General features: G+C 42.1%; 2 protein-coding genes across 6 annotated transcripts in view; one reads left to right on the top strand and one right to left on the bottom strand.

Annotated features, from left to right (window-relative positions):
- MEAK7 (MTOR associated protein MEAK7) overlaps positions 1-10,720 on the top strand; it is a 23,679-nt gene extending 12,959 nt beyond the window's left edge. Inside the window, exons 3-8 of one of the 2 annotated variants that reach the window (XM_073308080.2) lie at positions 1,081-1,311; positions 2,206-2,350; positions 3,085-3,525; positions 6,227-6,345; positions 7,516-7,695; positions 8,686-10,720. In XM_073308080.2, coding sequence (XP_073164181.1) covers positions 1,081-1,311; positions 2,206-2,350; positions 3,085-3,525; positions 6,227-6,345; positions 7,516-7,695; positions 8,686-8,808 — 1,239 coding nt within the window. In that variant the 3' untranslated portion in view covers positions 8,809-10,720. The remainder of the gene's footprint in view (positions 1-1,080; positions 1,312-2,205; positions 2,351-3,084; positions 3,526-6,226; positions 6,346-7,515; positions 7,696-8,685) is intronic. The other variant, XM_073308081.2, reaches the window with a different exon arrangement.
- A 2,345-nt stretch (positions 10,721-13,065) lies between these two features.
- On the bottom strand, positions 13,066-63,138 carry ATP2C2 (ATPase secretory pathway Ca2+ transporting 2). Of its 4 annotated transcripts, none has more exons than XM_073308077.2 (27): positions 62,920-63,135; positions 50,358-50,465; positions 48,689-48,805; positions 46,904-46,993; positions 46,520-46,555; positions 46,349-46,410; positions 43,200-43,308; positions 42,963-43,112; positions 42,786-42,854; positions 42,237-42,312; positions 41,970-42,036; positions 39,405-39,529; positions 36,307-36,404; positions 33,983-34,084; positions 32,264-32,353; positions 30,528-30,632; positions 24,961-25,117; positions 22,431-22,601; positions 19,545-19,642; positions 19,390-19,440; positions 18,768-18,934; positions 18,094-18,162; positions 17,881-17,997; positions 17,023-17,170; positions 14,895-14,990; positions 14,499-14,640; positions 13,066-13,479 (listed from the first exon to the last, which is right to left on the bottom strand). In XM_073308077.2, the coding sequence occupies exons 1-27, from the start codon at positions 63,016-63,018 to the stop codon at positions 13,364-13,366; spliced, it is 2,835 nt and encodes a 944-aa protein (XP_073164178.1). In that variant the 5' UTR covers positions 63,019-63,135; the 3' UTR covers positions 13,066-13,363. The 4 variants fall into 4 exon arrangements, 3 of the variants coding, with proteins under 3 accessions (XP_073164178.1, XP_078704256.1, XP_073164180.1); XM_078848130.1 differs by lacking the exon at positions 62,920-63,135 and adding an exon at positions 51,484-51,637; XR_012154535.2 differs by lacking the exons at positions 13,066-13,479; positions 17,023-17,170 and having other exon boundaries at positions 14,553-14,640; positions 62,920-63,137.
- Positions 63,139-69,379: the final 6,241 nt, after the last annotated feature.

The following is a 69,379-nucleotide window of genomic DNA, read 5'->3' as shown; positions in this document are numbered from 1 at the left end:
TTGTGAGCTATATTTCCAAAAAGAAGCATCTTAAACTGGCATAATACGTTCAGAACTTTGTTCTGACTAACTGAGCTACAGATCTTTGAAACAGTGTTTTCTTATAGAAATCCTTCACTTGCATATTTTTAACTTTTTACAAGTTCAAGTTTAAGATAGGTACTATAAAATTACCCTGGCCTTTTCAGAAGAACGACCATAATGGGTCAGACCAATGGTCCGTCCAGGTCAGCATCCTGTCTCTGAGAGTGGCCTGTGCCAGATGCTTCAGAGGGAATGAACAGAACAGGGCATTTTTGAGGGATCCATCCCCTGTCTTCCAGTCCTAGCTTCTGTCAGTTGGAGGTTTAGGGACTCCCAGAGCATGGGGTTGTATCCCTTACCATCTTGGCTAAATAGCAATTGATAGACCTATCCTACATGAACTTATCTAATTCTTTTTTTACCACAGTTATACTCTTGGCCTTCACAACATCCCCTGGCAACAAGTTCCACGGGTTGACTGTGTGTTGTGTGAAGAAGTATTTCCGTTTGTTTGTTTTGAACCTATGGCTTATTAAGTTCTAAGTAACTAAAGATCTTACAAAATTCTACTGGAAACCTTGGGGATACTATAAAATAGTTGATGAAGATGGGGACTGCCTCTTTGAGAAGTGATCCTCTGTGAAGGTTTCACCCTAATAAAGGGATCGGCAACCTTTGGCCCACGGCCCGCCAGGGTAAGGCCCCTGGCGGGCTGGGCAGGTTTGTTTACCTGCCGCGTTCTCAGGTTCGGCCAGTCGCGGCTCCCACTGGCTGTGGTTCACTGTCCCAGGCCAATGGGGGCTGTGGGAAGTGGGGGCCAGCAAATCCCTTGGCCCGTGCCGCTTCCCTCAAACTGGCCCGGCCCGCCAGGGGGCTTACCCTGGTGGGCCCTGTGGCAAAGGTTACCAATCCCTGCTCTAATACATATTAGATAGTGGGATATTCAGTTCCTAACCAGTAAACCTAGGCACAGATCAGCTGGACTGTTTTAGCGGCGTATAGAAGTCTTGTTTTTCCTAGTTAAAAATCTGTCCTTAAGTCTTCTTTCTCTGACAGGCCCGTGTCCAGGAAGCATTACCGGAGCAAATGACCTTTAGGCTATACAGTGGAATGAAAAGTGTTGACCTGACTGGGAAGTCATCGGGGTCAAGTGAACAGATTGTTAAGGAGCAGTTCATAATTTTTATGTCAGCCCTTTTAAAAGGCAACGTAGAGGAGAAGAGTAGCATAATAATGAGAATGATATCTAGTACCGAAGGGCCTGTGAAGGGAAAACAAATCGAAGAGGTAAAGGAAAAGATCATTTGTGTGTATTTTTGTTTTTGTTTTCTTAAATGTTTTGGGGAGGTAGTGGTTAGAGCACCGGGCTGGGATTCAGGACTCCTGGGTTCTTTTCCTAGCTTAGCCACTTGCTCACTCTGACCTTGGGCAAATCATTTTAGGGCCAGATTGCGTATGGCAGTAGTGCAGGTGTCCAGTGGGGATGGAAGTACATAGGCTTTTTCCTCTCTGTTCCCTGTGAACCTGTCTCAAGAGTCTGCGGCTGCACTGGGAGGAGCATATAGACTGCCCCCTCAAGGCACACTCAGGGTTCATACACCCAAAGGGGCTGTAGAATAGCCCAAAGGGAGAACAAGCTGCACAAACAAAAGGGATGATGCAGCCCAGCACCCCAAGTTCCTCTGGGGGCAGTGTAGCTCCACTTCACCCCCAATATGGGCTAGATTGTAAATTATACTCTCTGACCTTCTGTTTCTTCTCAGTTAACCCATGTGTAAAAGTTACCATGGAAGGATGTTTGAGAATTAAGATTTATACTTGAGGTCATTGCGGGAAAGGCGCTTAACAAATATGAACTATGATTATTTATCTGAGCATAAGCTTTCGTGAGCTACATGCTCAAATAAATTCGTTAGTCTCTAAGGTGCCACAAGTCCTCCTTTTCTTTTTGCGGATACAGACTAACACGGCTGCTACTCTGAAACCTATGATTATTTATGACATTTAACTATAGCAGACAGGTGTTATTCATAATATTTACGTATGGCAACGACGTCCATTTCACCCAGGTCACTGCGATAAGCACTGATTAATGCCCTTGTGGGGTGCTTTGCGGTGTTCTTGGCAATTTTCTTTTAAATATGGAATTAAGGTTGTAATGGCAATATTATGCCCTTTAAGTTCACAGAGGATGTGATCACCTCTGTAGTTCATGTACTGAGCTACAGGAATCTGCTGATGGGCTGGAATCTGGGGAAGACTCAAGATCCTACCAGTGGAGTAAAGGTTCTGGCTTCTCAGCTGTTATCAGAACTGAAACTTGAAGGTAAGGAAAATACTGAAAAAATTTATGTCAAAATGGTGTAAGTATTGCAGAATCAGCTGTTCTTGCAAGATATTTGCGCTCTCTGACCTGGAGTTAGAAATTCAGATCAAGAACCAAAACGAGAGGGTTGAATTCAGATCTGGGGATTTTAATTACCCATCTACCCTTCCTGATGGAATTTGGGAACAGTTTGGATTTGAATTCCCTATTCAATCTAATTTGTAGTCATGCAGATTTATAGCTACGTGTTTTATCTCAGTAGGCCTCGTCACCATTGTAGAATTACTTGGCTTAGAGTTGATTGGTGTTTTGGTGCATTTATATCCCTTTATGGCAGTCTTTGCTTATGTTTGATGAACGAGACTATGCTTTGCTATGCCATGGTATTAGATCTTTCATCTTGTAGAAGCCATCTGATACGTTGTAACTGAGACATCATATTTCTCAACCATCTTTCCAGTACAGCTAGAGGATGTCCCAAGTTACCAAGAACTGTGCCCCTTTCCAACGCATATGTTTACTTAATCTTGCAGACAGTATTAGCTCCTTCCATTTGCCATTCATTATTTGTTCAAATAATGAATAAATGTGAATAAATGTTTCCACCATAAAAAATTAGAAGGCAAGTAATTATATACTTAGGGGAAGATATAGACTTGGATGCTATAAGCAGCTTTGCAGATCCCTTGTGAGAAATGTACAAGTTATCTTGTGTTAATGTGTTTATTGTGTAGATGGGAAGAAACTCGCGGGACCTCCTCTCATGGATACCATGTGTGATCAAAGTACCATTGCGAACTGGGTGTTCCAAGTGCCACAGATCTCTACTTTCCTCAGTGTTATCATCAGGCAGGGGCTCCTTGTCCTGCATTCACTCCCAGATCAGGCTAACGACATAGTCAATTTGGTTCCAAAGTGCAAGGGCATCAAAGGAAGTGGATTTGTTAGTCTTCTTGACATCCCATCCATCATATACATCAACTCCCATCTGCCCTCGGAGCTACAGCACAAGTGGAGGCTTTTGTTTTCTTCTCGGGTTCACGGAGAAAGTTTTTCACAGCTCTGTGGGCAAATCATAAACAAGGGTCCCTGTATATTGGTCTTAAAGGACTTGGATGGATATATCTTTGGTGGGTTTGCATCAGAATCATGGGAAGTTAAACCACAATTTCAAGGTAAGAATTTATTTATTTTTCTGCAAAAATCTCATGGCTTAGAGTAGCAGCATGGGATGTGTTAATGAAGACTTTATCAAGGAGCAAAGGGGATGGAACTCTTGCAAGACAGTTGAGTCTGTCCTCTTCCAAATTTTAACATGTGGCTATCTTTTGACTTAATTTCAAAAGCTTATCTGTCTCAGTGGAAGAATAATTTGTTGACCCTGTAGTTCTTTTCCACTCTTTATTTTCTGTTTTCTCACATACAGATACATTCAGTTACTCTGAAAGCTCACATACAGAGTTGCCCATAATATTGGTAAGACAGCATCCAGTAGATGCCCCTTACAAAACATAGTTTAATCAAACCATTCTCTCTTTTATTTATTGTTTCCCTTAGAAAATGTCTCTTCACCTGCTAGGTTGATGCTCTAACAAGACCAGAATGTAGCCACAGTGGTCATTGATGTGTGGTTCATCGGTATCTGTTGCATTGCATGTTGTTTAGCAGGAATACCTTTCTATATCCACTTCCTGAACTCAGTAATTTTACTGGAGTAACACATATCATGCTTCTCTAAAATGAGGGAATGCTTGCTTCCTTACTTCAAAATGAAATTATAATTCTGTATATTGGTAAAAACCTGGCTAGATCCTCTGCCCTATTGCAAACTCAGATCCAGTACTGATGGTTGCTTTATAGTTTGTATCTGTTATTCATTGACAATTTTTAAATCCGCAGGACTTACTGACCACAAAATAAATACCCTAGAACAAATTCTCTTTTCAGTTCTACCCACTGACTTTACTGGAGCTCCATTGGTGTAAACAAGAGACGAATGTGGCCCACCAAACTTCATTATTTAATAGATCAAAATAAACGTCCACTAGATGGCAGTCTTAAGTTTGTTTGGCTGTTGCTCTACATAGTAAAAGATATACCAATACACGCCCCCCCTCACCCCCCCAATTCTGCTCTGTATCACTGGAATAGGGTGACCAGACAGCAAATGTGAAATACTGGGACATGGGGTGGGGGTAATAGGAGCCTATATAAGAAAAAGACCCAAAAATCAGGACTGTCCCTAAAAAATCGGGATATCTGGTCACCCTACACTGGAATGACTCCAGATTTACATTGCTGAAACTCAGCAGAATTTGTCTCTGTATGTTTACATCTAACAGATGGATATTTCTGTATATGGATGGATGGATATTTATGTTCCTGTTTAAAATACAGCAACAAGGGATTTCCCTTGGAGCTAAAAGCTAGCCATGCTAGCTGAACCCTTTATTTTCCCTTCACAAAACTTGGGCAGAGGGGACTTTAGCTTTTGAAGTAGTAACGGAAGAAAAAATATATACAAGGTAACATATAAATATGATTTTTGTGTTTCTCTCATTCCAGCAGGTTAATTTACAAAATATATTGCCATGCCAGTTGCTAATCATGTGGGTTAATCAGTGCCTTTGGGTTGGCTGAAATTTGAGAGGAGAGGATTTGAAGAATTTTAAATGACCAAGTTGTTTTCTTTTCAAATGCAGCTTGCCTTATGCATTATCACAGTTATTTTCTGGTGAGAATTCATGCACCAGATCTTTAGCACTTGCCCTTAGGAACAGTTATGGGAGACAGGTTACCGAAACCAGTGACATCATGTTGCAGGGGACACTTTTTAACTTGTAGCTATTGATTCAAGCACATATCTTGCCCTGACAAATTAGACAGGAAAAATGAGGTTTGATTAAAATCCTTGTGAAATTTTGCAGAGATAATTGATTTGTGAGTATAGAAACTCTGTGTGCATTGACTTAATAGGTAACTTACTCTGTTGAACATTCTCATTTATTAATACAACTCCCTAAGTTATATATTTACTCATTTTACTCCATATCACTCATTTTTAAAACCTTGTTGGTTTTAATTAACCTTTTAGTCTGGATCCCTTGCCAACTGTTCAGTAGGGCATTATCCAAGATATTGTTTCACATTTTTAGTTCTGAGTTTCTTAAACTCAGGGGAAATGCTAGCTGAGGTTTTGATTCAGCAAAGTACTTAAGCACATACTTTGGCAAATCAGGGCCTACATTTTCACAAATTAGGCCCCAGTTCAGCAATGTCTTGTACTGTGTGTAAATACACCTGTGCAAAATAAAGATAATATGCTGATTGGATGGCATTTTACACCTAGCTTGTACAGGTGTAAATAACAACAGCGGTGCAAGGTGGTGAAGCATCAGTCCCTTAGGCCTTCTCTACATACAAAACTTGAATCAAGCTTAATTAAAAGTGTTTTTACGTCGATCAAGCTGAATTGATACCTTCCAGTTGTAGATAGAACCAAGAATGTCCACACATAGGGGTTTGCACTGCTCTAACTAAACGGATTTAAAAACTACGTAGGTGAACCTGTGCATGTTTTGTGGGTAGCCCAGTCCTTACATTGTAATCAAACATACCCATGATCCCCAGATTCTGCCCTCATTTACAGCCATGCAATCCCATTGATGTCTGTGGTGCTGCACAGTTATAACACAGAACAGACGTTGGCTGTGCGTCTTGACTAAAAATCTGTACTGATGCTGCCGACATATCAGTACTCGTTCTGAACTGTTTTGCTGCTGCTTTTTGGGATCTTGCTTTCCCGTCCTACTCATAAGTAAGTCACACTTTGTCCATTGTTTTGTCTCTGACACTTTACACTGCTGCAATTTATAGGTGACAACAGATGCTTTTTGTTTTCCATTTCTCCCTCTCTCATGGTGCACACATACACTGGATACAATGACCACTACATGTATTTGAATCATGGACAGCAAACTATCCCAAATGGACTCGTAAGTACTAAGAAATGACAGTTTGGAAATCAGGTTCGTGGCTGGTCTTTGAAAGTGTCTTTGTTTCTGCCTGTTTAAGCTGACATATTTCATGTGCTGTGTTTCTTAAAGGAAGTTTTCACCTTTTCACCTTGTGTATTAGCTCAGCACTTTTACTATGAGGATTTCTCACCTTAATACATTTTCATTCAGAGTAAAGATGCCAGGTTATCTGATTATTTACAGCTGATGTTCATATTTAAACAGTAAACTGTTTAGGGTAAAATCCATTTCATGCATTTCTAACCCAAGTAACTGGGTTTCGGGCAGGTGAAGTTTCTGGGGAGTTAAGGAGTAGAATCCATCCTCAGATTGGGAACAGCATTCAAAGTTGGCATGCAGCCCTCCGGATGCTGCCACTCTAGCCTGTTGGCTCAAAGAGTTGGCTGCACATGTCCACACCATTTACATGGTGTTAGATTCCCTAGACCTGCATAACTGAAGATCCAGATGATCCATCCTTAGTCTCTTCTCACTGGTTTATGCCTGGCTGGCATAAAGAAACCCTCATCAGAAACAGTGCACAAGGGTTGTAGAGTCTGTCTCTATGTGACTACCCTCCGGAAGTTCTCTGTTCAGTCCCACACAGGGTCTTACAGGTAGAGAGGACTTTGCACCAGTCCTCAGCACCATGGTGAATTTCAGTTATTTTAAACAAGCAGGCAAATGTTTTAAGACAGAATGTGTCAGCATTGCCTCAGTAGTGACTTTGGTAATCACTGCGTCCCAGTGAAATCTTGCTTTAAAGAAAGCCACCTCAAATTGTACTTGTTGCTTTAAATGGGAAAGACTTGGCTAAAATGTGTATCGCCTTGTTAAAACGGGCATGTTGTCAAACGAACAGTAGCTGTTAGACTACATAGCGGGTTACATTTCCAAAGCAAGGTACAGCTGATGTGTCTGCAGAATTGTCATGCTCCTGTAGGACCTGCAAGGTGGGTATTGTACAGATAGCTTGCACACACAAAGATACAATTTAGATATGTAAACACAAGCTTATTTGAGATGCCCCATTTTACCAGCTTTGGAAATTTAGCCATAAATACTGAAACTAGCAACTTACAATCTACCCCTGAGCCTGGACCTAGTTTCTGGTTTAATAAGTATTTAATGTGACGATTTATTTCACAGGGCATGGGAGGACAGCATGATTACTTTGGGCTCTGGATAGACAGTAACTATGGCAAGGGACACAGCAAAGCGAAACCTAGATGTACTACCTACAACAGTCCTCAGCTGTCAGCTAATGAAAACTTTACGCTAGATGCCATGGAGGTGTGGGCAGTGGGAGATCTCCCAGAAAGCGCAGTGGTAAGTGAATACAGTGTTTCAAAAGCTGGCAGAATTAACCTACATGTGTAGAAACATACAAGGGAGAATATATATAACATATTTCTTCAATGTTTTAAATATGTTGACTTTTTGTCCGGATTGTGAGAAATCACACTTTATGTATTTCCTTGGCCCCTATTGCTATGGCAGCTAAACACTTTCAGAAATTTAAAGCACAAAGTACATATGCCAGCTGGAACGAGAAGCATAAATGAAACAAACCACGACTACTGCAACTGTCTCTATGAAACATTGGCTGTGTTACTGTAATCCTTTTAAATGACTCCATGATGCTATATATTTGAAGCATGTAAATACCAAAGAGGAGTGGGATTATTTTGGGTGTTAAGACAGCCATAATTTAGTCAGGGATGCAGGAAATCTTTGTGGGACTTGGTTTCAATAAGAACAAGTGAGGAAGACGTGCATAAATAGACTATGAAAGTTTCTCTGCTCCTGAGACCAGGTTGGGGACTCTGTCTTTGTACAGTAAATCTTCCTCAGTTGTGCCTGTTACGATGTCTATTTTACGCAGCTGATATTTTCTTTTCACATTATGTAAACATGCCCAGAGGCTATACACTGCACACACATCTGTAAATAGAAACAGAACTAGTCTTTTAGGAAGACTGTCAAATTGTATTTGAATCACTTAGAAGTTCACATCTGCACTTGAAATATTGGGTCAGATTAACCAGTATATGCCGACTGGTTTGTGGCCCAAAGCAACCATAAACAGTAAACTGGCCTGCTAAGCCAACTTTACAGCTGTCTTGTGTCACTGAAGTGGTGCAAAGTAGTTGGTATGTCCTAGTGAATCTTTTCTGTTTACATGCACCTGGGAAACCATCATAGCAATCTTTAAAACTAAACAAGTAGCTTATGGATAGTCAAGCTTCATTTACTTGTGACCTGACCTTGCTGACATTTGTGATGACATTTTAAATTGCCTTTTTGATTTTCTTTAAGATAAAGGGTAAGAAGAGCATCCTGGATACAGACCCCGAGGCTCAGGCCTTGTTAGAAATGACTGGAAAAAGTCGTCAGAGCGATGGTTTGCGAGAGCAGATTGAAGAGGATGATGACAACTAAGATGACCCATTTAACGTGGCTTGTTCTGCCTGATCCCATCAAGTGCGGATATTCCTTGGACAGGATATTTTCTCATCTGTTTCCACTTGTATAATTAGCTGAAACAAAAATGCAGTGTAAAGAGTACTAGCGTAATAGTTAGAGCCAGGAAGATGTTATGACTGCAGGTGGTTTCTTTTGGAAGAGTGGGAATTTAGATAGCTGGCTAAGTCCTGGTTGTAGCTGGAAATACATTTGATGGCATTTGCAATAGGCTCATTTTCTTCTCTGCATGCAGATATTAAGCACAAATATTATTGCTGCTTAGTCACCAGTGTATTAACTTTGACTGTATATAGAATTTCAAAGATGTCAAGCTTTTGATACCTCAGCTGAAAATAATTCCTTGCATGCAATGAAATCAGCTTCATTATTTAAATGTCTGTGCAGCGTACAAGTTGTTAACATTTTAAAATGGTATCTGTAGAACAGTCCAGTTCAGTCTTTATAAAGACTGTGCTTGATTTGCGTCGTTGCTGTAAAAGCTGCTTCAAATTCGGATCTATTTTTAAGCTCAGCTTTTCCATAAATATATGGATTTTACACAGAAACATAGAAGTCTGTATATACTGCATCCAGTTCTGCCCTGACTTATGCTAGACTTCATTTGAGTGAAGTTTCACTGAATTAATAAGCCAGCACAGAATTTGGCCCATTGTAAAATAGTCTTAGAGTCATTCAGGGATTCAACCACAAAGACTCCTATCAGTGGGCCCAGTCCTGTGTTTCTTACTCAGGCATAACTCTCATTGATGTCAATGGAAATTGTCTTGGAAAATGCCTTCAGAGGTAGACTGGAGTGTGTGATTATGCCATAAGGAGTCATACATCTAAAAACCTATACAAATGCCTTAAAAATGTTAGAGTTAATGTCTATAACTTTTGAAACTATTTTCTTATTACAGATTTTGTTGCAATGAAATCAGTGATCACTCATTTTTTAAAAAAATAGGTTGACCTCTGATACACTGCTTTTTTTTTTTTTTTGCTCCTTCTCTGTTATTTACAACACTTGCCTGTGCTGGTGAGTAGCTACAATCAGTCACATTCAGGGCTTTTTTCTAACATAATCCATTCATAGCTATCCATATTTCAGTACCTTGAGTATTGCTAACTCTCTAGCTGTGTAATTTACTTGCCAAAAAAAACCCACTTCTACTGAGAACTAGAATTTTCACCCCAGCAAGTGACATGGGGAATTGAAATTCAGTATTTATCTCTTTATCAATATGTATAACTGAAGTATCTTTCTCCCAGTAAAGCAGAAGATCACATCAAAGCATCTTTGTATTAGACTGGATTCATTGTCATATAAAGGATCTAGATTTTCACTGTTGACACTGCATGGTGCATAAAATATACTTTAACACTGTATATGGTCATTTACTACTTTGATCAGGTTCCAATGAACGCTAATGAAAGTATTTTCTGGTGTACCCTTAGCTATGTGGTACTTCTTTATTGAGTGCCAAAGTAGGACATTCAAATTAGCTTGTATTTGTGCCTTCACTTTATAATGTGAGAAGTAGGTAGTATTCATGATTATTATATATAAATTATTGTTGAAAGGGGAACATGGACAAATCCCTCCTGCTGCAGACCCTGGTAATCATCTATGCATTTTATACCCTACCCATAATAATGGTTAGCGTATACGTGGTACCTATTCATCAGCATAGGTTGGCCTAAGTTAATATTCTTATGTGTTTATCTAAATGATCAAGTTAGGTTCCAGAGTCTTTAATGGGCCCAAAATTCTGTGTTGAGTAATTATACTGAACTTTTTACACTATTTTTTTCCCTCTGAATGTTTTTATAATAATTTTAAATGATATGTTGCCGAACTGCTGTAGAAAATAAATTAATAAATGTATTTAGTTCTTTCTGTAACAGGTTTTTTTTTTTACATCCTGCCACCTGAAATTTCCCCAACAATTTCAATTAGCTATTATTCGCTGCGTGTACTAGGTGATTGTGTAGTGTGACTGAGCGCTGTTAAAATAGCTTCTGGGTTCCACCCCAGAGATTGCTGCATTTCTGGAATCTTCTAGAAGAAAAGTTTATTAAGTTATCTACAGGATTTTTTTTTAAGCAGTTTTTAAGCCAAAAGAGCCAGTTCATATTTTATGGTAAGCAGGAACAAGTGGAGGCTATTGTCACCAAAGAATAGCAATTGTGGTTGGTTGGTTGTATTTAATTTTGTTAAGTGAATTGCCAAAAACTGCTCTTCATCAAAAACGTAATATCTAAGAGCTGACTTGTCTTTGTTTGAACCAGTCTGAGTCAGAGCAAAAAACAGCCACACTGGGTTGGTTTTGTCAAGGAAATTCATGTTGGGCAACATCCTGTTGTAAATCAGCACAGCATTTGACTGCTTTGAAGTCCTGTGATTTGTGAACTTTGAGGAGCTGGACTTTTTATCTTTAAAATCAGATCATATAAGGTGAAGGTAGTTGGTGGGGGAGAGAGAAATCTAACAGTGTGGTGCTCTTAGTGAGTGGTCTGAAGGAGAATCTATTTACAGACTTGCCCAGCATGATGATGCTGAAACAAGCCATTTCCTGGTAAGGGAATAAGGAACTTTGGATGTTGTAATTGCTGACGGAGTGCTTACTGTAGAGCAAAAGTTCTATTCTGTCACAATAACCTTGCCCAGCCCAGCCCTCTCCACCCTGTTTAAACAAAGAGAACAAAAACTCCCTTTATCGTATTTTTTTAAGAACTGCTAAAATATAAACTCATACATCAGGGAGTAAAAAGAAAAGGAGTACTTGTGGCAGGGAGTGTAACTTTAACGAAGAGGGCGAACTTATGGATGTTCCAAGAAGTATTTCAGCAATACCTTTTGGATGGAAATGAAACTCGAAGTTCTGTAATTACATAGAATCTTATTGGTAGAAGGGGCCACAAGGCCCCTCTAGTCTAACCCCCTGCCAAGATGTAGGATTTATTGTATCTAAACCATCCAAGACAGATGGCTATCCAGCCTCCTTTTGTAAAGCAACAGTGAAGGAGAGTCTACAGCCTCCCTAGGCAGTCTGTCCATTGTCCTAGCGTTCTTGCAGTTAGGAAGGTTTTTTTTAGATTTTACTAAATCTGTTAAGCTGTAGACCTGGGGTGCAGAAATTGAACATGCCAGTGTACAAAACAAGCAGTCCATTTGCAAGTGAATATTTAGTGAGTATTTTGTCCCCCTGGTCTTTCTGTCAAGCCCAAGGCTGTTTCCCATGCACCACTGCATTCCAGTGCCAGGATGTAGAAAGGAATGAGCTAGCAATGAAAACATCCCCTCTTCGGTTTTCATTGTTGTTCCATGTTTTAACAATGACTCGCTCCCACCAAAAAATTGTGCACCTTATCTAATGGCCAGCAGTGTGCTGATTCACCACCTCTGTCCTAGGCTATGGTAAAGGTCTTTGAATGATGAAACACAGTAACTCCTAGGTCAGGATGACTGTCTTTCCAGTGTGCTCTATCACTGTATTTGGCATTGCAACACCTAACTGATTTAGGAACCTAAATCTCATTTTCAAAAGGGATAGAAACATTTAGGAGCCTAAACCCCATCAATTGTCAATGGGATTTAGTCTCCTAAGTGCTTAAATCCCTGTTAAAAATGAGATCTAGGCTCCTAAATCAGTTAGACATTGCAATGTTGAGCACGGCAATGCTGAACTACCTTTACAAATCTGGCCCACAATCCGTAAACCCAAGAAGCTTTTGATCTAAAGTTTCCTGGAGGGGTGTGAAAGAAGACATGAAGAGCAGTGCTGAGTCACAGGTGGGGCTGCTGAGTATCTTGCTTTATTACATTCCCATAAGGGTGAAGTCAGCTGAAAGGCGTGGATTCTGCAGCCTGATGGGGAGGACAACCTAAAAACAAGCCCCCTTTAAGTCCCTAAGCATGTACAGCTCTTTAAGAATGAATAGAAGTAGTCTCAAGCTAGGCACTTGCTTAAAACCTTTGCTGAATAAATATCAGTTGGTCTGGGCTCCAAAGCCACAGCATTCACCAAGAGAAATGGGATAAGGTGTCCTGGTAGTGAAGGCAAAAGAATGGAAAGACATTTTTTTAAAGTGGAGGTTACTGCCTAAGTAATAGCAAGATTCTTCCTCAGACAATCGCTAGTTAACATTTTAAATCCAGATTTGATTAACAAAAATCCTTGTGATTTAAATAACCAAACATCAGCCGTGTGCAGTAGATTGTTCTGTAGAGATGCATCGCCACATTGCGCAGAGTGATAGATCTAGCTCAAACAGACTGGTCAACCAATTATGAAAAAATATATATAAATCTGTGCAACAGAGGTAGTGTTTACACCCCAGGGCAGACCACTTGAAATAGCCTGGGTGAAGAAAGTGGCAGGAATATTATCTGATATGGGGAGGGCTGTCGACCTAGATTCACTTTAATACTTTCCATAAGGATTTGCACAGTCACAGAAGGACGCATTTGAATTACAAAATGGTAGTTTAATTCAAAAAGAACATTCTTTAGAGACGTCTGCATCCGTTATACTTCATGAAGAGCCTTCGCTTTCTTTGATCTGCAACAATGCTTTTCACACACTTTGATGAGCTCTGACACAATAAAAACTGAAGACGACAGGCCAGTGAGAAACAACAGATCTGCCCAGGAGTGAGGGAAGAAAGGGGAACACAGTGGGTCAGCTTCATGTTTGTGCTGGGCAAGAATATTCAGATAAGGCCCTGTCTACATTAGAGAAATTTGTACTGATGTAATGACATTGTTCTACAGATGAACCTCAATTTTATGAGCGCTGATCTTATAAACGACCAGTTATATGACCCATCTTTTGGCTGCCAAATGTGACTTCAATCCTTCAGTTAATGGTCAAGCAGCTGTACAGTTTGAAAAGGCTGAGACATTTGGCAGCAAAGAAGTTCTCTCAAACAAAGAGAAATCAGGCATACTGTATCCATTCATTACTAGTCGTTATGTACACTATCACTGACTGATTAAAAATTAACTGAGGTACTGGCCCTGCTCTAATTCGAGCAAGTTCCGTTTTATGAACTTTTGGATTTTACGAACTCCTCACTCCCCAGTTAGTTCATAAAATAGGAGTTCTGCTCTAGTAACAGTAGCATGACCATCTATGCACCAGTGTAAAGGAGGTTTTATATTGCTAGGACTTAGTCTGGTAGTCAAACACACCCACGTAAATCTTGCTTGACACAGGTGCATTAGGGGTTTGCACTGGTGTCATTCAAGATATTCCACCAACACAAATTTCTCTAATGGAGACCGAGGTTAGTCTACAAAGCTGTGTGAAGAACCTGACGTGTCTAAATATGAGAACATGTGAATACAACCACGCAGCTATTTTGTCTGGAATGTGAGGGGCGTTGGATAATGGCATGAACAAAAACATTTATAACCTATGCAACCAGACATAAGATCAAATCAAACTGATTGCCTGGAGGGAAGAATTTTCCTCCTCCGCAGCAATGTGCGACATAATACAACTGGCCGGCTACACTGTTTCCCCACCTTCTTCTGAGTCATCATGGAATGATGAGAGCTGCACAAGATGGCACAGAGGTCTAATCTGATCTGGCAAATCTCATATTCCTCTTAAATAGCTTAAAACCACAAGATGATTGCTATTTCCCTACTAACTTACCTAATGCGCCTAAATTCTCTGTGAGGAAGATCTTCTGTAACGGCGGGATGTAAATGACAGCCATCTGCCCCAACAGTGACCCCAGCACAGAATATAAGAACATGCGGTTTCGGCAAAAGCCTATCTCAAAGATCAACTTTGTCTAGGGGGGAAAAAATAATGATGAAATGTCAAATCTTTCAGCCTCTCGTCTGTATGTGAATCTTTGTTGTAAATTGCTAATCACTACTGTTGTTATAAAACCTAATTGGTTAATAGGATAAAACCTGAACTTTTTTCAGTTACAATGAAGAAAACGTGCCACTTCCTATTCAGGATATTTAGATACCACTAACGTGAAGCATACATTTAGGCTGCTATTTAAAGACAATGCTGACATGCCATTGTCTGTCTCACCTGAGAACGACATGTCAGGGCATTGAAGAGGTCAAAGAACACAAAACAAGTAAAAGTCATTGTTGTGGTCCTGGGAGTTGTGCCACTTTCTGGAATCTGGAAACATGTAAAATTCAAAATTATTAAAAAAAAGTTGGGGCCTTATAAAAGTGTGTTAACACAGCACTTTCGTCTAATAATAGCCACTTTGTTTAAAAAGAAGTCACGGTCAACTTAAAATTCAATACAATTATAAAAAGAGAGATAACAGTAGTTCCAGGCACTGCAACTAGCCCTAACCTCAGATTTCAGTGACAGGCGCCTAAATACCATTGAAAAATTGGGCCTAACTCCCCACTACCAGTATTTATGTTTTATGATCAAATCTTCAGATATTTTAAAATCTTTGGCCAGTGGTGAATTTGGCCAAAAGTCCTTTAGAGAATTTATTTGCACGTTATGTCTAATTAGCAATTATTATTGATGTAATAATATACAGATAGAATGTATTCCAAATCCAGCATCATAACAGAGGTCTCTCATTTTGAGGTCAAGTGCTGTGATTTTAAGTTTCTCAGTAATTGTGATTAACCTAATATTACTGAACCTGGCTATCACAATCAGTTTATAGCCTGACATTTCCCTTCAAAAGGGTAATTACTGATACTTGTGTGGTTTATGGTGATTTTACTCAGGTACAAGTACTCCAGTGAAGCAATCAAATGTATAAAGTCCTTAATATTTGGCTTTCTAAAGGACACAATTGCAAAGGCTTGCAAACAAAACTAGAGATTACATCGTAGCTGAATTCTGTGGCATAAAAAGTCAGAAGCTAAAACCCTGCAGCCAAATTTACTTCTTGAAATATCTAATAGTAGGTTTCAGAGTAGCAGCCGCATTAGTCTGTATTCGCAAAAAGAAAAGGAGTACTTGTGGCACCTTAGAGACTAACCAATTTATTTGAGCATAAGCTTTCGTGAGCTACAGCTCACTTCATCGGATGCATTCAGTGGAAAATACAGTGAGGAGATTTATATACACAGAGGACATGAAAAAATGGGTGTTATCATACACACTGTAAGGAGAGTGATCACTTATATTCACCAGCAACCACACAACAGAACCACTAACCCAGGAACTTATCCTTGCAACAAAGCCCGTTGCCAACTGTGTCCACATATCTATTCAGGGGACACCATCACAGGGCCTAATCACATCAGCCACGCTATCAGAGGCTCGTTCACCTGCACATCTACCAATGTGATATATGCCATCATGTGCCAGCAATGCCCCTCTGCCATGTACATTGGTCAAACTGGACAGTCTCTACGTAAAAGAATACATGGACACAAATCAGATGTCAAGAATTAGAACATTCATAAACCAGTCGGAGAACACTTCAGTCTCTCTGGTCACTTGATTACAGACCTAAAAGTCTCAATATTACAACAAAAAGACTTCAAAAACAGACTCCAACAAGAGACTGCTGAATTGGAATTAATTTGCAAACTGGATGGGTCATTACACAAAGTAAAACTATTTCCCCATGTTTATTCCCCACCCCCACCCCCCACTGTTCCTCAGCCATTCCTGTTAACTGCTGGAAACGGCCCATCTTGATTATCACTACAAAAGGTTTTCTCCCCCCCGCTCTCCTGCTGGCAATAGCTCATCTTAAGTGATCACTCTCCTTACAGTGTGTATGATAACACCCATTTTTTCCATGTTCTGTGTGTATATAAATCTCCTCACTGTATTTTCCACTGAATGCATCCGATGAAGTGAGCTGTAGCTCACGAAAGCTTATGCTCAAATAAATTGGTTAGTCTCTAAGGTGCCACAAGTACTCCTTTTCTTTTTACCTAATAGTAGTATTTGTAGTACCTGATATGTACATAGTATTTTTAATCTCCAGACCTCAATGAACTTTTGAATGGTGGTTCAGCATTCTTATCTTCATATTATAGGAGGGAAACTCCTATAAGGTGAAGAGACTGCACAGCTAGTTAGTGGCGGAGCCAAGTTTCTTGACATGTTGTCCCAAGTCCTCTCCACTGGACGTTCTACCTTCTGAGAAAATTGTCCATAAAATGTGATGAACTGTGCTCCATGTCAGTGCAAACAAGATGGGATTTAATATTTATCTCACCTCTTTCCAAAAGACAAAGAGGGTCCCACTGATGATAATTATAGCAGACATAAAGATTTTCAGGATCAATGCTCTGCTGAGAATTGTATCCGTAACATTTCGAGGGGGTTGTTTGATGGCATCTTTGTCAACTGGTTCAACTCCCAAGCTTTCATCAAATAAAACAACATGTTTAGATATAAATATAGATCAGTTACATGTGTTCTACATTTTTAGTGCTGGTGCGAGGAAACCGACAGAGCCCTGGAAGCTGAAATCTCTTGCTTAGTCGCTGAAGGTGCAAAGCATGAGAAACATTAGTGCTAGCTTCTCTATGGTGTCATCATGCCTCAATCCTGTTCGGGATGGGTGGGATGAATGTAGGGGTGTCTGGTAAGGAGTTACTGATTTGTGCCCCAACATGTGATTTATGTTTTCGACTTGTAAAATGTTGTGCTGGATTAACAGAGGAGGAGCTGACAATCTCTATACACCGTCCCACAGGTAGATTCAGTCACAAAACCAGGGATTACAAGGCATTAAGGCTTTCTTTCAACTACTAAATAAAATATTCTGTTTTTAACAAGCTTTGGGTGCTACATTACTGGACACAGGTTGCCACAGGCAAGAAACCCAGATGACCAAAACCCAGCTGGACCTGGGTGTGATAGGTGGTGGATACATACAGGGTAGTGGATCCACTCCCAGTCTATGGGTGGAAGAATTTGGAGATTCCACCTCAAGACAGGTAAGGGCAAGAGGCCCAGCACCTGACCATGACAACTTTTGTTAACAAAGCCTTGTTAATGCCTTTCAAGTCGATAGAGTTGCATCACTTTTCTCCAAGGCTAATTTTGGCTCATTGTGTAATTTCATTACCTTTGAGCCGGGGGTCCATCCATTATAATGTTGATCCACAAGATCTGCATGGCGTTGAGTGGATTTGGTAAATTGAACACTGTCGACAGAGTGATTAAGCTCAATGCTGAAATGCTCCTGCAAAGCAGATGGAGCAGGAACAATACAACATTACTTCATCCAGCCTAGCCAAAAAGCTGCCCATCAGTGGAGCTTCAGCCAGTGTGTACTTACGTGCTAAGCTGAAACCGGACAAAATTTTTTATATTGTAAAATATTCCCTTTCCCTCCTCTATGGCATTCCTAGAAAGGAGAGATGTGGTAATTTATAAACTGATGGGTATTCATGATATTTCATATCTAACCTAGTAATCACCTAAGAAACTTTATAGACAAGAGAACAGCCTCTTAGTTTATACTCTCCCCTTCCCTTTCATTTCAATGGAAGTCCAAATACCAGTTTAGGACAATTCTAACATGACAGATATCCATACAACTGTTGGATTAAAGGGATGCTGTCAGAACTAGGAAGCCTGAGATGAGATCTGTTCATTCTGTTTTGGTACATGGACATAAGTGTACATGAGGCATATTTATGTCATTCTGACCACTCTGCCTGCTGGCTCTGTTCTTGTGAACCACAGGGCATTACAAGCTGCAGGAGTTCTTCCTATAAGCTTCCTAGGTGAGGCAGGCAGAATGGAGCGAGGTATGGTGAACGTAATCCTCCATATGTGTCTCCAAAGACACAATGGGCTAGACCGGCAGTGGCTGTAAATTTGCATAACTCCATAGATTGCATGCAGCTTTGCACCAGCTAAGGATCTGGCCTTTGACATATTTTCAGTGCTAGTCACATAGAAACTCATTGCATTCAATGTCAAGAAAGTAGCCGAAGCGCAACCTACATTATCGTTGAGAAGTCATCATCCACCAGTATCATGTTGGCAGCCTCCTTGCTGACATCTGTGCCTGCTTGTCCCATTGCTATCCCAATATCAGCAGATTTTAGGGCCACTGCATCATTGACCCCATCCCCTGTCATTCCCACAATGGCACCAGTGCTTTGCAAAGCCTGTGGAAATGGAGAGATGAATAAATTCAATGCCACTAGGATGGGCTCTTAATGTGAAAATAAACTATGTCCAGTGACAACGTTTGTAATTTATATTCCATTGCAGGAGGAGGGTTGCACATCTCAGATGGGAATATGGACTTTAGCAGCCCAGAGCTGCACAAAGTACCATGGGTAGTGCAGAGAGAAACAACTGAGATATTCTACTCAGTTAGGGGCTGGATTCCAGAAGTGCACAGCCCCCATTATTTCAGCTGACATCAATAGGAGCAGTGGATACTTCCACTTTCGTAGATATTAAGTTGCCCATGTAATCATAGCTCTATTGTATTGACTCCTTTCAAAGAGCCCAGTCCTATTCAGCAGGAGACCCACCAGCGACATGGGCTGGAACAGGATCAGTGCCCCAGTTTGGGTTTCCATTTCATATAACAGTGTTGGGAGGCAATCTGTACCTTTATGATTTTTAGCTTGTGCTTTGGACTTGTTCTGAAGAAAACAGACACCTGGATGATGAAAAGGAAAAAAAAGAAAAAAAAAAAGCCATGAGAATGATGCTATTTTAAGTGGAATCCTATAGCACTATTGGAAACAGTTTAAACAGCATTACATTTTTGACTGCAGATGATAACTCTGACTCTGCCACATGGTCCAGCTCTTCTCCAGACATGGCTTTCAGTTTCCCATTGCTGAGTCCAATTCTCTGTCCTGCATAGAAAACCCAACGTAAGAGCAGTCCATTATCACCAGGAGTGGCTAATTATTTTCTGATTTGAAACAAAAGACCCCATTTAAGAGGGTCACAGAAAATGACTATGAGCTGGTGTCACCTACGGAGGCATGGGACAAAAATTCTCTTTCTAGGTCTCTAACGCGTCAATCATGCACTTCTTACTCATTGGGAATTTTGCATGAGTGAAGAGTTAGATGAACAGAACTGGGTGCAATATTAAGATGCATTTCCACAGAGGGTAATTTAGTTTTGCACTGGAATAACCTTCAGAGAGAACAGGATACTTCATGTCTTTCCATTTGCAGAGTCGCTTTCTAATCGTTTTCTTTGGGTGAAAACAAGGCGGTGTTTAAAAGCCTCTGCCATGGACTTCGCAATGGAATCATCTCCTGAACATACAGGAAGCAGAAAAGAATCACACTTGGCTAAGTATGATGTCACTGGGCCAGACCCTCAGCTGCTGTCAATCAGCAAATTTCCAGTGATTATAGTTAGAGCAATGAAAATTGACACCATCTGAGGATTTGTTCTTCCAGTTTATGCTGCTTGCATGGTTTATTTCTAATGGCGATTTGAAAACCCTAAATGTAATAATTGGATATACAGAGATGTTTGCATGTGATGTTAAAAGAGACATTAATCCCAGCGATGACATTTTTCTCATTCGTTTAAGGGTATCAGCAGTAACTTTACATCCTCTATATTGCCGCTCCAGTGCGTTTTATCTTGCTGGAAATGGATCCATACTGCTTCTGTAATTAGATCACTACAGTTAACTAGATTTGTTTCAGTGAACCAGCAAAATGACCTCATCACACATTAAGTGGCGGGGACATTTGTGTGGCTTGTCGGAAAAGGTGTGTTGTCCCTTTAAGGGCAACTAGAGAGCCAGTTACCTGCTACATGAAGGTAATTCCGTACCAGGTCAGCATGGGGGTGCTGACCCATGCTCCCCACCAGGTAACTGGAAGAGAAGGGGACTATTTCTGCCCACATCTGAGCAGTACAAGACCTATTTTCACCTGGGCCAAGCCGAGCAGCACGCACCCTCCCACCCATGGAAGTACTCGAAATACCAGGTTTTGTCACAACCTGCCATGGGAGCATTATGCTAGTCATTCTTTTCTTGCGGGACCGGGAAGGAATTTTTCCATCATTGCCAGATTGGGCAAGGGGAGGTGGGTTTCTTTGCTTTCCCCACAGTGGGCTGAGAGTTTAGTGGGGGGCAAAAAATGAAAGGGGAGTTAGGCTATGATATCACAACTCACTATGTAAGCTTGGAGTGGATGTTCAGTGCAGGTATTCCAATGGGAATGGATACAACGATCTGATCAAATGGATTGGAAAAGGATTTAAAGGAGGTATTCTTTAAAGGATTGGGAACAATGGGAGTTCAGGGCTCCTAGGACTGGTATGGCAAGAAGCCAATGCTGTCCTCCTTTATAGCCCCCCTCTTTAACTCTTGTTCAAGGGGTGTGAGGTCCCAGTAGCAGGTTGGTTGGGGCCCAGGATGGGTACAGGGGAGGGCTCCCAGCAGCCCCCCAGGTATATGTAAATGGAATTATCCGCACTGTACAATTTTATCTGCCAGGTACTCCCAGACATTTAGGAATAAAGTTGCAACCTAATTAAACCACACCCAGTGTCTCCTGTCCTTCTTCTGACATAGCCGGACATAGTGAACTACTATATAATGTCACATCTGGAACTCAAGGAATCTACTGCAACAAATCATTAATGATCTGGATGATGGGCTGGATTCCACCCTCAGCAAGTTCACGGATGACACTAAGCTGGAGCAGAGGTAGATATGCTGGAGGGTAGGGATAGGGTACAGAGTGACCTAGACAAACTGGAGGATTGGGCTAAAAGAAATCGGATGAGGTTCAGTGAGGACAAGTGCAGAGTCCTGCACTTACGATGGAAGAATCCCATGCACTGCTACTGGCTGGAGACCAACTGGCTAAGCGGCCTGGGGATTACAGTGAATGAGAAGCTGGATATGAGTCAGCAGTGTGCCCTTGTTGCCAAGAAGGCTAACGTCATATTGGGCTGCATTAGTAGGAGCATTGCCAGCAAATCGAGGGAAGTGATTATTTCCCTCTATTCGGCACTGGTGAGGCCACATCTGAGTATTGCGTCCAGTTTTGGGCCCCCCATTACAGAAAGGATGTGGACAAATTGGAGGGAGTCCAACGGAGGGCAATGAAAATTATTAGGGGGCTGGGGCACATGACTTATGAGGAGAGGCTGAGGGAACTGGGCTTATTTAGTCTGCAGAAAAGAAGAGTGAGCGGGGATTTGATAGCAGCCTTCAACTACCTGAAAGGGGGTTCCAAAGAGGATGGAGCTAGGCTGTTGTCAGTGGTGGCAGATGACAGAACAAGGAGCAATGGTCTCAAGTGTCAGTGGAGGAGGTTTAGGTTGGATATTAGGAAAAACTGTTTCACTAAGAGGGTGGTGAAGTACTGGAATGGGTTACCTAGGGAGGTGGTGGAATCTCCATGCTTAGAGGTTTTTAAGGCCCGGCTTGACAAAGCCCTGGCTGGGATGACTAAGTTGGGGTTGGTCCTGCTTTGAGCAGGGGGTTGGGCTAGATGACGTCCTGAGGTCTCTTCCATCCCTAATATTCTATGATTCTATGAAATGAAAAGAAAGGTAAATGGGCTACGTTTATCTTATGAAGGTCAATAAAATATATAAGATTTGGTGTTGGTCTGACAGACAGATAATGCAAAATGTGGGAAAACAGCTAATTGTTACCGATAGCCATGGCAGTTTCCAAGGCATCTCCAGTTATCATCTTCACGGATATACCAGACTCAAAGAGGAGTTGAACTGCTTCTTTAACTCCGGCTCTTGGGGGGTCAATTATTCCAACCAGCCCTAAAAATGTTAGTGTGCCAAGTTCTGGACCTGAAGCTAGAGCAAGTACTAAAGAGAGCAAGCGGGGGGGGCGGGGGGGGGGGGGGAGAGAGGGGGAGAAAGGACCAAGTTATTCCACATTAGTTTCCATATAAGAATCCATATTACATTTAGTTTGACATTTTCAAAGATTCTTAATCAGACTTCCACTTTTGCAGCTGAAAATCAGGTAGTTAGGCCATGTCTAGTCACAAATTTATCTGGGCTTAATTGGACCTGTTTACTTATACCAGTGCAACTTTTGTGTGTGGATTCTCTTCTCTTGGTTTAAAACTCGGTTTCTTGGTTCAGGTTGAGTCTCTACATTTACCAACATTGGTAAAAGAGTGCCTATACACCGAGGTGCACCAATTTAATTAAACTTCTGCATAGACCAGGCTGATTGGCTGGAGCTAAACCAAAATAAGCCACACTTAAATTAAAATAAATGCCTACCCAGAGGCTTGCATCAGTTGAACTAAATCAGTTAAAAATCATACCTTTAGTTAAGCCCACGCAACTTTCCAGGTAGACAAGGCCGCAAACATTTAGATGCTGTAATTTGCGTCTAAAAATCTAATTCTACAGTTCTTGAATTTACTGCATTGATTTACAGGTGTAACTTTCAGAATACTTCATCAGATGTGTGTATGAAAAAGTGTTTTAAATGATCTTTCTAACCCATCACAAGCTCCACATCAGCTGCTTAGGCCAATCACTTTTCTGCAGGGTAGTAATTAAAGATTCATACTGTGAGATCATGGTGATGGTCCCGTGTCATTTGCTTTTTGTAACTTGTGAAATTTATAAATATTCAAAAATACATATAAATGTATATACAAGAGAAGGCCAAGGGGTGGGATGGACCTGATAACAGTCTTCAAACCTCTAAAAGATTGCTATAAAGACAATGGTGGTCAATTGTTCTCCATGTCCACTGTAGGACAAGAAGTAATTGGCTTTGTTTGAAGCAGGGAAGATCTAGGTTAGAGATTAGGAAAAAACTTTCTATCAGATAGTTAAGTACTGGAATAAGGCTCTAAAGGAGGCTGTGGAATCCCTGTCATTGGAGGTTTTTAAGAACAGGTTAGACAAACACCTGGCAGGGATGGTCTAGATATACTTGGTCCTGCCGCACCACAGGGAGATAGACTAGATGACCTCTTGAGGCTCCTTCCACATTTCTCTGATTCTGTATAGTCTGTCTGTGGGACATACGTTGACATGAAGTAAGAGTCAAACTGAGGGCTAGATATTTCCCTAATATTAAAAAAATCAACCAACTTCACTTGTAAAAACTCGATGCTGAAATATAGGGTCGGATCCTATTCCCAGTGAAATCGATGGGAGGGATTTCAAATGGGGCAGCAGCAGACCCACAGGACTAAATCCTGAAATCCTCACACTGACTATGCTGAGTCTTTGCAAAGGCAAGATTCCCATTGGCTTCCATGTATCACTTCCAAATGTGCTTTTTGTTGCTGTTGAAATAGCTTCTCTGACCAAAACCCGGCTCCAGAACAGACTATGCAAGATACAGTGTTCAGTTTGTTAGTGACAGCATTAACCTATGTCTCAGACAATTGGAATTGTTCGTGGAGGAAAACTGTTCACACTCTCCAGTGGTTGCATACAGTTCCTTTGCATTTCACGGATATAAAACACCAATAAAGAAAGATTTTTATGAGAAAATGAGCAGTCAACACACAAGGCTTTTGGAAACAGAGGGGAAATATAAAAATATAAAAAAAAATATAAAAAACCAGGCCTGATCCTGCTGCTGTTACTCATATAAGTAATGACAATAACTGACACTATATTTTCTAACAATCCCCCCAAACACTCCTTAGTGTTAAATAGAACAAGTATTCTTGAGCTTATTTTACATGGGAGATCTGAAGCAGGTAGGTGCTGTGACTTGACTCAAGACACAGAGAGTCACTACCAGAGTTGGGCCTGGAAATCAGGAATTCCTGGCTCCCAATCTGTGCTGATTTCCCTAAAACACCCGGCTCTTCCTTGGGACGACTAACACGAGTAAGGGCCAAGTGACCAATCCTTTTATGTTCCATTATGCAAGAACAATTTTCACCTGATGCTTTTTACAGTGGCCCAGATCCTCTCCTGGCCAGTACTTTTAGAGACAGCAAGGACACTGGCAGATGCCTGGTTATTGCTAGATGGAGAAGAATTCCATGGGGTGAAAATGGGGGGTTGTTCTCACTGAAAAGTACTTTGCTGCTGCTATATAAAGACTCATCCCACTCCTGCAACTTGTGCATGAGGCACTAGAGAAGCAAAGAGTTGTTATTAATTATTATTATTACTATTATTCGAAAACATACAGTTAGGATAACCTGTAAGCTTAAAGGATGCAATACTAACTGACCCCGCAGGCCTAGAGATCCCATTCTTCTCTCTTCCTGGATGTAGGAGGCTTTCTGCTGTGGTGTGAGAGACAGTGGGATGCCACCATTGTTGTACATGGTACAATACTGAATAACTTCTTCAAAGGCTCCCTTCATAAAATAAACATCTTCCTGCCCCTTTAAAATAAGGAGACAAGCTACGTCATTAAAAATATTGACAGTTAAACGCTTTGCATCCGAGATGTGCAGGTTCCCTTGTGTATGCCATTATCTATCCCATAAAACACATGGACACATGCCTCTTATAGAATGCAGCATTTATGTGGAATGAATCTGAGTGACCCTGGTAGTGAAAAAGTGTTTATTTGTTTTTTTTAAATAGAGAATAAAATTAACTCAGACAATTAAAGCAGGCAGGGAAACAAAGGAGGCAGTTTCTCGGAAATGTTGTCCATTTTTTCCCATTGAAATTTTGGTGCAAAAAATCATTAACACTTTTATTTTATTTATTTTTTTACTAGTTTTACAGCTGTTTGCAAAACAGGATGAATTTTTCTCAAACATTTACGCTGAAATCTCGTCCTGGTTTTTTCAGTGCTATCCACAATGTCAAGGCAAAATGTCTTTGAAATGGTGGCTTTTGAAAATTATGATGTAATTTATGAAAGCACCATCTACCTGTGTCTGAAACCCTTTGTATGGCTGTTGCCTAAGCCCTGGTCTACACTAGGACTTTAGGTCGAATTTAGCAGCGTTAAATCGATTTAAACCTGCACCCGTCCACACAATGAAGCCCTTTATTTCGACTTAAAGGGCTCTTAAAATCGATTTCCTTACTCCACTCCTGACAAGTGGATTAGCACTTAAATCGACGTTGCTGGCTCGAATTTGGGGTACTGTGGACACAATTCGATGGTATTGGCCTCCGGGAGCTATCCCAGAGTGCTCCATTCTGACCGCTCTGGACAGCACTCTCAACTCAGATGCACTGGCCAGGCAGACAGGAAAAGAACCGCAAACTTTTGAATCTTATTTCCTGTTTGGCCAGCGTGGCAAGCTGCAGGTGACCATGCAGAGCTCATCAGCGCAGGTGACCATGATGGAGTCCCAGAATCGCAAAAGAGCTCCAGCATGGACCAAACGGGAGGTATGGGATCTGATCGCTGTATGGGGAGAGGAATCCGTGCTATCAGAACTCCGTTCCAGTTTTCGAAATGCCAAAACCTTTGTGAAAATCTCCCAGGGCATGAAGGACAGAGGCCATAACAGGGACCCAAAGCAGTGCCGCGTGAAACTGAAGGAGCTGAGGCAAGCCTACCAGAAAACCAGAGAGGCGAACAGCCGCTCTGGGTCAGAGCCCCAAACATGCCGCTTCTATGATGAGCTGCATGCCATTTTAGGGGGTTCAGCCACCACTACCCCAGCCGTGTTGTTTGACTCCTTCAATGGAGATGGAGGCAATACGGAAGTAGGTTTTGGGGACGAAGAAGATGATGATGAGGAGGAGGTTGTAGATAGCTCACAGCAAGCAAGCGGAGAAACCGGTTTTCCCGACAGCCAGAAACTGTTTCTCACCCTAGACCTGGAGCCAGTACCCCCCGAACCCACCCAACGCTGCCTCCTGGACCCAGCAGGCGGAGAAGGGACCTCTGGTGAATGTACCTTTTAAAATGCTATACATGGTTTAAAAGCAAGCATGTGAAAGGATTACTTTGCCCTGGCATTTGCGGTTCTCCTAGATGTAGTCCTAAAGCCTTTGCAAAAGGTTTCTGGGGAGGGCAGCCTTATTTCGTCCTTCATGGTAGGACACTTTACCACTCCAGGCCAGTAACACGTACTCGGGAATCACTGTAGAACAAAGCATTGCAGTGTATGTTTGCTGGCATTCAACCAAAATCCGTTCTTTATCTCTCTGTGTTATCCTCAGGAGAGTGAGATATAATTCATGGTCACCTGGTTGAAATAGAGTGCTTTTCTTCAGGGGACACTCAGAGGAGCCCATTCCTGCTGGGCTGTTTGCCTGTGGCTAAACAGAAATGTTCCCCGCTGTTAGCCACAGGGAGGGGGGAAGGTTGAGGGGGTAGTCACGCGGTGGGAGGAGGCAAAATGCGACCTTGTAACGAAAGCACATGTGCTATGTATGTAATGTTAACAGCAAGGTTTACCCTGAAAGAGTGTAGCGACTGTTTTATAAAATGTGTCTTTTTAAATACCGCTGTCCCTTTTTTTTTCTCCACCAGCTGCATGTGTTTCAATGATCACAGGATCTTCTCCTTCGCAGAGGCGAGTGAAGCTTAGAAAGAAAAAAAAAACGCACTCGCGATGAAATGTTCTCCGAGCTCATGCTGTCCTCCCACACTGACAGAGCACAGACGAATGCGTGGAGGCAAATAATGTCAGAGTGCAGGAAAGCACAAAATGACCGGGAGGAGAGGTGGAGGGCTGAAGAGAGTAAGTGGCGGGCTGAAGACAGGGCTGAAGCTCAAATGTGGCGGCAGCGTGATGAGAGGAGGCAGGATTCAATGCTGAGGCTGCTGCAGGACCAAACCAGTATGCTCCAGTGTATGCTTGAGCTGCAGCAAAGGCAGCTGGAGCACAGACTGCCACTGCTGCCCCTCTGTAACCAACCACCCTCCTCCCCAAGTTCCATAGCCTACACACCCAGACGCCCAAGAGCGCGGTGTGGGGGCCTCCGGCCAACCAGCCACTCCACCACAGAGGATTGCCCCAAAAAAAGAAGGCTGTCATTCAATAAATTTTAAAGTTGTAAACTTTTAAAGTGCTGTGCTTAAAGTGCTGTGTGGCATTTTCCTTCCCTCCTCCACCACCCCTCCTGGGCTACCTTGGTAGTCATCTCCCTATTTGTGTGATGAATGAATAACGAATGCATGACTGTGAAGCAGCAATGACTTTATTGCCTCTGCAAGCAATGATTAAAGGGAGGAGGGGAGGGTGGTTAGCTTACAGGGAAGTAGAGTGAACCAAGGGGCGGGGGGTTTCATCAAGGAGAAACAAACAGAACTTTCACACCGTAGCCTGGCCAGTCATGAAACTGGTTTTCAAAGCTTCTCTGATGCATACCGCGCCCTCCTGTGCTCTTCTAACCGCCCTGGTGTCTGGCTGCGCGTAACCAGCAGCTAGGCGATTTGCCTCAACCTCCCACCCCGCCATAAACGTCTCCCCCTTACTCTCACAGATATTGTGGAGCACACAGCAAGCAGTAATAACAGTGGGAATATTGGTTTCGCTGAGGTCTAAGCGAGTCAGTAAACTGCGCCAGCGCGCCTTTAAACGTCCAAATGCACATTCTACCACCATTCTGCACTTGCTCAGCCTGTAGTTGAACAGCTCCTGACTACTGTCCAGGCTGCCTGTGTACGGCTTCATGAGCCATGGCATTAAGGGGTAGGCTGGGTCCCCAAGGATACATATAGGCATTTCAACATCCCTAACAGTTATTTTCTGGTCTGGGAATAAAGTCCCTTCCTGCAGCTTTTGAAACAGACCAGAGTTCCTGAAGATGCGAGCATCATGCACCTTTCCCGGCCATCCCACATTGATGTTGGTGAAACGTCCCTTGCGATCCACCAGAGCTTGCAGCACTATCGAAAAGTACCCCTTGCGGTTTATGTACTCGGCGGCTTGGTGCTCCGGTGCCAAGATAGGGATATGGGTTCCGTCTATAGCCCCACCACAGTTAGGGAATCCCATTGCAGCAAAGCCATCCACTATGACCTGCACATTTCCCAGGGTCACTACCCTTGATATCAGCAGATCTTCGATTGCGTGAGCTACTTGCATCACAGCAGCCCCCACAGTAGATTTGCCCACTCCAAATTGATTCCCAACTGACCGGTAGCTGTCTGGCGTTGCAAGCTTCCACAGGGCTATCGCCACTCGCTTCTCAACTGTGAGGGCTGCTCTCATCTTGGTATTCATGCGCCTCAGGGCAGGGGAAAGCAAGTCACAAAGTTCCATGAAAGTGCCCTTACGCATGCAAAAGTTTCGCAGCCACTGGGAATCGTCCCAGACCTGCAACACTATGCGGTCCCACCAGTCTGTGCTTGTTTCCCGAGCCCAGAATCGGCGTTCCACAGCATGAACCTGCCCCATTAGCACCATGATGCATGCATTGGCAGGGCCCATGCTTTCAGAGAAATCTGTGTCCATGTCCTGATCACTCATGGGACCGCGCTGATGTCGCTTCCTCGCCCGGTATCGCGTTGCCATGTTCTGGTGCTGCATATACTGCTGGATAATGCGTGTGGTGGTTAATGTGCTCCTAATTGCCAAAGTGAGCTGAGCGGCCTCCATGCTTGCCTTGGTATGGCGTCCGCACAGAAAAAAGGCGCGGAACGATTGTCTGCCGTTGCTCTGACGGAGGGAGGGGCGACTGATGACACGGCTTACAGGGTTGGCTTCAGGGAGCTAAAATCAACAAAGGGTGTGCCTGTACATCAAGGAGTATTTCAGGCAGGACTGCACGGAGGGTTCCAATAAGAAATGGTGCACCTAAGTTATTGTTGTTATTGGAACAAGGAGGTTAGCCTGGCCTCTGATTGATACATGGCTAGATTTACCTCGCTGCACCTTCTCTGTAAGTGACTGAAGTGTGATCTAGAAGAATGAGTTCCCTAGACAGGGGAGGGGGGGAAGCAAATGAGTACAAAACAAATCTGGTCTATTTCTTGTTTTGATCAACTCCATCTATCTTTTACATCTTTGGCTGGCAGCAGACGGTGCAGAAGGACTGCATGCCATCCACATCTCATGGCTGCTTGGCAGAAGATGGTACAGTACGACTGCTAGCAGTCCGTATCGCCTGCCCGCTCACCATAAGACGGTTCAATAGGACTGACTGCAGGACTAAAGAGAATGACCTGCTCAAGTCACTCCAAATTTAGTCCCTGCGCCCATGTCTGCCCAGGCGCTCCTGATCGACCTCACAGAGGCGACCAGGAGCACCTCAGACATGACGATGACGGCTACCAGTCGTACTGTACCGTCTGCTGCCACAAGGCAAGGGGTTGCTGCTATTGTGTAGCAATGCCGTACTGCGTCTGCCAGCACCCAGGAGACATAGGGTGACGGTTACCTGAGCGGGCTCCATGCTTGCCGTGGTATGGCGTCTGCACAGGTAACTCAGGAAAAAAGGCGCGAAATGATTGTCTGCCCTTGCTTTCACGGGGGGAGGGAGGGAACGGGGGCCTGACGATATGTACCCAGAACCACCCGCGACAATGTTTTAGCCCCATCAGGCATTGGGATCTCAACCCAGAATTCCAATGGGCAGCGGAGACTGCGGGAACTGTGGGATAGCTACCCACAGTGCAACGCTCCGGAAGTCGACGCTTGCCTCGGTACTGTGGAAGTGCTCCGCCGAGTTAATGCACTTAATGCACTTAGAGCATTTTCTGTGGGGACACACACACTCGAATATATAAAACCGATTTCTAAAAAACCGACTTCTATAAATTCGACCTAATTTCGTAGTGTAGACATACCCTAAGAAACTTCATTTCATTTCCATGGATATTCACATACAAGATAGGAAACATGAAACCAGTCTATATAATTATTGTTGTACCTGATTTTTCAGCATGCATTTTACTGCCATCCACTTTTGCTCCGAGCTAAATGGAATTTCCTTCTTTCTTATATAAATATCTTTTATATCATCACTTAATTCCATCTAAAATAAGGAAATTAAAACTATTACTGAAATACGAAACAATGCCAGTTTTTGCACATGCTCTGTATAGCACTTTTACGTACAGTGAGTTACCAACATTAAACAATGATCACGTCTTTATGCAGGACAGAGAAGCAAAGAGAGAGATTAAGGCCCACAGTTTCAGAAGCTTTTGCTTATCTGAGCTGCCTAATTTGATATACCTTAAGCCTGTGTGGAGGTTTGTCTAAAAGCTCTGTGCTAAGAATTATTTTGGGGAAGTTCTATGGCTACGCAGAAGGTCAGACCAGAAGATCCCAATGGTCCCTTCTGGCCTTGGAATTTATGAAAAGCCCAGTTTTCAGAAGTGATGAGTAGCCATGATGCTCATTGACTTCATCTGCAGTTGTGGGTGTTCAACTCTGAAATTCAGGGCCTTCATGTCTTAATCTGGGCACTCAGAAATTAATGGACATTTATGAACATTTAGGCCTATGTAACTTTCCCAAGTCTGTGTCAAAGCTCAGAATAGAACCCAAAATTCCTGACTCCCGGTCTTGTTCTTTAATTACAGGACCATCATTCTGTTGATTCATACACATTCCACCCTTCGAAAAAGAGGAAGATTGCAAAGAATGGGCAGTGGTTTCATTTATTTCCTATAGCCTCAGCTCAGAAAGGAACTAAACTCCAAAAAGCCCCCTCAGAGTGTTCCTCTAGGGAGCTGACAACTTGAAAACTAATTCAGTTGAAAAATACATTCTGTCCAAATTGTGACACATTGATTCATATTGATTCATATTTAACATGCTGAATATCATGTAGTCAAATAAGCCATGCCCTGCACTGATGTTGCTATATTCCAAAGGTTCCATTTTGGGGGGTGTTTCCTGTCACTCTGGGGGTTTCGACCGCTTTGTAAAAAAAAAAAAAAAAATCACTCGGCTCTGGTACTTTTCCAAATCGCAATGGTAGCATTCATACAGGTGAAAGTGACTACATGAGGTGCAATGCAGTGCTAAATCAGGCCCATTGTTTGTGGTGGACAGTATTTTGCACTCTACACAGGAAGGTCAAAAGAACAATCAAAGAGTTCTTTGTTTTTCACAACTGTAGGAAAAAAAGGTAAGGAAGTAACAGATGACAAAACTACAAGAAAACTCTCTGCCATGACTTCTAATTTGGCTTGTGTATGTTCATTTGTCTGCTGTTTCCTTACTGGTGTCTGCAGAACAATGGAAAGGAGTCTGATTTCAACCCAAAAGAAATCCATTGTGCAGTGTAACTACACAAACCAGCCAAGTAAAACCATTATTGCTATAGCATGGAAATGCTCTGTGAAGGTGTTTGCCTGTGGCAGCAGGCATAGATGTGTGTGGCCGCGCGCACACGTGTGGGCTGGGGTAGAGGGGACAAAGATTCTTGCAAGAAGGACCAAAAAGAAGCAAGAAGAATCTGAAGTCAGTCTGTTCAATTACTGACTGCAATAGATAATGTCCAGTGAATTCAGCTTATTTTGCAAGTTTCTGCGTTACTAAAGGACCATATTCTCTTTCTCCCCAGCTCATATAAGGAGTTATTAACTACCTACACAGAACCTGACCCTAGCTTGAAGAAATCTGCAAAAGACAAACAAATATAAGAAACCCTACCTTCATCGCAAGAGCAATAAGGGCTCCCTCCGTTGGCTGGCCCATCACAGTATTTTTTCTGATAATAGCATTATTAGCTACACAGCCAGCCTAAAAGTGATATATTTGCATACATTATTTTTATATGAAATATTATACGTTACATATCTCCCTCTAATTAACTGGTAAGATATTGCAGAGCTAGAATGGCTGCTTTGTGACAGCTTCCTGTTCATGTCAAGGTGAGCTAAACTAAGGAGGTGGGATCCAGATCCAGGATAGGTTAAAACCCAAGGTCAGAATTTGGCATCAAGGTTGAATCTGAGGGCTAAGGGTCAAGTTCAGTGGCACAGCCATCGCGTAATATTTTGGATCAAAATACCAGCAATTTCAAAAGATGGCTCTTGTACTTTTCCACCAGTTTGAGGAGCTTCCAAATCAGTAGAACTGGTAAAAATATTGAATGTTGGGGTATGTAAGGGTTAAGTGAAGACCTGGGTAACCGCTAGCAGGGTATTAGGGAGGAAGGCACAGGCAGGCACCGTCTCTTTGCTTGATTCTCCCTTCCCTTCTCCATGTTAAGGATTGATAAGTGATGTAGCTGCATAAGGAATGTGGGGATCTAAAGGATACCTTTTGGGTAAAGCAGGGTTATCTCCCTCTCCCGTCCTGTCCCAGCTACATAAATGAGCTCAGGCTCCCTTCCCTGCAAACTGCTGATTAGGGGAAACTTGTGGCTACAATTACTGCAGAGAAATGCATCTTCAAAGTAAAAATGTCTGTAGGATATGTTTAGTGTTGTAAACAGTAAATAGGGGCAGGAATAATTATATTCCTGATATGGGTGTTCATATTACTCAATAAGGGTTTTGGAGGCATTGTAGTAAATGTAGGTATTTATATACTAACTTAGATAAAAGGAGTGTGCTGTAATTAATTCAGTGGTTACTTGACAATTGGGTCGAGGGGAACAAGTATCGCAATAAAGAAGCCCATCTACTCAATCTGCCCCGGGTCCGCCTGTCCCTCTTCTAACATTTAATCTTTCAAATTCTGAAAAATGAACATGCAAATGTTGAACTATATTTTCATGATTTCCCTCTCTTTGAATCAGCTCTACAAATCCGACCTGGAAAGACTAGTCCCTTCTAATTGTGGCTCTAACATGCAATATAAATCTGAGGGGTGGGTTTGGATCAACCCGTTCCCAAAACTGAAAGGCGATTAAATCTGAGGTTCCAGTTCAGGCTATTTGCATATGCAAGTATCTGATTTCCACATACAATTGCATGTGCAAAATTAGTGGTAAAAATTGCACATGAGTGTCTATGAAAATCAGATCCCCAGTACCTTCTGAAATCAGTGAAGATTCTGCCTAACCAGCTGGCTGTATTTTGGAATTGCAGCTACTCTACACAACAAAAACTAATAAAGTCAGTTGCTCCTTGTTCTATGCATCACCACTGCATAAACTCTTATCCAAAATTGCAAAGCATTTCTGCAAGCCAATGTTTCTGGCTTCTCCCTAGATATTTTGATGATTGTCACCTGCTATAAACCACTGTCATGTCTGATATAGTAACTGCACAAAACCCTTCTCTAGGTCCTCTTGCTATAGCAAGGACATGTTCAATTAGAGCCAATAAAAGTGCAGTTTCAGTAACATTCATCATACAAGGAGAGCATCATAAATTATAATTGAGTGAAAATGGAGTAGTTTGATTAATATTTTCTACTTACCTCCACTAGCTTTCCTACTGAGACATTGGAAAATTCCTTAATAACTTCCTTTGATGGTAACAGACACACACTTCCTTTCCCACTGTATCCAACCCCGCTCACCTGGGGGAAAATATATTTGGAAGGTGCATACATAAAATTTCTCAGTGTCTAGCTGAAATATATGACAATCAATATTTTCTCCTTATACAGCACAACATCTCTGGGGACATTTATGATCTATTTTCAAGGCATGCTGGGATTAATGTGTTTTGCTGGGAGCAATATTTATAGCTAAGGTGGCAAATACTGTAATAATCAAAGTGCAGTACTATCTAGGGATGAGAAAACTCACTTTGCCATCTTTCAATCCTATTGATCATCATGGGCTTTAAAGTTTGGGTACAGTTCAATCAACGGGCCAAATTCTTAGTTAGGTGCAGCTACATTAGATTTGCCAGCTGGAATACAATATACTAACCTATGCTCCTGTTTTATGATTATTGATTGCTGAAGGTGTGATTCTCCACTGTCTTTTATGGTAGAAGTTTACACCCACTATGCACTGGTGTGATGACAACAACATGCAAGGCCATAGCTAATCAGGCCCCATGGCTATTTAAAAAAAAAAAAAAAAAGCATCAAGTCAACCTGCTAGTAAATGTTTGAAAATGTTTCTGCTAGAAATGCCAACAGCAGCATTAGCACTGCTGGCAGGACCATCTAAATATTCTATGCTATGTTTATGCTCATGATATTGCTGGGAGCTTTGTGTGCAAAGCATATGTGATTTCATCAACCACGCTCTTTCAAGTACAGCACGCTCACTTGGCATGAGCAGCTTCTGTGACTATGGGGCCTCATTCGGCATTCCTTCAATACCCCACACTCCCATTCATGTCAGCGGGAATTTCAGATGCACAAGGAATAAGCCCGTAGTCTAATATAAATACACATACATTTAGAACATCTTATATAGGAATTGACCATGCAAAGAACTGAGACTGATGGACGTCCAGGACTGGACCTATGCTAAATTAAATGTGAGCAATCTCTTAGAATCATAGAATCATAGAATATCAGGGTTGGAAGGGACCCCTGAAGGTCATCTAGTCCAACCCCCTGCTCGAAGCAGGACCAATTCCCAGTTAAATCATCCCAGCCAGGGCTTTGTCAAGCCTGACCTTAAAAACCTCTAAGGACGGAGATTCTACCACCTCCCTAGGTAACGCATTCCAGTGTTTCACCACCCTCTTAGTGAAAAAGTTTTTCCTAATATCCAATCTAAACCTCCCCCACTGCAACTTGAGACCATTACTCCTCGTTCTGTCATCTGCTACCATTGAGAACAGTCTAGAGCCATCCTCTTTGGAACCCCCTTTCAGATAGTTGAAAGCAGCTATCAAATCCCCCCCTCATTCTTCTCTTCTGCAGACTAAACAATGCCAGCTCCCTCAGCCTCTCCTCATAAGTCATGTGTTCTAGACCCCTAATCATTTTTGTTGCCCTTCGCTGGACTCTCTCCAATTTATCCACATCCCTCCTGTAGTGTGGGGCCCAAAACTGGACACAGTACTCCAGATGAGGCCTCACCAATGTCGAATAGAGGGGAACGATCACGTCCCTCGATCTGCTCGCTATGCTCCTACTTATACATCCCAAAATGCCATTGGCCTTCTTGGCAACAAGGGCACACTGCTGACTCATATCCAGCTTCTCGTCCACTGTAACTCCTAGGTCCTTTTCCGCAGAACTGCTGCCTAGCCATTCGGTCCCTAGTCTGTAGCGGTGCATTGGATTCTTCCATCCTAAGTGCAGGACCCTGCACTTATCCTTATTGAACCTCATCAGATTTCTTTTGGCCCAATCCTCCAATTTGTCTAGGTCCTTCTGTATCCTATCCCTCCCCTCCAGCGTATCTACCACTCCTCCCAGTTTAGTATCATCCGCAAATTTGCTGAGAGTGCAATCCACACCATCCTCCAGATCATTTATGAAGATATTGAACAAAACCGGCCCCAGGACCGACCCTTGGGGCACTCCACTTGATACCAGCTGCCAACTAGACATGGAGCCATTGATCATTACCCGTTGAGCCCGACAATCTAGCCAGCTTTCTACCCACCTTATAGTGCATTCATCCAGCCCATACTTCCTTAACTTGCTGACAAGAATACTGTGGGAGACCGTGTCAAAAGCTTTGCTAAAGTCAAGAAACAATACATCCACTGCTTTCCCTTCATCCACAGAACCAGTAATCTCATCATAAAAGGCGATTAGATTAGTCAGGCATGACCTTCTTGTGGGCTTGAATGATGAAGTCAGTATAATTTCATGGACCATACCTCTGCCTGGAATCCATCTGAGGTTACTAGCTGAGTTACTGTCATCTCATTGGCTGTCAAAGTCCCTGTCTTATCTGAACAGATGACATTACAGCAACCTGATGGGAGGAAAAAATTTTATCAGAACTAATGCAACGTGTAAATGAACAACTAGATTAGATGCCATAGAAATGTTATAACATGTTACTTGTATGTTACAAACATGAGCCATTACTGGGCAAAGACCTATGTGAGAGAAAGAACAAAATACAAAAAGCTGGGTGAATTTTCTAACCCCTCATTAAGGGCTACAGAGAAAACCAATGCAAACATGTTTGTGCCTCTCCAGTGTCTTGATAAGGCACTGTACTACCATGTATATGATTTGGGTTTGGGAGCTGGGAGGAGATAGCTATTGGAAGGAAGGTTCCATCACTCTTGAACATCACATGTTGCATGGTTCAGAGAAGGCATTAATTTCTGAGGAAGCGATCAGAAGCAGCAAGATCATGTGCTAATGCAGCAGTTACCGACCAGCTGGGAGGAAATATGGGAATAAAAGACAAAAACCCCAACAGATGGTGAGACAATGGGTGCCCAGGCACCCAAAGACTCACTCAGCAGTTCTTCATTCTCTTGGACGATGGTGCAAGGGGGATCCCAATGGCACCTATTTTTGTTTTGGGTCAAGATGGGTTCGGTGGCCTGCTAAACCCAGGGTTGTGAGTTCAATCCTTGAGGGGGCCATTTAGGGATCTGGGGCAAAAATTGGTGATTGTTTTTGCTTTGAGCAGGGGGTTGGACTAGATGACCTCCTGAGGTCCCTTCCAACCCTGATATTCTATTCTATTCTAAAGTCCCTGCTCCACCACAAACCTTTTATGGGACCTTGGGCCAGTCATTTAGCCTCACAGGATTTGTCTACACTGCAATAAAACACCCACAGCTGGCCCGAATCCGCTAACTCAGGCTTGCAGAACCTGGGCTATAAAATTGCAAGGTAGACGTCTGAGCTCAGACAGCTACTTAACAATTTTGTAGCCCCACCGCCCAAGCCCCTCGAGTCCGTGTCAGGTGACTCGGCCCAGCTGCGGGCGTTTTGGTGCAGTATAGACACACCCTCTGTGTCTCCATTCCCTATTTGTACAATGGGATAAAAGCTGTTCCCTACCTCACAGGGGTGCTGTGAAGATAACTACATTGAAGATGCTGAGGTGCTTAGTTATGACAATAATGGGGGCCATAAGAGTCCCTAGGGCAGATAGAGAGGCAATTCCACATTCAAACTCTGCTTGGAAATAATAAAACATTTCAATACAAATGCAATACAATTCAACACAACACAAATTCTGGACCTGATTCTCATTTACACTAATGCCTCTTTGCACTGCACTGACAATGTAAAGCAGATTTAGAGTGGGAGTGAATTAGCCTGATGCCCATTTTAAGGCCAGTTTACACTGCTACAGCAGTACAAAGAGGCTTTCATGTAAAGGAAAATCAAGTCCTCTAATTTTAGTCACTTAAATGGACGGAATCATTTCCCCAGAAGGTGGCAAAATGGGTTTAGCTCAGATATGGTGATGATGATGAGGGCCATACAAGAACCCAGACAGAAGAAAGGAGATTGGCCTGTGATTAAGTTAATTGCAATTTTGAAGGATTAGTGCAGAGCAAATCATTATCTTTCATTAGTCTGAATTTAATTATTCGCAGAATTAAATAAAAAGTTGAATGAAGGACAAATATGCTCTTTACAAAAGTTTTGTGGACTTGTGTTGTTAACAAGTAGGAGAATGTTGCTCCTTGTAATGCTTGGACATTCTTCCAAAGTTCCTAGTTATTGGATGAAAAGGCCCATTCAGGGCTGGCACTTTTAGAATCCAATCAATTCTTTATGGGGTTGGGGCAGGCAGCTCCACATGTCCTGGCGTTAGAGTCAGTGCAGATAAAATGGAGATAAGGGTGAGAGGACTCTGTTGCTGCTTAGCAAACAGGGACCCTGATCCTGGAGTCCTAACAAGGGCACAAAGGAACACGACTGCTTTCAATATCAGGGAGATAAACACCAGGGAGAGAGAAGAGCTATTTAAGCTAAGGACAATGTTGGTGGAAGAACAAATGGGGCTAAACTGGCCATGAATAAAAATTTAGGCTGGAAATTAGAAGGTTTCTTACCATCAGAGGAGTGAGGTACTGGAACAGCCTTTAAATGCAAGTAGAGGGGGCAAACCACCTAACTCATTTTAAAATGGGATTATGAGACAGGGTTGCCTGTGATAGTCGGGGACTGGACTCAGAGAGCCAGGAGATCCCTTCCAGTCCCATGTTCCATGTTCCTCAGTCAATGGGAGTTATATCTGTGTCATAAATGCAGGGTAAGGCTCCACAGTAGCCATGTGAAGCTGCATGATGCTGCCTTGTGGTCCTAGATGTAGTTAAATGCACTCCATCATCAGAATGGAGAGTGGTGCTCAATATCGGACATCTCCATTTCCCTTCATGCAATGCTCCATACTAACCCATAGGGCCAGGGAGCCTACTAGGAGACAGTGATTTTGGGTGTGCCATTGTGAAGAGGCGGCAGAGGAATATCAGTGAGGTGGGCAGGTAGACAGGGAAGAACAGCAGTTGAGTTGGCCTATACTATTGTGCCAGTTGCTCTATTGCAGGGGCAGCAGCTGCTTTCCAGCCAGGTACAGAACAGGAGAAGCATATGGACCAACAAAGTGGGAAGTAAGTGAAGAGGCAAGGCCTGGGTGCAGGGGCAAGATAGGCAGGTCTTAGTAGGAGAGAAGGGCTGGTCAAGGACAGCCAATTCCAAGGAAAGAAAGGGTGACAACAGCGCATTAGCCATTTGATCTCGGCTGTGTTCCTGGTATGCCACTTTAGTGGCCATTGGGACTAAAGGAAGAGGATGAATAACATGGTGAGGGGTGAAGAGAGATAATTTTTAAGAATTTGGGTTATTGGGTCGCTCCAGCCCTTGGTTCAAGTCATAACACCAGATAACCCTGGGTTATCTAAGCAAGCTAGTAGCCAATTTGGTTGCAGATTTGTATAGATTGGACAGATGAATACATGGCTTTGTTTTTGGATGTGACCACCATCAGCCTTACCTAGAGTTTCTACTATGGGTAGCTTCTTCACAATCACTCTTTTCTTGGCCATCCTTAGAACGCCCAGCACCAGCGTCACCGTGACAACAATAGGTAGCCCCTCTGGGATGGCAGCCACGGCCAGGCTGGGTTGCAGTATAGCAAAAGAACAGGTTTCTAGTTACAATGGGTCACACCACAAGGCGCTGCACCCACGCATACACTCGAACATTGCAAATAAGCATTTCCAGAAGGCATGAATGTCCTCTTGAATGTGATGGTCTGGAATGGAAATCTCGTGACTGTTGAATATTAACAGCTCAAATTCCCAATACATAATGCAATATAAATATGTACAATAATCCTCTGCATGTCCTTCTCCATTTAAAAGAGTCTGGAGAGTGAGCACAATTTTGAACATTGCCAGGGATAGTTCATTTCCTTACATCTGGGAATTTGAGATTTTTAATCTCTGAAGATGAAGGTTCAACCTTGCTTGGCAGCATGGTTCAATCATACCCACTGACCTCCTCTCCTAGATGATTCAAAGCTATTCTCAGAGAGTTAATTCTATTCTGAGTAGCCTGGACTCCCAAAGGATCTCTTGGTGCCATAGGCTACGTCTACACTACAGCCAGGATCGATGCTCTGAGATCGATCCACCAGCGATGGATTTAGTGGGTCTAGTGAAGACCCGCCAAATGGATAGCAGATCACTCTACAGTCGACCCCTGTGCTCTACCCCCGACGAGAAGAGTAAGGTAAATCAACAGGAGAGTTTCTCCCATCAACCCCTTGCGGTGTAGACCCTGCGGTAACTCGACCTAAGATATGTTGACTCCAGCTACATCATTCACGTAGCTGGAGTTGTGTAGCATAGGTCAACTTACCGCGGTAATGTAGACATAGCCCTAGTAAACCAGACTGGCATCTGGCACTATGCATAGTTATTCCAGAGAAAATACTGACAATCATTTTATAACCCTCTGTTGTTCTGTAGCCAGGTATGAATGGGTCATAAAGGATATCTGCTGTTACAAGGCAATAAATGTTTATATTAAGCATAAAAATTAACTCAGGATTAAAACATCAGTTAAGGCAAACATTTTCAAAAGTGACTACCGATTTCAATTGCCTGAATTTCCGGGTGTCAAATTTCAGACAACTTGGGCGGGCTCAGTTTCCTGGGGTGATTAGTACTAAAGCTGGCCAGAAAACAACAATTCCATTTTCCAGAAAATGTTGAAACTTTGAAATTTGTTTTCATTCTGATAAAGAGTGAAACTGAGACCTTTGGGGAAAAAAATCACAAAAAAATGCGAGCAAGAGACCCCAGGATAGCCAATAAACTGGTGGTCAGAACACTGGCTTGGGATGTAGTAGACCCAGATTCAGCCCAAACTGGAGCCAGTTGGAGCTTTGTTTCTCAGCACCTTTGAAATTCTGAGTCAAGAATTGCTGACAAACTTTTTTCTCCTTTGTCATCAGTGTCCCCCTAGCCATTGTGAGTATGAAACCAAACTACTTTAGTTCCTTCCATGTTGACCTTCATCCATATTTTTATTTCCACACAGTGCTAGATAATGAGTAATCTTAGAGCTATGGCAACACTTAAGGATCCATTTTCCAAATATTACTCAAACAGTTGGTTTATAGTATTTGACTAAGGGGTTGTGCATGTATTTCTATATGTCAGGCACAGATGTAACATTCCTGGCTTTATAAACAAGTTAGAGAAGGGCTAATAATTTGCAGATATAATATTCCTCTTAATTTAAAGCATAGAGATAAGAATAGAAAAATGGCCATACTGAGTCAGACCTATCATCTATCTAGGCCAGTATCCTGTCTCTGACAGTGGCTAGTGTCAGATGCTTCAGAGGGAATGAACAGAAGAGGGCAATTTTGAGTGGTTCATCCCCTGTCATCCAGTCCCATCTTCTGGCAGTTGGAGGTTTAGGGACAACCAGAACACAGGGTTGTATCCCTGACCATCTTGGCTAAATAGCCATTTATGGACATATCCTCCATGAACTTATCTAATTCTTTGTTGAACCCAGTTATACTTTTGGCCTTCACAACATCCCTGGCAATGAGTTCCACAGGTTGACTGTACATTGTGTGAAGAAGTGCTTTCTTGTGTTTGTTTTAAAATTGCTGCCTACTAAGACTTTGCAGTACTTTTATGGCAGGGATCAAGGAAGGCTATGCTTATGTGGATGTCTTCCAAGGCACTGCTCAGTGGAAATATGTTCATGGCAGAATTCAGACATTAGTGAAATAATGTACCTAAATGCACCAGTCTGTTTCCCCCCCAAAAATAAAATAAAATAAAATCTCCAGCCTTCTTTTGTTCCTTCATTTCCCATTAAATGAATAGTAAGGTCAGATTCCATATTCACTGTAATCAACAGTAGAACTCCCATTGGCTTCTGTTGTGCAGAACCAAGCCCCATATTAAGAGACTAACACAAGTACTGAGTTTTTTTTTTCCCCCACAGAAAAAAGTCCCCTCCATTGTCTCAAGCAACCTCTTAGCGGAACGTGTTTCACTGTAATAATAAAAGAGTTCTTTCCAATCCTCACCTCACTCCAATAGTGAACATACCGAGAAGATGCTTTCCTTGCAACCAGCCAATCAGCATTATTAAACCTAGGAGAAGGGGGAAAAAGCCAGTTAAAAAATGGAAGTTAAGGATCTGTGAGGGATTTCAAGATATCTTTCATCTCAAGTCATCGCAGGCTGGACACTCAAAAACTGAGGCACTCCACGTGAAAGGGCCCTTTTGAAAAAGTTGCTCCAGGGACACCGGAATGGATCATAGTTTATGCAGAGCATTCGGGCCAACTCACCAATTATGCAAAAGGAGAAAAGGGTAAGTTGTTTCCCCAGTTTATCCATGCTTTTCTGGAGAGGTGTTTTAGGGGTCTGGAAATGTGAAGAGAAAAAAACAAAATTGGTTTCTGTTATGTAAAATGGGGTGTGTGAGTAGAATCAGTAACAATAAATACAGCCATAATTATTACCACTGAAGCAACCCTAAACTGAGATTGGGGGCTTATTGTGCAGGCATTGTACACCATATACACAGTGAGAGAAAAACGTCCATTAAAGAGTTTATAATCTCAAAAGACAAGACAGAAGCATTAGTCAGTTCACAGATGGGGACCTGAGGCATAGAGAGAATAAGTAACATGCTCAAAGTCTTCAAAGTTTGTGGCAGAGCTGGGACTTGAACCCAGCTCTCTTAAATCCTACTGCAATGCCTGAAGCTCATGACCACCCTACCTACAAACAGCCATTTGACCTCCAGTATTTGTGTAACAATGCGGAGACTCGGGTCCCGTGGCGGTACCACACAGCACTGTACCCACAAAACAAACAGAATTCTTGTCCCTTACCTCTTCCGCTTGCATCAATTTAAACACCTCTCCAAACTGTGAGTTTTCACCAGTTCCGATAACTATCCCCTGGATTAGGAAAATAGCAATGAGCATCATGCAAAATACTGACCTTACTTAAAAGATTCTCTAGCTATTATCTAGAGGTGGATGATATGGAGAGTATATAGGACTCACTTTTCCCTTCCCATATCGCACCAGTGTTCCCATGAAAACAACATTACTCAGCGTTGTTAGGTCTCCAGCTTCCAGTAAGGGATCATCAGTCTTACTGCAAGGCTCAGCTTCTCCAGTAAAACTGGATTCATCCACCAACAGGTCTGTAACCTAATTAAAAATGTAACTATGTGGAGTCTTTATCACAACATAGACTAGCAAACCGATGTTATCATTTATGTGTGAGCTGGTGTTTACCTCTATCAGTCTGATATCTGCAGGAACCCTGTCTCCAATAGAAAGACACACAATGTCTCCTGGGACCAAGTCTCGGGCGAGAAGATGCTGCAGTTTTCCTTTCCTTATGCTGCATTACATTGAGAAAATGATACTATTTAAATAGGCCAAACAGCATGCTAGGCAAATATAAGGACCAGGTCCTTGCCCCAGAGATGATCCAATCTAAATAAGAGTTTATCATCTAACTAAGAATGAGGAAAGGAGATTATATTCCTACCCTGAATTTAGTTTTAATGCACAAACAGATGGGTGGATTATGGAAGCTTTAGATTTCAGTAATAATGTACATTTAACCTGAATATCCTGAATTGGAGTGCTTTCCCCGCAGTTTGAACTTTAAAGACTGCTTACAGGCCGATGAAAAAGACCATCATACTTGGCAAGCTGTTTAAAGGTAGAATTACCGTTGGTGTTTTTCCATGTTGCTGTGCTAAATGTTCACCTTTGAAAAGATTAGGTGCCTACTCTGTGAAATTCATTGGAGGAAACAGGCGAAGGTAACCGGAGTATTTGTAAGGTACAAAGTTCTAAGACCTTTGAAGTAGAAAAGGCCAGGCCTCGTTTTTGACACAATAATTATAACCTCAACATGAACCATTTATTTGTATTCGTCATGATAGAGCTGATTTTCAAGGATACAAGTGTGACGTTACACTCCATATGCTTTATGAATGTGAAAATGATGTAACTGGAATATGCTTTATGCAAAAGGTCTCTTGTAAGGTGTCATTACAAAGGTTATAACCTACTGAATATATTCATCCTATTTGTATGAATGTATCATTCTTGTATCTGAAGCTAGTAATATGAAGTATAACTCTGAGCTCCTATTGTAATTATGCAAAGAGTTGACCATTAATGGTGGTTTAAAATCTTGATGGCTCCCATTGACTAGGACAATTGGTTGTAAAAGCTTTGTTTACTTGCAAACCTCCTAGGGTACGTGCGGGCCAGCCCTGGAGAAATGGAGACTAAGGGTATCATAGGACATGTGAACATGTCACATGATGCTGGAATCCATTTTAAACCTGGTGCTTTTCCATTTAGAAGGAGGGGTGGGGACCCAGAGAGACAAAAGATTCCTGCCTTGTGCCAAAGCTATAAAAGGGGGTGGAACAGAACAAAGGTGGCTGCCAGTCATGAGAAATCCCCTAGTTACCACCTGAGCTGGAACTAACAAGGATTGTACCAGGATTGGGCCCAGACTAGGAAGGCGTCTAGTCTGTGAAAGAAGCATATTGGAACACCTCCAAGGGTGAGATTTACCTGTAATCAGTTTCTTAATGTATTAGGCTTAGGCTTGCGTGTTTTGTTTTATTTTGCTTGGTAAGTTACTTTGTTCTGTCTGTTATTACTTGGAACCACTTAAATCCTACTTTTTATAATTAATAAAATCACTTTTGTTTATTGATAAACCCAGAGTCAGTGATTAATACCTGGGGGAGCAACAGCTGTGCATATCTCTCTACCAGTGCTATAGAGGGCAGACAATTTATGAGTTTACCCTGTATAAAGCTTTATACAGAGTAAAACGGATTTATCTGGGATTTGGATCCCATTGGGAACTGGGTGTCTGGGTGCTGGAGATAGGTGACTTGCTGAGCAGTTTTTGGTTAAAGTCTGCAGCTTTCGGGGGCATGGCCCAGACTGGGTCTGTGTTGCAGCAGCCTAACAACACAGTGTCTGGCTCAACAAGCTGGCAGGGAAAATGGGCTCAGAGGAAATCTCAGCACATCAGGCGACAGTCCCAAGGGGGTCTCTGTGACCGAACCCATCACAACAAGTAGTAAAAGGCTTTTTGTAATCTAGAAAGTTGATCCTTAACACTAAAGCAGTCAGACCAATAAGATTTGATACACTATACAACATAACGGACACAAATACAGTCAAACTGTATCATATGCAGAGAAACATTTTTAAACTCAGCATGTGCAATGAATGCATGTATTGACATATGGTTAATTTATGCCCAAACATCCTGCATGTAAATTGGGTATTTGCACATGCACATCAGTAGACAGGTGTCAACTTGGTTGTATGCAAATCCCTAATATGCACACCAATGGGCCAGGACCTTCAGTCCATTAGAGTTGCTTTTTGTGGATCTCCCAGGGTAAAGGTACCCTAATGCCAGAGAATATGGCCAGTGGGGGATTCCCCCTGTACTGGGGAATCATCAGATAGTGTAAACTTGCTGTAGTGACTCCTTTGCCAGTCTCTCCAGCTTCCAGTTTAGGGGGGCTGTATCCAAGGAAAAGGGGACATGTCTGGGCCATCCTTACACTTCAGGAATTTCCAGATGATGGATTTATCCTTTGGCGGGGGGTCGCTGGCAGCTGGTACTACTCAGAGCAGCCTTCAGTACATATGAATTACAGACAGCAGTGGTGCAAAGATGATACAGGGGGGATTAGTTCAAGGATTCAGTCACAAGGCCAAAAAACCAAAAGGAAATGGAAATAAGATAGATCTGTATAAAATAGAATGAGAAATCCTACTCTCCCCTCTTCCCCCCCGGGGCATGTTAGTGGGGGCTGGGAAGCCTAATAAATATGGTAGGATCATTTCTCAGTCTATCAAGCACAAATTCCAACCTGGGATTGATGGTTATTTCCATATGCTCACTGGCAAAAAAAATTTTATTGCACAGCTCAGAAACCAATATTTGACTTGCAGGTGTAGCTAGACTCTCAATCTTATTGACTGAAGCTAGCTCATCCCTTGGATCATGTGTAAGGCACCTTTGGCTACACACATATAAACCCCATGCTAATCACCGGGGCTCAAACCCCAGGAATGTAAGCAGCGACACACGAACTTCAGCCATCTCTGCTAAAGGAGAATTCCTGCAACTGCGAACACCAGGGCAAGTCATAAGAGGGAGATATATGAAGTGGGCTGTAGCCCACGAAAGCTTATGCTCAAATAAATTTGTTAGTCTCTAAGGTGCCACAAGTACTCCTGTTCTTATTACCAACTGGACACCCATCCAAAGACAGTTATCAGCAATTCATTACATGCACAAGCATCAGAATTGTTGCCTTCATTATCTGGCTTCTTCCCCACAACCAGAACTAAAAGAAAATGAATAGCTCTGCATGACTTACCAGTTACATTCTGGGGGGACTAGTTTGTTGAGCTCTTCCAAAGATTTTTCAGAGCGATACTCCTTATGAGAGAGCAGCATAAAACTAAGTTACAAAAGCAGGATTACTTCAAATGGGCCATAAACTGAGATGCAGAGCTATGCTGCAAAGTTAAGGATTCTTAGGACGTACCTGAATGAAGGCCACTGTAACCACAATTATTACTGCCTAAAGAGAAAGAGGTATTAAATTCATGGGCATGTTAACTGCAGCTAATGCAGAGCTTGCCTTACAGGTGATTCTGAGATTCTAAGGCCAGAAGGACTACTGTGATCATATAAGTCTGACCCTGGGTCTCACACACACCATAGAACTCCCCCAAAATAATTCATAGACCAGCTCTTTTAGAAAGAAAACATCCAATCGTGATTTTAAAATGGCCAGTGCTGGAGAATCCTCCATAAACCTGATCCACTGATTAATTACCGCCACTGTTAAAACTGTATGCCTTATTTCCTGTCTGAATTTGTCTAGCTTCAATTGCCAGGGGATTCCACTTCCAGGTGAATAACTTACCATTGCAATACTCACAGCATCCTCGTATTCTTTAGTAATTACACTTACTAAAGCAGAAGCCAGCAGCAATAGAATGAGCGGATTCTTAAACTAAAATAAAATAAAATAAGAGATTTTTTTTTGTTTCAAAAAACCATTTTATTTAAGAAAAATAATCCTCATTAGTTCACTGTTTAGTGACACAGTTTAATGCTGGACTTCTTTAGAAATAAGAAGAAACATCTAATTGATACAAAGAATTCCTTTAATTAGTGCTACTGCATCATTCTTGCAAATAAATAGGAACTGTTGGATGCTCGGGTCTTTTGAAAATATGGCCATTTATTTAGGGACCTAAATATGGATTTAGGAGCCTAATTTTAAGCTTCTATTTGTGAAAATCTTGACCTCACTCAGTAACCATTGGAAGTGATGTAATTGAGTTAAGTAAGATAAAGAAAGAAACTCCATTCCCCCCACTCTGCCATAGGTTATGAAGATGCACCTTAGTGGAATTTGGGCTTGAGCCAGCTCCCATTGAAGTCAATCATGAAACTCAAGTCCTTAGTTCCCATTCTTAACAAAAAAGATTGCATAAAATACCGTACAGTAAATGAAAGGAGCCAGGCCACAGTGAAATTTAAAAATGTACGTTACAGGTCATTCAAATTTATCAGTGTGAATTGTGTACTCCAACAAGTAACACTTCCAAGGAGACTGAAGGGTTGTTAGAGAGCATGACTGTACTAAAAAAATCCATTCTGTACCCTCAAAAGAAAATCCCTTGCTAAAAGGGTCAAGCAGGTGGGGAGCAAAGCATCCATGTGTCATTTTTAATTAGGCACAAAGAATGCTTTAGAAACAAGCGTAGAAAATTTACTTATGGTTCTATGAAGTTGCTTAAAGAACACTGAATAAGTGTGTGTGTGGGGGGGGAAATCAGTGAAATAAAAATGAACCCTTAAATAAAATAAACAAAATTTACAATCCTTAGGATCCATCTAAAGTGCAACCAGAGGCAAAACTGATTAGTAAGAAAATCACAACAATCAATCTCTATCAAAAAATAATCCCTGTTCTGGTAAAAGCTCCAAGGCACAGATGTAAATTACATTCAGCTTGTGAGATCCATTAATAAACATGAGATTCCATGTGCACCTAATGAAGGATAACTCAGCCTAGAAAGAATAAGATTAAAGACACCACCTCGATAGTTTGTTTCTTGCATTATTTGAATCACTCAGTCTTCAAAGTGATATCGCAATATTGCATTTCTTACTCTAGCACAAGAGCTGAAGTTAACTTTCATCTGAGTTTTACACAGTTCATCCTTTTTTGCTGAAGATTTAGTGCTCATCAGTTTCATTCACGGAACTATGTCGTAACTGAAATCAGAATATACTCCAGTTATCACTTTCTTTATACAACCTTTCATTCTTTTACCACTGGCCTGAGTAGGAAATGAATATCGTTATTGTTATGTAAGTGGTGCAAAGAACGATACGGCTCTTGATTTATACAGTGTACAGCATCTTAAGCAACGGGTGGATCTTTAAATCTATCTCCATGTAATGCAAGATCATGGTCCATGTTTGTAATGATTTCCCACCAGGCTCAGTGAGCCCCTGTGTCTCTATGCAGAGATCATTGCTGGATTGGGGCCACAGGAATAAAAGCCATACAATTTCTAATATATGGAAGCACTAAGATCCAATCAGAACAGATTTTCTCACTGTTGAGTACTACTGCACAAATGTGAAACCACCTTTTAATGGGCTGCACCATAATTACACATGTAATCCTTACCTGGTCTAGATATTTCTTCCATATAGGTTCTGTATTGTCTACTGTAAACTCATTCCAGCCATGTGTTATTCTGCGTTGTAGCACTGAAAACTCTGAGAGTCCAGTTTGTAAATCAACCTGGAGGGAGGTTAAAATCAGTGTAAAATCATCCAGGAAAACTGCATCATGCAATCAAGCTGCATTAAAAGTAATAAATACATTTGGCCACAAGTTCAGATCTAATATTTGACCAAGTCTTATGGCTTTCATTTGTACTCCCCCCACAGATGACACTTGACCAAATATCCAGAATGATCAGACACGAAAAACAACAATAAAAGAGAACCACTGCTTTTGTACCAGCTACAAATCTTTGGAGGCTACTATCATAAATCCAGCAGAGGGAGCACAAATTCATTAACAAATCCCATTTCCAGATTTGTGGTGCCATTTGACGAATGACTAAATAAAAACCAACTAAGTAACTAACTAACTTCTGGGTTCACTAGAAACAATAGAAAAAAAATAATCAATGTTTTGCCAAATAAAAAAAAAGAACAAACAAACATGGAAATAAATTGGGTCTGCAAGTTTGAGAGATGGCAGTAGTGGAGAATAAACTAAAAATTAAAAACTATATAAAATACTTAGTACAACAATATTCCCTGGTCCCTAGCTTTAGTGGATCAGCATTTCCTAGATTTCTATCCTCCAGCATATTCTTTTCATACATATATGATCATGTTTATATTCCTTACAGTATATTATTAGTTTTTGCCCATTGCAAACTGTAATATAAATTGAGTATTTAAAATATTCCTCCAGAGGCAGAATGCAACCCAGTGTTCCTTTTGGGGAGGTGTATATGTGTGCGTTTCCCCAGATCATCTCTTACACATGGCTACGTGTAAATCACATGATCCAGGCCCAGGGAAAACCCCATGTGATGTTTCAGGGAATCATCTATGGTTCTAGAGCTACAAAATGAATATTATTGATTTAGATGCTTGGAATGCTGTGGGACTAAGGGAAGAAAATGGGGCCATATGAGAGTAAACTGGGTGTAAACTGGACACGAATGAATTTAGGCTGGAAATTAGAAGGTGGTTCCTAACCATCAGAGGAGTGAGGCTGCGGAGCAGCCTCCCAATAGGAGTCGTGGGGGCAAAACTCCTATCAGGTTTTAAGATGGAGCTTGATACATTTATGAAAGGGATTACTTGACAGGGTTGCCTGCAATAACAAGGGACAGGACTTGATGATCCAGCAGGTCCCTTCCAGTCCTGTGTCCTATGTCCACTAAGATCGTCACACCTGAAAAGCTGTGTATCTTGCATGTAAGTTTGCAGAACTGTGCTAAATCCTCCACCCGTTGGTGATGGACCAAGCGTAGTTAGTGGTCTGTGCTGCCCAAGCTTTAACTCAAGTCATTTGCGGTTCAGAGGTTCACTTAACTCACCATCACCGCTGATCAGAACAAAGTAAACCAATTTTTCAACTGTTAAGTCTCAGAAAGCCACCCAAATGAAAAGGACATATCTGAACCACATCTGATGCACGAGGAAGTTTGCATCTAAAACTAGATATGAATTTCGCAGCTTAGCTCCCTCTCGGAACAAAATAATGTGGGATATTGGGGTGAGTCCGTATTTCCACAAAGTGTGGTTACGCATTATGTAATCATCCTTACATGTAAACTTTTTGCCAAGTCTTCTTTATGGCATTTGCAAGCTTCTTTGGGGGGGAGAGCTTTCACTTCTTTCTCTTGTTCAATTGCTGTCAATTCCCGTTCATCTGTCTGAGTAATACAGATAATGCAATTGTTAGGGAAGAAGAACATAGCTAGTACAGTCATTTCATTAGTTTTTTGGTTCCTCCCTTTATTTGGCCTCTCTTCCCTTATCCTTCAGTTATAGGTCTTCACACTTATCTAACAGCTAAATAATTCACCCTTGCAACCCCTCTCCCTCTCCTGTGGCAGGTACATATTATCATCTCTGTTTTACAGATGGGGAAAGTTAAGGCAGAGAGGTTAAATTATTTGTCCAAGACCACAGAGGTAGTCAGTGTCTGAGCTGGAATGGTTGGTCTGACCACTCAATCATGCCTGTAACTCACAAGTTGTTTTGCTCCTGAGAGAGGATACAGTTCCCCCTTATACTGTGTGTGTGCACACATGTGTCCATTTTATGCTGGAAGTGGAAACTTATTCTCCAATGGTTCCAGGAAATCAGGCCATGCTACAGGAAGAGGGGAGGAGAAAGAAAGTATCAGGTAAATACTTTGGTAAATGCTGAGAAAAACAGCCAGCCGCTTGGCAGTAGTTCCAGGGAGAAGTAGCAAGGGTGTTGCACATAATGGGCTGGAGAGGAAAGAGGCAGAAGGTGAACATGGCCAGGTCTAGTTCCAGAGCCTTTCTCCCAAATAACCAGAAATCCTTCTCGGTACAGAAGAGAGAAGCTGTTCCTGGGAAAGAGAGCTGGTGATTTATCTTAGAGTCAGCTCAAATGAAAGCTCCTTCATGAAGTCCTCAGGAGATGCCTATGCAAGGAATTGCAATGCAACCAAGCCAAAAATGGTGCATGTCTGCAGCAATCACTCAGGAAGTGGAGAAGATTGTTTTTTCTTTTGGAAGCAGCATCCACCTTCCTAGGAGACTGCCCTCTTTCCATGTGCTTTTTTTGAAAATTAGGTGCAGCTGTTCTGCTTCCTGAGTAAGCTCCTCTGGGTCTTAGCACAGATGTTGCCTCCCTTCATTAGGGATGCTGGGACATGGATATTATGGGCACGGTTCCTGAAGAGTCTGAGCCACTTACACAGGTGGTCCTGTGGACCACAGGAGCACACTGCATGGAATGGTGTCAGCTCCTGGGACCCAAATCATATTGCTTTCCTGGTTAGCTGTATCTGTTCCTTTGTGCTTCTACAGATCCCCAGTTCCTCTGATGTCAGCTTCACTCCTTACAGGCTCTAAGTTTTTGGTTAAGCAAAACATCTGCAGGTGACAAAACACTTTTCATTGGTGCCATCCTGTCCTTTAACAGTGCTAAATATGAGTCTGAATCCACAGCCTTTTTCAGTTGCCAAGTTATTATAAACACCATTTTCCAACAGCCCCTTGGATTGCGAACAAACTTCTAAACCTCAAACTTCACTGCAAACTGCTTAAACTCATGTTCACTCAAGTGCAGCCCACGCCGTCTGTCGGTAGGAGAAAGCTCTCCCGCCGACAAAAAACTTCCACCCGCACTGAATGGTGATAATGTTGTTGGCAGAAGAGCGCTCCTGCCAACAAAGTGCTGTTCACACTGGTGCTTTTCATCTGCGAAACTTTTGTCTTTCAGGGTGTGTGTTTTTTTCACACCTCTGAACGACAAAAGTTTTGTCATTCAGTTACCATTGTAGACAAAGCCTTATAGTAAAGCTATTTCAGAGAAGTGAGAATAAGTCATGAATGAGGGCATAGTTTTTTCCAGGCAACATAAACAAATCTATGCCTACTTTACTCCAATGGGGCCAATTTTTCCTATGCCACCAACATGGGCTCTTTTGCTCAACTTCGTCTGTATTTTTAGCATATGTGACAAGGCTTGAAAACTTCCTCAAAACACTGTTAATTTGAGGCCAATCTCTTAGATTTTACAATCTCTAAATGACCTTCATTTATCCTTTTTAACATATTTTTCTCTAACACCTTAAGAATCACCATCCTAGTGTCTTTAAACAAAATCCTACCTTGGACCGAGAGCTCTTCCTGAATCGGTGATAGGGCCTAGGAACATGCTGTCCCGGTCACCCTGTGCTAGTAGCTTTAATCATATTCTGCAGGTTCTCATCCTGAGCTGCTGCTGTGATAATCACAGTCCACATGGCCTGTGAGACCAGAGAGTTTTCTTTTAAAATCAAATTGACATGTATAATGGCTAGCTCTGGACTTTGCTCCCCCTGAATGCTCTCCAGAGTGTGTCTGCTCCCATCAAATCTCTCCCAGGTTTGTATTTGATTTGCAAATCATACATTTGTAAGTGAAAAACTAAGATCTGTATTCTCAGTGGGCAGGAGAAGGGGAAGGGAAGGGCCCTTTTGGCAATAATAAGCAGTTTACGGTTTACTATATCTTCCTCCTGTATTTTCCACTGCACGCATCTGATGAAGTGGGTTTTAGCCCACAAAAGCTTAAATAAGCTCAAATAAATTTGTTAGTTTCTAAGGTGCCACAGGTACTCCTCCTTATTTTTGTTTATGGTCAGTTTCAGCTAACACTGTACTCCCCTAAATAAAGACATGAAACTTTTTACACACATGGACTAAGGTCAAAGCCTTTTTCTCTGAGCATATCAACACTCAACTTTTGTTAGTGCCTTTGACGCATAAGCCACTTGACCTCCAGTATTTGAGTATGGTCCAGTTTTGACCATACTGCTTTAAAAGGACTGCATTGATACCCCCCCCCCCCCCTTGGAGTCATCGGAGGATAACTTGGCACAAGCGATATACTAACTATGGTGGCTTTATGCTGCCGTAACTTGTGTCGACCCAAGCTTATGGCGTAGACCTGGCTGTAGTGCTTACTGTCATAGTACCTTAGGACTGGGGCCTCTTAATTAACTCATTCAGTTTCTCATACTCTTTATTAAGATTTGCATCCCAGGTCGCTTGGCCATCGTTGTGCAGCAGCACTCGCAGGTTGCTGGTTCGGGCAACTAGATTAGGCAGACATTTCATTACTATATCAGTGTCCAGATAAGTCATCAGTTCTCCTTTGTCCTTTAATTTGTTGACTCCCTCAAAGGCTCTCAGATACAACCCCAACGAAAGCTGGACAAGCCCCTACATGGACAGATAGAAATAATATTGCTCGAGAGAAACAGCATGATTTTCCTTTACAGAAAAAGCGGTGGTTAGGTAATGTTATGTTCATTATTATTAATAAGTATTATTTGCATTACAGTAGGCTTTAGACACGTTAGCTGAGAACAGGAATCCATTGTGCTGGAAACTTTACATAAACGTAGTGATAGACAGTACCTTTACAATCCAAACAAAGGGTGGAGGAGGACACTGAGGCACACAGAGAGGGAAAGTGACTCTCTCAGAGTCACACAGCTGATTAATGACAGAGCCAGATACAGAAGCCAGGTCACCTAAGCCTCAACCCAGTGCCTTATCTAGATGTTTTATAATCTCTTTTATAATATCTATAATTATAATTCACTCACTCCTTTTAATAAGGTGGAGAAATGTCAGACCTGTTGATCTGAAATTTGAGCTACTGATTTGAGCTATACATGGAAAGCCATTACATTTTTTATTTTGCTGATATATAAAAGTTATAAGTTTTGCTTAAATAAACTGTATTGTTACAAAGGGACAATTATTAAAAGGAGTTAATCTGCATGTATTGGGACATGCCACTCAGTAAATGCAGAATGGCTTTGCAAGACAAAGATCACAGTGTTTGAAATGAAAAGGGGGACTTGTGGCACCTTAGAGACTAACCAATTTATTTGAGCATAGGCTTTCGTGAGCTACAGCTCACTTCATCGGATGCATAAAGTGGAAAATGCAGTGAGGATGTTTTATACACACAGACCATGAAAAAATGGGTGTTTATCACTTCAAAAGGTTTTCTCTCCCCCCACCCCACTCTCCTGCTGGTAATAGCTTATCTAAAGTGATCACTTTCCTTACAATGTGTATGATAATCAAGGTGGGCCATTTCCAGCAATGAGTTGGCATATGCTAGACTAGCATGTAGCTACAATCTACTTAAATACAATAAAGAGTGCGCCACTCAAGGAGGGGTTGGCAGGAGAAAATAAAAATTGTTAGTGTAACTATTGTCTGGCCAGCACAGACAGTGCTACAAGTTACAAAGGAGCAGACATTTAGGCTACAAGTCATGCATAATGTTCTGCACCACCACACCTTACAAAATGTCACATCTTCTTTTAGCTCTCTGGCTACTGTTGGTTTTGATCTATGATTCATTATAGATTGCACTGGGACACACAGCAAATCTGGAAAGGGTGAGAGAGGCAGAGCTTTCTACGACTCTCAAATGCACCAGAGCGTGTGAAGACTTCTCGTTTCTGTTTGGTTAAGGTTATTCATTCTGGGGTATTGTTTGCTCCCTTCTCCTTCCTATATTTACTTGGGCGAGCTAAATTTGGTGAAGTCTAAGCTGGGAGAGCGAGTGATTTGGTCAAATAAGGAGCCTTTCCAAATGTAAAACTTCATCCTTGCTTTCCCACAGAGCACAACTTAGTATTTATTGGAAGCGGGTGAAAACCAATCCCGCAAAAGACTAACACTCCAGGGTGTGTGTGTGAGTGTGAGATATTTGAAAAGTTCTACTCTGTACGGCATTACAACAACGGGCATAGTACAAAAACCAAGGAAAAACAAACTAGAATTCCACAACAAGGTATTTTCCCGCCCCCATCTGTGGTGCTGTGTCACGAGTGCTGTTTAATCCTGCTTAAGCATGGTTGCCAACTCTTCCACTCTCATTGTGAGTCTCAAAATATTTGGTGTTTTTCTTACAGCCCGAGGCCCTGAAGTCCTGTGAATATACCAGAAACTCAACTTTCACTTGAAAAAAAAAAAAAAAGTTTCTAGCTTTCATGGTTGCAGAGATAAACCTGAAAATGTGAACGCTGATGGTCCTAAAACCACAAGACACGTAAACTTTAAATATTTTTTAAAAAATATTTTAAAATAACTTTTAAGCCAGGCTCGTGATTTTGTTGACCTCACTCATGGCTTTTGAACGTTTGCAATACAGTTGACAGGTCCCATGTACAGAGACCCCCTCGCCCAAGCCAGCTTGCACCCCCAATTAGTTCAACACTGCTACCACAAAGCATATCACACACATACACACAAACACACAGCGCTTTCTCACTCTCTTCCCTTGGGAGAGATTTTCAGTGTGTTCCTTCTTGTTCTCATTGTGTTTCCTGACTCAAAAGTAAAGACAGGCAGACTGGAAGTACATGTTCCAGGTCTTCACTCATGCCTTAGGGTGTGCAGATTACACCCACGAGGAGTTTTTGACCTAAACACAGACCCACACAGAGTGCAGTCCCACCCACTCCACTCAGCAACAGGGTGGGACCCTGGAAGCTCAGCTTTGTAAGGTAGCTGCTTATATAGAGTTTCCTGGGTTTCCTCTAAGGGCCTGATTGGGCCTTCAAGTGTCAACCCTGCTTCATTACTCCACCCTGTAAACCTGTGTGGGAGCTGCAGAGAATGAAGTTAACCCCCAGCTTGCTGGAAAATATTAGGGCCATTGGTCCCTTTCATGCCCTGTTGGGGACAAGCTGTTTTTCTTTTTGTTAAAGGAAGTTAATGTTTGCCAAAGACCTGGACACCTGACTAGGAACCAAAATGTATTCAAGATAACAATGGACTGGTTTCCATGGCAGCATGTTTCTCGTTTGGTATTTCTGGGGGCAAATTCAGAAGGATCAAGGGCAAGATGACCCCTAAAGAGCTAAATGTGTCTGCCAGCAAACTTGTTCCCTTAGAAAATCTTTAATCAAATGCTTAAAGACTATGTAAATAGGCTCTGACTTTTTGCTCATGTGTGATATGCTGTGCTGACCTTTCATTTGGTCTGTTTTTAAATAGACCTCCTTTCCTTCCTGGTACTTTTCTTTTAAAGGGCACATATTACCAAACTTTATTGCCAATGTATAAACATGCAGTCAAGCAATAGCAGCAGTAAGTAAAGAGTGATTGGGCAGGCTTGTACACCTCTGTTGGGAAGTGAATGAGTAGCAGGGAAAAGCACACACCCCATTACAGTAGATGTTAAAATAAGGAAAAAAAAAAAAAAGCAGGCATATACTGGAATTGTAACTCAGTACTACATTTAGGGCAAAGAACAAAAGCCAACCTATTTCCATTGCCGGATGGACAACAAACTTAAGCTCTGATCCTGCAAACCCGTACATATATATGTACGGCTGGTAGAAAAATCCAGTGTTTCCGTGAAGAACTTGAACAAAATGGTTTTGTTTAACATTTTTTGCGGAAGATTTTGATTTGTGTGTGTGTTTTGAACGGAAATGTTCATTTTGTTTTGGTTTTAAACACCAAAATGAAACAAACAAAACATTTGACATGACCTGCTTTGTTCCTCTTTGATTTTTTTTTTTTTTTGGTCCAAAAGGGAAAAAAAAAAAGTTGAATTCAAAAAACTTTTTCAAAAAATATTCCAACTTTCACTAACATTGCAATTTTTTGTTCGAAAAAAAAGAAAGGTTGGAACATTTGGACCCGGTGTGCGTGTGTCTGTGAGCCCTTCGTACCGTCCCCAAGCTACTGGTGCAGCACCAGCTCCACTAAGAGAAAACTAAAATTAAGAAAAATTCAGAGACATGAATAAATTGCAACACAGAGAAGGAGCACAAGAAGTACAAGGCACACTAGAATGAAAGGAATGGAAAAAACAGACTGAGCAATAGAACTGGGAGAAAAATGGAAAACATTTCAGGATGACATTTTCCCTCCCCCTCCTGCCCCAATCAAAAAATTTCAAGCTCTGACATTTTTAAACAAGTGCTACTGTTTAAGAAGTTCTTCAATGGAAAGGGACAAATTTTCCAATCCAGTGGGGGCAAACATTTAACTGGAGATGCACCGAATCTGATTTGCAACCTAATTCATTTTGTCAGGTCACATATATTTTAGGTGTAAATTTTGCCTGCAAACAGGGGTGATGGACTTTTTGAAAATCCCATCCAAAAGGTTATACAGTCAACTTTGTCTTGACTTTAATTCAGAATTATTGATTCAGGGTTTACACTATCTTTGCCTTAATAAGAAAAGGCTTTGGAATTGAAAGATTATATTTGCAAGGCCCATGTCATTGCTAGTGGCTTTTGTGTGAATGCAGCAAACAATAATTCCAGCCAAAGAGGGCGTTTTTCCTATTAAAAGAGAGGGAAATGCCTCATCTGTATTCATATATAATTCTGCCCATCTATCTCTACTCTTGCTACAGTATTTACAATGCTCATGCACACAAAGCTATGAGAATCATAGAAATGTAGGGCTGGACAGAACCTTGAGAAGTCAAGTCCAGCCTCCAGCACTGAGGCAGGACAAAGTAAACCTAGTCCATCCCTGACAGCTGTTTGTCCAACCTGTTCTTAAAAACCTCTGGGGTTGGGGATTCCACAACCTCTCTTGGAAGCCTATTCCAGAGCTTAAATAGCCTTATAGTTGGAAAGGTATTCCTAATATCTAACCTAAATCTCCTTTGCTGCAGAATCCCCCCGGGGCTGGATGGTATCCAACAATGCTCACAGAGGAGAGCAAAAGAAGGAAGCAGCAGATTAATGGCATGCTGTTTCCCACTCCAGGAGTTCATCAAAGGTCCCTCCACAGGCATACTATGTGTTGGGGTCTCACTCTATTTGTGGAGGCATGTTGGAGAGCTAGGGAGCAGTCACTCAATGCATCATACTTCTCTTTGAGCCTCTTCATAAATCTTTAACCCTCCCTCTGATTTTTCTCTCCCTTCCAGCCTGAAAGCGAGGAGGGAGGGGACAGGGGTAAGCCAGTGGCAGCCTGGCTCCCAGCGGAACCCTGGGGATACAAACCATGGTGGGGAGCACCATCCCCATGAAGGGAAGATAGATAGGAAGCAAACCTTGCTGGCCAACCATCCTTCCCCTCTTGGGAGTTTTGCTGCAGTAGGAGACTATGAGACCCATGATAGCTCCTGAACAGATTCATCTCCATTTGATATCAGGCATTATCTGTGCGGGGAAAGCACCATTAGAGATGTGTGAAGCTACTGTAACACAGCTCAGAAACTGATCTCTGCAGTTTGGTTTTAGGGTTTAGAAGAGACCAGCACTTGGTGTTGATCATGGAGGATAGAGCTGGACAAACTCCAACCTCTGGGGAACATCTCCCTGCCCTCAGGTCCCTCAACCAGCCCTAAGTCCCCCAAGCAAAGGGTATATATATATATATATGGAAGAGGGTGGAAGAGAGCAGATCCCAGCAGTTTCAGAGAGAATGAGGTGACTGTCATGAGGAAAGGTGTGTGTGGGGGGAGACAGAAGTTAAAGTGGAGGTTGAACACCCACTGTCCTTGTCGTCTGCTTGTACTGAAGTTGAAATCGAGGCTATATTAGGAGGTTTGATATGAACATAACCCATGACTCTGTGTCCTCCTGTTGTGGCAATGCCATGAAAAAGGTCTTGAGTTGGCTACTGCCTCTGAGCTCTGCCTTAATGAGCTTGAGCCCAGATTCCCAGACATATTTAGGCTTCTAGCTTCCAATGAAATCATTGGAGATCCAGGCCTTTAGCTCAAGCTAACAAAACCTATATTTTTAGCAGTTCTTGCTTCTGTCTCAGCAGCTGACTTGGCTGTGGGTGTCATTACATAAATATTTCAGAGTAGTCTACCTTTTACTCTATTCTAAACTTTCCACTTTCAAATTTTCTGTTTGAATCATGTTTGCGCCTTAGCTCACATATAATTGTTGTTTGTCTTACTCTAGCCACTGAGATCAACGGAGATCAGAACTCCATTTTCCTAGGCGCTGTGCACATGTATTTTCAGAAAAACTCAGATCTGAGAAGTTAACAATTTTAAACAGAAGTTTAAAACAGGAAGTTTAAATAGAAAAGACAAAAGAATTATGATTCCCACTTTAGTGATCAATAACTGAGGCACACAGAAGTTAAATGACTTTTTGAAGGGGGGCTTAAACTTCTTTATCCCTCTATTTGTCACTGTAAAAGTCTTTCCAAGTAGAAAACAGATGGAGTATTAGTCAATTACCAGACAATAACAAAAGCAGGGAATTGATTCTTGAGTTATCACATTATTATTATAACCATTAACATGGCATAATTTAAACAATGATTGTCAATAGCAACAATATAATAAAGTCTTGGAGCACTTGTGTGTGTAGTAAATTAAAACTTTTCTTCCAATTGGATGTAACAACCCTGTTTGGCATTATGATTTCAGAATATAATGGCATCCTAATGGATTCTCCATGGATTACCACTGAAATTGTTTTGACATGTTAATATCACATCCTAATGGCATTGTGGAAAGGTCTCCAGTTGTACATTTAAATGATTTTAGTATCTTTGTAGACTTGCATTGAAATCATTCTGATGTATTTGCATTGTAATGAGGTCTCTGTGGGCTTGAATGGAAATCATTTCCCCAGATTCTTCCTAAACTTACACTGAAAATGTAGGCCTTTAGGAACATAAGAATGGTCATACTGGGTCCGACCAATGGTCCATCTAACCCAGTATCCTGCCTTTTGACAGCAGCCAGTGCCAGATGCTTCAGAGGGAATGAACAGAACAGGGCAAATGTCAAATGATTCACCCCCCTGTTGTCTAGTCCCAGCTTCTGGTAGGCAGATGTTTAGGGACTCCCAGAGTGTGGGGTTGCACCCATGCCCATCCTGGCTAATAGCCATTGATGGACCTATCCTCATTAACTTATCTAATTATTTTTTTAATCCAATTATACTTTTGGCCTTCACCACATCCCCTGGCAATGAGTTCCACAAGTTGACTGTGCGTTGTGTGAAGAAGTACTTCCTTTTGTTTGTTTTAAGCCTACTGCCTATTAAATTAATTGGGTGACCCCTGGTTCTTGTGTTACGCGAACGGGTAAATGACACTTCCTCATTCACTTTCTCCACCCCAGTCAAGATTTTATAGACCTTTATCGTATCCCCTGGTCCCCCCTTAGTTGTCTCTTTTCTAAGCTGAACAGTCCCACTCTTCTTCATCTTTTATATGGAAGCTGTTCCATACCAGTAAACACTTTTGCTGCCCTTCTCTGTACTATTTCCAGTTCTAATATCTCATTCTGGAGATGGGGCGACCAGAAACCGCACACAGTATTCATGGTGTGGGTGTACCATGGATGTATATAGTGGCATTGTGATATTTTCTGTCTTATTATCTATTCTTTTTCCTAAGGGCTCCTAACATTGTTAGTTTTTTTGACAGCTGCTGCACCCTGAGTGGATGTTTTCAGAGAGCTATCCACAATGACTCCAAGAGCTCTTTCTGGAGTGGTAACAGCTAATTTAGACCCCATCATTTTGTATGCATTGTTGGGATTATGTTTTCCAATGTGCATTACTTAACATTTATCAACACTGAATTTCATCTGCCATTTTGTTACCCAGTCACCCAGTTTTGTGAGATCCCTTTTGTAACTCTTCACAGCCAGCTTTGGATTTAATTATATTGTGTAATTCTGCATCATCTGCAAAGTTTGCTAGCCCACTGTTTACTCTCTTTTCCAGATCATTTATGAATATGAATATCAGTCCCAGTTCAGATCCTTGGGGGACCCTGCTATTTACCTCTCTCCACTATGTAAACTGATAATTTATTCCTATGTTTTAACCAGTTACTGATTTGTGAGAGGATCCGCCCTCTTATCCCAGGACTGCTTACTTTGCTTAAGAGCCTTTGGTGTGGGACCTGGTCAAAGGCTTTCTGAAGGTCCAAATACACTGTACGCACTTGCTTGCCCTTGTGTACATGCTAGTCCGCATTGTAGTGTCATATTATAGTGGTATCATGTTCTGCATAGACTTGGACTGGAATTCAAGCAGATCATGTGCTCACAGAGAGAGAGCAAATACTCATAATTATTTACTATGCTGTAGCAAGAATGTCAGAGCCAGAAGACTGCAAGTTCTAATTCAGAACAAGCCACTGACTGACTATAGTTCCCTGACTGTGGACAAGTGACTTGACCCTCACTCAAATATTGGCCAAATCAATGGACCAGAGTTTAAAAACTGCATCTATGTTCCTCTTCATTGGGTTAACAGATTACCAAAAGAGAGAGATTATTTTGCTATCTCACGTCACAGCAAGATCAGAATTGTTTTTTTTTTTGGCATCCCAGCCACGTCTCCATTTTACTCTGTGAAGTTGGGCTATGTATGCCGTAGCATCACATAGAGGAGCAAAAAGAGGATGGTCTCGGTCTCCCTCTCTAGTGAGGCTACACATAGAATACTGCCAACAGTTTTGGCCAACTTGATACTAGAAAGAAGACAACAAATGGGAAGGACTGAAGAGCAGATTAGAGAGTTGGAGGGAATAGCTTTTGAAGAAAGATTAAGAATACTAACTGCAATATACAGAGCTTGGGCAAATCATGATTAAAGGGCACATAAACTGCCTATAAGTATTTGGAAGGTGCAAATGCCAAGGAGGGAAAGCAATGTAGTGTTATAAACAAAATGAATCAATCCAGGTATGGAAGAAAGGATGAAATCAGATTCCTCTCACCCATGTGAATGGGTCCAAAGGTCAACACCTCACATGAGTATGGCAAGGATCAGTTACTTTGTTACTTGAAAATATCCAATCCTATCATTATTATTAATTCTATTACAATAGATCCTAGAGGCCTCAGCAGAAATCAGAGCACCATTGCACTGGACAAACCCATAGTAATCAGAGGCAGGCCCAGCCCCAGAGAGCTTACAGAGTGGCTAGAGGAAAAATGTAAAATAGAAAGTCAAACATATGGAAAACCACAGAAACCAACGATTTCATTCTCTCACATTCAGTGGCAAATAGAGGGGACACCAAAAAAGGTATATTTCAGAAATGTTCCAAAACCACATTTCATGAACATTTTTGAGAAGACAAAAAAAAATCTTTCTGAAAATGAGTGACATTTTGAAAACATCCGTGGATTATTTTGTAAAATAAAAATGAAAATAATGATAAAGTGCCATCCGAGCAGCTGGATGTCTCATCCCACTCGCTAATAGGCTCTATTCTGAACTGAAGGAATCACCCATTTGGAAGTTCATCCTCAGGACTCATTCATTTCCTTGGGCCTTTCTGCTTAGAGTACTGGCCTACATTGTTAAAATGTCTGATCCTAAAATCAGTGCAAACACAATGACATATGCTGCAAATCTGAGTATTGTTAGCGAAGCCTTGACATAAAGATGAATGTTAATACTTACGATTTATCATAGAGCTATTCAGCTTGCACACACATTAACTAACCACACAACACCCCAATAGGCAGGTCAGTGTCGTCGTTGCTATTATCCTCCATTTTAAATATGATGATAAATCAAAGTAGCACCGCAAAACTGCCAGAGCTATAGAGAGGTAATGTTGCCAGCAATGCACAGTAGGCTTAGCCCCAACTACACACCACATTTCATAACTTACAGGCAAGAGGCATAGGGAATCCTTACCTCCCGTTCCGGCTCTCCATTCCCAACTGGCTGATATTTCTGGGCTAAGCGGAAAAGTGACCCTTTCTGGAAGAGTTTGGAGAAGCGTCTTTCTACCATCTTTCCTTTGTCTCAGCAGCAGCTCCTCATTCTGCTGCTGTTGCTTGAATGTCACCTGTTCCTGGCTGTGGCTCAAATTCCCTTGCAAGCCTGGGTTGTAGCTACAGAAGAGGGATTGGCAGGTGTTACCTGATGCCTACAGAGGAAGCCACGCCCACTGCCAGCAACAGGTGCCTGGGAGAGGCTGCACACCCTCCTTCACTCTGGCCGCTCAGAGCAGCAGATACCTACAGGGTGCTTAGCTTATTCAACTCCATGCCAAAGAATTCCTGTGTGTGCTTAGTCAAACCCATGGTTAGTATTTGTATGGAGCAGTCTTGGCTGTAACTCAGGCTGCAGTAGCTGTTAAGGGAGTGTAAAGCAATTGATTTTTGCACTTGGAGGTCTTTCAGCTCTATTGTTTCCCCCACACTCTGATAAAATGCAACAGCATAGAATCATAGAATATCAGGGTTGGAAGGGACCTCAGGAGGTCATTTAGTCCAACCTCCTGCTCAAAGCAGGACCAATCCCCAATTTTTTCCCCAGATCCCTAAATGGCCCCTCAAGGATTGAACACACAACCCTGGGTTTAGCAGGCCAATGCTCAAACCACTGAGCTATCCCTCCTTCCTTCCCTATGCTGTATTTCAGCATTAGGCAGAAATGGTGGCTTGTTTTCCACAGGCAGTTCCATGCAAATGCAGGGTATGGTCACTGCTGAGCTGTTTGTAAGTTCGCAAGGTGAGTGTGGGGGGAATCACTGGGGGAAAGCTTCCTTAAGAAATGTTCAATTCAGTGTGAGTGGGTGAGACAAGGTGGTGAGGTAATATCTTTTATTGGACCTATTTCCCTTAGTGAGAGAGACAAGCTTTTGAGCTCACACAGCGCTCTTCTCCAGGTCTGGGAAACTTATTTGGTATGTCATAGCTAAATACAACATGGAACAGATTGCTTAGCATATGTAGTTAACATATATTTAAGGGACATTTCAAGGTGAAGTATATCGGTGTCAGGGGAGACAGAGGAAACCACAAACTCTAATATACTTGTTGGAAGACTGTGATGCTCCCAACTTGTTAAACACCTTGAATTCATGCCAGTTTTTATCTCCTAGCAAAAATGTCCAGTTTAATTTTATGTAGATTTACTTGTAGATCCTTTCCCTATTTGGGGAGCATTTTTGTGGTGGATTACAACCTGCTTGAACAATACTTAATCAGTTACCCCTTTCCTGTGCCCACAAATTCTCATCTGTTGACATGGAGCATTGTCTTGTGGTTTGAACCAGGGCAGTTGAATCAGAATTCCTGGGTTCTCTCCCTAACGCTTTCATTGACTTGTTAGGTAAGTCACTTAGCTCTAAATTGCCAGTTAGGTCTAACTTTGTGGAATTAAAGCGCAGCCCGGAGTTTTTGGTGGTATGAAGATTAGAGCTGTGTTGGAAACGGAATTTTCTTCCCCCAGCAAATTTTGCATTTTTGAAAAAAAAAAAACAACCCAATAACCCTCCTTCTGAATCTGAATGAAATGTCAGATATGCAAAATTTCCCACAAGATGGTCATTAAAAAATATCAGTTTTGGAATTTTTCAAAACTGTCCAGTCCTGGCTCCCTGGCTCTATTGCAATCCACCTGGTGAGCTGCTAAGGAGCCATAACCCTAACGTCCGGGAAGCCCCAGGTCTGTGGCAGCCTGCCAGGTAGGAATCCTGCCTTTATTCTGCCTCAAGTTTTCTCACAAGCAACACATTATTGTGGAATGTTTCAATTTCAATGATCTGTCATTTTCTAATGAGAAGATGTTTCCTTAAAAATTTCCAACCAGCTATAGTGGAGATGCACCACCCCAGTGGGATATCTGGAAGCTTTATGTCTCAGGCTGGACTTCCAGGAGCCCTGGGGATCACAGACATTACAACTCATTCAAAGGGCATATGCTACAGACCTATCTCCATTAAGCCTAGCTCAAAGATTACGGGGACAGCTCTGGGTGGAGAAGGTTGGGGCTAGTTCTTACTTCAGAGGGGTATTGTGAAATGTCATTAATTGATTGCAGATCATTTGGAGACTTTTAAACAGAATGTGCCTTAGAGTATTGAGCCCAGTTATACTATTCTTAGCCATCTGGCTGCCTAATGAGAAGTCCTTGCCAGCTGAACTGCTCTGGATGTGCCATAGGATAAATGAAAGGGGTTCATGAATTGCTGGAAGGTGGTAATGCTTATTCACCTGGGAAGACACCAGAGGATGGTGTTGGACATCTACTTTCAGATCTATCACCCAAATTGTTCAGTGTTTGAAGGAGGGCCCTGTGCAAGGTTGCTTGGTACTTAGAGCTGCCATGTCACCAGTATGCTGAAGCCACTAAGCTCCATATTTGCTTTACCTCTGTTTCCTGATTTCCTAAGAAGAGGTATGGATCTGGACAAAAGCCAGCAGGCTCAGCTGAGTCCAGATAAAGCATTTTTCAGGGAAATAAATTCTGCTCAGAAAGTGAGATATTAATTACTCATTTGAATGTGTCTGTTGTAGTTTTTAGTCTTAGGATCATATCAGATGTCTCCCAGTTTCCCAGGTAGCAAAAGTGTCTGGAAATAACTTCTTTCATCATCAGCTAACAAAGAGACCATTTAGTCTGATAGCTCTCACCAGACACCCATATGGCAGTAACTCACCCACATACAGGACCAATATATAGATCACGAAAGGATTGGGGGCTGGAGCACATAACTTATGAGGAGAGGCTGAGGGAACTGGGTTTATTTAGTCTGCAGAAGAGAAGAGTGAGGGGGGATTTGATAGCAGTCTTTAACTACCTGAAGGGGGGTTCCAAAGAGGATGGAGCTCGGCTGTTCTCAGTGGTGGCAGATGACAGAACAAGTAGCAGTTGTCTCAGATTTCAGTGGGGGAGGTCTAGGTTGGATATTAGGAAAAACTGTTTCGCTCGGACGGTGGTGAAGCACTGGAATGGGTTACCTAGCGAGGTGATGGAATCTCCATCCATAGAGATTTGACAAAGCCTTGGCTGGGATGATTTACTTGGGGTTGGCCCTGCTTTGAGCAGGGGATTGGACTAGATGACCTCCTGAGGTCTCTTCCAACCCTAATCTTCTATGATCATGCCAATTTCCTACCGGGTATACAATTCATATATTTTGTGCAACGTCCCTGAACAGAGGTTTCCTTAGCCAGGCACAGGTGGCTGGCAAGTTATTATCTACTGATTTCCATATTTCACTGATTCGTTTGGCAATAGCAGATGGAAGGCCAATTTTTCTGTTTGTGTTTGTTTACACTATTGACTTCTATGCAGTGTAATCCAGTTATACCACTGGACAATTTGGCCTGAAATTTTCATTTCCTTGACATTATATGAGCTGAGAATAACCAGTGCTGAGGAGATGGAATGGTACAGTATGATAAAAAACACAGACTGCCCAACCACAGAAGTGGAGCGGTACAACTGGACAAGCATAATACCATATGCTACATAATCTGTAGCTTGCGCCCCATCATAGAATGGGGCTTCAGCTAGCATTCAGTGCTATTATCAGAGGTCAAGACCCTGAGACATAGCTCTGTCAGCCTTTTTGTGTTAATTTAGGCCTGTTTCAATCAATTATATTTGAGTTCCCATTCAGCTGAATAAATACAGAATGAAAGTGCAGTTCACTCAGAATATTCACTGGACATTTCATAAGAATTATAGGAGTGGAGGAAGTTTTCTCTTGTTATTGCTTTTGATTTCTGTGTGTCATGCCCTTAAAAGGAAGTATCATTCCTTTGGCCATTACAATGTACAGAAAATTCATGGCATGAAGAATCCTTGTAGAGACAGTAACATTAACAACGTGGGCCCCGATACAACTTGTATTCCGAAGTGCTGGCATAGCATCTCAGATCCTTATTATATCATATGATTATTATTATATATCGTGCCTGTTTAATTTTACTTAAAAAAACCACAACCGTCTAGGAATGCTAATATTTTAAATAGGCAGGAATCTTTTTCTCCGAAGACCACAGAAGGCAGAACCATTATAAATTAACATCCTTCTAGGCTACAGGAATGCAAAATGGCACATCGGGGAAATTAAGATGCCACCCGATTGCCGGTGATCTAAAGCAAAGCTGATTACTATTAAGGCAAATAGTCTGTAGTTACATAGGGTGACAAGGAGCAGAGAATCATGTAGTACACAATTGCACCCTCTGTCAAAGAGATCACCATCAAATTGAGTGGTGAAGGCTAACATCTGGTTCTACAGCATTCTAAGGAGGCTTCTCTGCATACGGTGTTAATGAGGATAATATGTACATGACTCCTAGCAATGAAATGTTAATATTAAGAGAGACTAAAAAGGATACATGCTTGCAAAAATGTGTCATCATCATTTCAAGATCAGCTGACTCATGGCTTTATTTAGTCTTGGCAACCAGCTTCTGGCATAGGCTAAATCCTGCCCTCAGCATGAAAAGGCATCTACACAAGACTTTCAAGTGAAGATCTCTTCTAGTAAGTGATAGGCTGCATTGAATCAGGTCCTGCACAGAGCAGAGAACTCAAGGTTCGTGTGTCTGGGGGTATTGTGTAGGGCTAGTGCAACCCTATGCAGTATCTTTGAGGACCACTATATTACATTTATGAATGGTTTATGTAAAAGAGTGTTTTATTTCATGGGGGTAGGGGGATGATTACCACAGCTCCTTCAGGAACTAAAAACAGGTGAGGGGTGATTACCCCTGGGGATTATGAACAGCTGCTGGGAAGCACCACCCCCTGAGGCTGAGTTTTCCAAAGACTCAAACAAAGAAAGGGCTTTTGATATAAAAAGCTGAGCTTGAAGTGACACAGGGCCTCTTTCTGATCCAGCAAACAGACAGGATCTTCTGTCCAAGGGGAGCCCTGATGCTCACAGTAGGCCCCACCAGGGCCCCGTACACTGATGGGTGACTCCTGGTATGTTTAGTGGGCAGTTAAAACTGTGCATTGTTCTTATTATGTTTTCTCTGTGATGCTTTTTCCTCCTACAGTACTTGTGTTCCCTGCTGTTGGCACTTACAGCAATTCGCAACGTAGACCCCCCCACACACACTCGCTGCCACCATAGTGTCACAGTTTCAGGGTTAACTGCACCCCCTCCAATGTTCCCTCTAATTTTTTCTATCCATGTGCAGAATGAATTTTGTTGTGGCCACCACTATTGAGGTAATGTGCAATTGTGTGCCACCAGTAGAAATCAAAAACCTAGACATATGTCCCTTCCAGTCCTACACTTCTATGCTTCTGTGCTGTGAGCCTCACAGTGAGGTCTGTTCTGCCATAAGAGAAGCAGCATCCATTAAAATGAAAATTGCTTTGCCAATTGCCAGTGAGCCTTCCGAAGCCAAGCCTGCTACACAAGTCCTCTCTCTGACCTCAGGGACGTGTGTGTGCGGAGCCTTTGGGCCTCATTGTGCCTCTTGTGTTTGTGTGAGCTGGAAAAGTCATAAAATAAACAGGAATCTGACATGGCCCTCTCAGAAGAATGTAACCTGAGTGCTCAGTGTGGGTGTGAGGTGGGTATACAATCAATATACATTAGCTAGATCCAACCAGTTGGATTGACAGAGGCTCCCCAGCTAAACAGCCAAACCAGACTTTCTTCTTCTGCTGGGCCATGCTAAAAGCAGAATATTTCAGGACTAGCACTAGATCTACCCAAACACCTGCCCTAATCCTATTTCTACCTGATCTTGTCCAACCCCAATGCCACTGAACCCCTTCCCCAAACACAATTCAAAACTATTCTCTCTCTGGTGGGTTCATTGCCCCTACTACATTTACAATTATGGAGAGGCGAGGGGAGGTGCATCCCTTGCTATACCTGTACAACAAGAGCAGCAAGTACAGTGCACCCATCTCAGAGTGTGGATGGAGGAGAGGGGGAAATGGGGGTCATGGCTCTCCTGGCATCTAGAAACACCTTGGTTAGTAGCATCCAGACCCTACTCCGCGCTGAGCTGAGACCAGCCAGTGCTGAGAGCCCGTCTCTGGGTGGGTGAGCTGGGGTGGAGACTCTGTGCCCCTTCCTTCTTCTTTAGCTCAATCATATAGGGGAAGGCATAATTTAGCCCTTACTCTCCTGCAACATTCTTGTTCGCTCTGATGCAGAGTAGGGCATCTCTAATGGGATGTGAAGCCTCTCATAGTTCAAGCCCATCCGTAGTGACCAAACATTTCCGAGCTGATGGCTGGTGACGTAAGTGAAATGAGCTGGGTGGAGTCAGTTCCCAGCTGGCATCATGGCAATAATCCACCCTGATAATCGGTGGGCACTTGCAGCAGAAAAGCCAAGGACTGAATGGGCCATGGCAACTCAACCCTCCGGCCCCTCCTG

This window comes from Lepidochelys kempii, chromosome 12 (assembly GCF_965140285.1).
Source record: "Lepidochelys kempii isolate rLepKem1 chromosome 12, rLepKem1.hap1, whole genome shotgun sequence".
Taxonomy (NCBI): domain Eukaryota; kingdom Metazoa; phylum Chordata; order Testudines; family Cheloniidae; genus Lepidochelys; species Lepidochelys kempii.
Note: the sequence above shows the minus strand (reverse complement) of the source record. Positions and strands in the feature narration are given on the sequence as shown.

Bases quoted from the DNA above. Each gene is read 5' to 3' on its own strand.
- ATP2C2 (XM_073308077.2), bottom strand. From the start codon at position 63,018: ATGGTAGAAAGACGCTTCTCCAAACTCTTCCAGAAAGGGTCACTTTTC. The intron at 43,309-46,348 runs GTAAGTCATGCA...AATGTAATGCAG, and splicing joins GTCCCCCCAGAATGTAACTG to CATAAGGAAAGGAAAACTGC. The intron at 22,602-24,960 runs GTCAGTTAGTAT...TGCTCTCTTTAG, and splicing joins GGGATCTCTAGGCCTGCGGG to TACTTGCTCTAGCTTCAGGT.